General features: G+C 34.9%; 5 protein-coding genes and 1 pseudogene across 6 annotated transcripts; 4 read left to right on the top strand and 2 right to left on the bottom strand.

Annotated features, from left to right (window-relative positions):
- Window positions 1-3991: 3991 nt before the first annotated feature.
- On the bottom strand, window positions 3992-6530 carry LOC120169030 (cytochrome P450 CYP82D47-like). The gene is made up of 2 exons (XM_039177264.1): window positions 5558-6530; window positions 3992-4700 (listed from the first exon to the last, which is right to left on the bottom strand). Exons 1-2 carry the CDS (start codon window positions 6497-6499, stop codon window positions 4065-4067), a joined length of 1578 nt encoding a protein of 525 aa, XP_039033195.1. The 5' UTR covers window positions 6500-6530; the 3' UTR covers window positions 3992-4064.
- Window positions 6531-31403: 24873 nt separating this feature from the next.
- On the bottom strand, window positions 31404-33631 carry LOC120169086 (probable transcription factor KAN4). The gene is made up of 6 exons (XM_039177308.1): window positions 33155-33631; window positions 32977-33053; window positions 32697-32733; window positions 32357-32456; window positions 31714-31804; window positions 31404-31589 (listed from the first exon to the last, which is right to left on the bottom strand). Exons 1-6 carry the CDS (start codon window positions 33564-33566, stop codon window positions 31416-31418), a joined length of 891 nt encoding a protein of 296 aa, XP_039033239.1. The 5' UTR covers window positions 33567-33631; the 3' UTR covers window positions 31404-31415.
- A 7941-nt stretch (window positions 33632-41572) lies between these two features.
- Window positions 41573-44115, top strand: LOC120169120 (probable thylakoidal processing peptidase 2, chloroplastic). Of its 2 annotated transcripts, XM_039177342.1 has the most exons (6): window positions 41573-42593; window positions 42666-42734; window positions 42814-42882; window positions 43034-43120; window positions 43280-43347; window positions 43506-44115. In XM_039177342.1, the coding sequence occupies exons 1-6, from the start codon at window positions 41910-41912 to the stop codon at window positions 43624-43626; spliced, it is 1098 nt and encodes a 365-aa protein (XP_039033273.1). In that variant the 5' UTR covers window positions 41573-41909; the 3' UTR covers window positions 43627-44115. The 2 variants fall into 2 exon arrangements, with proteins under 2 accessions (XP_039033273.1, XP_039033274.1); XM_039177343.1 differs by lacking the exon at window positions 43280-43347 and having other exon boundaries at window positions 41574-42593.
- A 4882-nt stretch (window positions 44116-48997) lies between these two features.
- LOC120169083 lies at window positions 48998-53071 on the top strand (annotated as a pseudogene).
- Window positions 53072-53933: 862 nt separating this feature from the next.
- On the top strand, window positions 53934-54293 carry LOC120169050. The gene has a single exon (XM_039177272.1). The coding sequence runs from the start codon at window positions 53934-53936 to the stop codon at window positions 54291-54293; it is 360 nt and encodes a 119-aa protein (XP_039033203.1).
- An 808-nt stretch (window positions 54294-55101) lies between these two features.
- LOC120169094 lies at window positions 55102-55886 on the top strand. Its single transcript, XM_039177316.1, has 2 exons — window positions 55102-55426; window positions 55525-55886. Exons 1-2 carry the CDS (start codon window positions 55246-55248, stop codon window positions 55758-55760), a joined length of 417 nt encoding a protein of 138 aa, XP_039033247.1. The 5' UTR covers window positions 55102-55245; the 3' UTR covers window positions 55761-55886.
- The last annotated feature ends 16203 nt before the right edge of the window (window positions 55887-72089 follow it).

Here is a 72089-nt window from a genome sequence, read left to right as displayed (position 1 = left end):
GACCTCAGATATGCGATCATATAAATTTTTTTGTTCAAAGCATCGTATGAATCAAGTTAACTGCTATCCAAGGATTCATAACCTAATTTTTTAAATATATGCATTAGACTCTTTACTTATTTTGAAGCATAAGGAACATTTTTGCATTTCCTTGGTTTCAAAATCATCTTTAGGTCACTTATCAAGACTAAATTTGTTTCCTTTAGTAACAAACGATATTATTTGGTTTACTCTCACTCAACTTATGCATATACAATTTTCAACCAAATTCATCGAAAAAATAATCGAGATAATCACTTGTTGAAATTTGTTATACATCTAATGGGAGTCATACTTAAACTTATAAATGGGTTTTCTTATTTTGTATATCCTTATTTTGTATCATTAGACATAATTTATTTACACCGTATAAAACATCTTATCAATGTTATCATTGAGAAACAAAATTTTGAAATCCAACTTTTGTAATTCAAGATCAAATATGAGCGATAAGTATCATGATTATCATAAAAGAATATATCCTTTAGATACAAAATTAATGCATTCTTTTTGGGTATATCCTTTAGATACAATACATGTCTTATACTAGTCAGTATCACCCTTTGCATCCATCTTGGTTTTAAATATTCATTTGCAACCAATCATTTTTACACCTTCAAGTAATGAGACAAGTTCACAAAATTTGTTATCTTGTATAGAACTTATACTATTTTTTATGACATTAATACAATTTTGAGGTCTTAACTTTTATAATATGGCGAAAGTTTATTAGATAATCTTTCATCATTCCACTATCATTCTTATTTCTTGTAGAAATATAATATAATAATCTAAATAGCATTTCTTTATCTTGTGGATCTTCTTAATGACACTTGTTCTTTGAGATTGTTGAGTTTGTTCTTTCAAAATAATTTCTCATCTTAAACGGTGAGTTGTTCAAAATAACCTTGTTGAAATTCTAGATTCACTTCTTGATTAACATGTATAAACAAACTAAGAGGGTTTATTACTAAACTATTGCTTTTAATCAAAGCATATCACTAGAAAGAATATGTCAAAACAGAACTATAATTGGCTTTATTACCCCCAACCACAAGTCATTATTATCAGTAATTTCTAGAGTTAAGAAATCCACTAATTAAAAGTAAACAAAAAAATAATACTAATAAGGCTAAACTTTTATAGAATCCTAATTTTTGAACTTCATCAAAACGAGCATAATAAGAATCAATAATGTTTCCCTTGTGAGAAATATCAAGAAACTAAAAGAAAACATTTTAATCAAATAATTCTTAATGATTCTACACGATTTGATAATGACGTCATATGTTAGAACCAAGTCATTATAAACATGGAAAATTTAACCATGATTTAATCATGTCGGATCATCAAAAAATAAATACTAAATGCAAAAGCATACTATATCTAATTGGTAGATTGAAATCTTTGAATATTTCTTTGGTTGTGATCTTCAAAGAAGATAGAATTCTCGAGTATAAACTCTCTCATGAGATAAAAAAAATATGAGATCATCTATTTCTTGAGGATTTAAGAAACAATTATTGTCTGAACTTATAACTTTAATCCCTTATTAAATTATAAATACAACTTTAATATTATCTACACTTTTATTTTCATGATACTTCTAATACCTTATAACTTTATAATATAATTAGTCACCTAATCTATATCATATTTTATGATAATAATATAACTTAAAAATATGTGCTCATAGTCATGAATTTTAATACACGCACTACTCGATAGTCGTCGTAACTCATATTTTCTCAAACAGAGATTTTAATCCATATGCTCACATGCGAGAGCCTTGTCGCTCCACATTCAACAAGAAATGAAATGGTGAGCTCTTTATAGTTCATCCAAATATATTTTTCTTTTCAACATACTTATTCATTCCAAGCATTAACGTTACATTTTCTTGCGGTGTCACATGACACATTCTAATAGGCGTCATTTGTCCATCCTTTTTAATGGCATTGGAAAAAAATAAGGACTAATATGAGAAAAAATATTTTCATTAAATCTTACTTTGGACAAAAAATAAGTTAAAGGACTGAAGTGAAAAAACGGTATACTTTAAGGTGGCGTTTGGTTGGCATGAATCCCTTAGAATTGGTGGAAATTAGAATCCAATTCTACCACTTTTCCATGTTTGGTTCAAGTTTTCCAAGGAAATTGGAATCCATCATGGCTTCAACTTTCTATCAAATGAGGGAAAGTGAATTTCATCCAAGAATGGATGGAATTCAATTCCCTTGTTGGAGGGAATTGAAATTTGACCATACTACCATCATCAATCTTTTGGTAACTTATTCATATATTGAATAAAAATATTTTTTTATTAATCTGGGTCGAGTTTCTAATTCATATATTTGGGTCGGGTCAGGTGAAACTTTATTTTGGTCGGGTCGGGTCGGTTTTTTTAAGTGTGATATCCAGGTCGGGTCGAGTTAGGGTTTAGGGTGAAAAATAACCGACCCGAAAATATATATAATTTTACCTTATATATTTAAGAATAATTACAATAATATCCCTCTCTATATAATTTGTTTCAATTAAGTCACTATTTTTATTTAATAAAAATAAATTTTTTTTTATTTCGGGTCGGATTTCTAATTCATATATTCGGGTCGGGTCGGGTCGGGTGAAACTTTATTTTGTTCGAGTCGGGTTTTTTAAGTGTGATATTCGGGTCGAGTCGGGTCGGGTTTTTTTAAGTGTGATATTTGGGTCGGGTCAGGTTCGGGTTTAGGGTGAAAAAACCGGACCCGACCCGAAAAAATATATAATTTTATCTTATATATTTAGTAATAATTATAATAATACCCCTCTATATATAATTTTTTTCAATTAAGTCAATGTTTTCATTGAATAAAAATATTTTTTATTATTTCTTGTCGTGTTGGGTCGGGTTTCTAATTCATATATTGAATAAAAATAGTTTTTGATATATTTTTTTGTAACTAATTAACATACACCGATTAGAATGTATCGAAATATTGCTCTATCTTTTGGTAACTTATTAACATATTTTGATTGCGATGATTTTAACTTATGATGTTTATTAGCATGATTTTTATAATTTATTGAAATGAATAATCAATCAATAAAATGAAAATTTAATATTTTTAATTTTTTATAATATATTACTACATGTAAGTTGTAAAATAAACTAAAATAAAGCAAAAAAACAAGAAGGGCAATTATGTCATTTTACATTATTAAAATCAAATTTATCTGACATGTCTGCGAACCAAACAGAATATGGAATTGGATTCCAATTCCTGATAGATTCCAATTCATTCACATATTACAATTCCCTCATAAACATTTCAGCGAACCAAACGCTACCTAAGAATTAATCCACCCATTGAACCTGTGAATAAAGTGGTAAAATTTAGAGTCTAATTTTTTTTTATATAAGCTTATTATTATTTTGGGTAAATTATGTATTTAATATCTAAACCATTAGTTTTGATATGTTTTAGTACTTAAAATTTTAATTTTTTTCAAAATCATACCTAACGTTTAGTTTTTTATTTCATTTTAGTACCCCGCCGTTAAAAATTTAACGCGTATAGTACCTAAACTAGTCCGTTTTAGTACCTAAACTTTCAATCTTTTCAAAACTTAAACGTTAAAGTTTGAAAGGGTACTAAAATAAAGTAAAAAATAAAGTTTTTAACGACGTGATATTAAAAAAATAAACTTTATGTATGATTTGAAAAAAATTAAAACTTTAGGTACTATAAAACGGATTAAAACCAACAGTTTAAGTACTAAACACATGATTTACCCTATTCTTTCCACTACAGACGCGCATATAATGACTGCATATGAAGACTGCTCAATTATGTATTTATTTATTTATACATGCATTGTATTCTATCTTTGTTTTTAATTTTCTGACTGTCAGAGGTCTTTCAGGAAAACTACTCTCAACCTGGCGTTGAGGGCAGCCTACTACCGTACCTCCCCTTACCCCATTACATATGGGAATAAGGTTTTGTTGTTGTTGTATAGGTCAAACTTAAGAATACCAATTACACAGTGGTGTGGTAAACAAAAGCAGGAAGGCGAGGAGTTATAAGAACATCCAGTGGAGTTGCTTTAGGACTGGTCAATCCCGGCCCTTCACGCATGTCAACGGCATCACCTGCTGGCGTTTCAAAGTCGAACCAATGCAACAGATTGGCCAGTGCAAGGTGCAATATCTGAAGCGCAAACGAAACCCCAGGGCACATTCTTCTACCACTGCCGAAAGGAATCAGTTCAAAATTTTGTCCCCTCACATCAATATCTCTGTGGGTGGTCATAAACCTCCCAGGTCGGAATTCCAAAGGGTTTTCCCAGATGAGTGGATCGCATTGAATCTTTTGGAGGTTGAGAATAAGCCAAGTGCCGGCCGGAACATGGTATCCATCGACCGTGCAATCTTCAATTGCTTCATGGATCACAGAGAGAGGAACGGCAGGGTACAAACGCAGCGTTTCCTTGATCACGGATTGAAGGTAAACTAAGTTGTTGGTGTCTGATTCTGTAACCAACAGCCTGTTCTTACCGACATGGATGTCGAGTTCTTCTTGGACCTTGTTCAACGCATCACGGTTATTGAGTAATAAAGACAAAGCCCAAGTCATTGTTATCGACGTCGTATCTTCCGCCGCTAAGATTAGAGCCTGTCATATCATGTACCGTAACGAATATGTAAAAAATATATATATGAATATTTTTTAAAGGGTTATCTTTTTTATATTTGTACATTTTTGCAAATTTAAAAATTATTAAGATTTGATCACTTTGTTGTCGATTTATTAAGATTTTGTCACTTATATTATCAATTGTTACATTTTGCTCATTGTGTCATTAACTCATGTTAGTTTGATGACGTTGCATGCTAGTCAAAAGGGGATTAATTTTTAATTTAACCCCTGAACTTTAAATAGAATACTAATTTGATCATAAACTTCTGAAATAATATTAGTTTAAACTCTAAACTTTAGATAAAATATCAATTTGACTCATGAATTCGACCAAAGTCTTCTATCATCGACAGTCACGCAACACCACCGTCGTCATTGCCACCAACGGTTGGATCTAAAATCTTATAATTCACCTAGGTATGGAGGGATAGACAACAATAGTCGGTGACAATGATGGTCGATGTTGATAAACGGCGATGGTGGTGAGTGATAATGACGATGAGATATTTTTGTCAAATTTAGGGATCAAATTAATATTTTATCTGAACTTTGGGCGTCAAAATGATACTTTTTTTCTAAATTTTAAGGTCAAATTAGTAGTTTAAGGGTCAAATTAAAAATCAAATTCTTTTAACTAACATACCATGACATCGAACTAACTAAAACTAACAGCTCTGATCAAGATGTAACAATTAATAATGTAAGTGAATGAAATTAATGTAAATTATCGAAACTTAATATTTTTAAACTTAATACGTAAAATTATATAAATATGAAAGAAAAGTTCAATTTCAAAGGGGGAAAAATAAAAATTGTTTAAGAAATGAACGTACAAGACTAGTGGCTTTGTTGATGGTATCAGCAGCGTGCTGGTCTGCATCACGGAGAATAGACAGCATGACTCCCATGAAATCTTGCTCACTATTCGCCTCATCTGCAGCTCTCTTCTCCTTGTGCTCTTGTAGCCATTCCTCCACAACTTGGTCTAATTCTCTGGCTGTCTTCTTCATAAGCTTCTCGTCTCCACCTATGTCCAACCATCTCAGATACGGCAGCGCATCAGATACCACGAACCTCCCACTCAGTTCAAACAAGTCGTCCAACGACTTCTTCCATTTCACGGTTTCAACTCCTTCATAAGAATTCGATATTCGCTTCCCCACGATGATTTTCAGTATCACATTAAGAGTGACATCTTTGAACCATCTCTTCATCTCCACAAACACTTTATTAGTGTTGGGATCTCTCTTGTTGTTCCACAACTGGTACAGTTGTTGCAGGGATGTCTTTATCTCGGATTCACGAACGTGTTTGAGTGAGTCGAGCCTGTGATTCGAGAGGAGTTCGACCGTAGCGAACTTACGCACTTGACGCCAGTAAGGTCCATAAGGTGCGAAGCCGATCATGGCGTTGTTGTAACCCAAAAGTTCGGTGCTTGCGAGCTTAGGACGTGTGGCGAAAGCTTTGTCATTAATGGTGAGACATTCTCTAGCAATCTCCCAGCTGCTCACCACCAGAGCTCTATGGACTCCCAATTTGATGGTGAAGATCCTTCCACTTTTTTCGGCGATGTTAGCCAAGCTTATATGAGGAGGTTGCGGCCCTCCTAAGATGCGTAGGTGGCCAATAATTGGCCATGCTCCACCGGCTTCCTGTGCCGTTTTCTTCTGGCCTGTGTTCGATTTCCATATCCATAGAAAAGAGACTAGAAATAGAAGTGGGAAACCAATAATTGCAACAGTTGAAGTTGCAGTGAGTGAATGGAAATCATCCATGCCGGATGGCTACTTGATAATTTAAAAATGTAGGATTTATATGCGGTGGGTGGAAGATGAGGGACTTGGAATTTATAGGGCTACGATTTACGTGTCATGCCCCACTCCGGCTAGTTGCCTCCAAAACCAAATTTAAAAAATATAAAAAAAAAATTAAGGTGATTATAAAGTAGTATATGTTCTGAATACTCTAAATTATTTTACAATGAATGTTCAATCACTCTACTATAACCGCAAGTACTCGAACTCATAACTTTTAGAAACAACAATAATTTTTTTTAATTATTTATACAAGTTGATTCGTGAAAAAAAAATCTATTTTACCTAACCCTATGTCTAATTTATTGGCAAATGTAGTAAAAGCCGGCTGGAAAATGAATGTATAACATTTATAATATATTTTAATAATCTAGCGAATGATATTTCTAGAGTTTTCAAATGATATAATCCTAATGGTTTCGTAATCACTTACGTCTTTCAAATGACTAATTTGATATTTTTTTCTTACTAAAAACAGTGGCCCCTACCAATTAACAAATATCAGGCATCTTAAGTAAAGTAAAGGGTTTAAATTTTAATATTTATAAATAAAATAAATTGAATATGGGAGATCGTTATATTCTCTGTAATATTCATTCTAAATTAATAATTTAATAGATTAAATATCAATAATTAATTAAAAATACAGTATCCTTTAAGAAAATAGAAAAGGAGAGATGACGCATTATGTGTTTTCCGCTTGGATTTGTGACATATTCACTAAAATTACGTATTATGCACTTCGGGTATAATTACTAATTTCATCTATTTACTCTCTAAAAAAACTAAGTGTAAAGTATATAAGTGATTCTTATATTTTCGATTTATTTGATTTTGATCATTAGTTGAAAATAAAGAATTTTAATTTCTTTAAATTTTTGTCCGAAAAAAATTATTTACTTTTGTTTTTTGTCCGTCTTATTTTGATCAATGTGTCATTAACTCACGTTGCTTTGTTGATATGCCACATTAATAAAAATGACTAAATTTTAATTAATTCTTAAATTTTAAATAGAATACTAATCTAACCTTAAACTTTACATAAAATACTATTTAACTCCTAATATTTTTTTATAAAATATAAATTTTGAATCCATGTAAAGTTTTGGCCATCACTCATTATTGTTGCCAATATCTGCTAGTTGTTGTTTGACAAAATGTTAATCCGAGAAATAAAATAAGTAAATATTATTATGCCAATCAAACGAATCAAAATAAATAAAGAATTAAAGTAGAGAAATGAAATTTGTAACATCCCAAACTACGAGTTAGTGACTAAATTATAAGGAATTTGGAATTTGTTGATTAAAGTGGAAAAGTTGAATAGTTTAATGATTTAATTGAAAATATTTCCTAAAAGTTTATAGTAATTATCCAAAGAATTAAAGGGCAAAATAGTCGTTTAGCATGAAATATATTTTTCCCCAATTATATGAATGATTATCGTGGGGTGGGGAAGAGTTATCTACAAACTCTTCTTCCTTCTTCATCTTCTTTCTCCCGTGGAAGCTAGGCAAAGGTAAGGGTTTTCTATTTTGTTGATTATTTGTTGAATTAAAGGTTGAGTTTTGATTATTAGATGATAACTAAGCTTAAGGAAAGCTTAAGTTGTCTTATAATCAAAGGATGAAGAAGTTGTAAGAGATTAAAGAAAATGAGTTTTTATAAGAAATTATGGAAAAGAGTTGATAAGTTGAATTTGAAGTTAAATTTGACTTGTCATCATGCTAATTAAGGAATATGAAGTGATAGAATTGAAATTAGAACATGATGAAAATTTGGTATGATTATTGAAATTCATATGAGGGATAGGATTTTGAGATTAAAGATGGTTTTTATGGATATAAGTTGGTTTAAGTGATGGTAGTTGAGTTTAATGGCATGATAGGGATTTAAAATAGAAGAATTGATTGAAGAATTGATGATTTTCGGGCTTAAAATACAATTTCTGGGCAGAGGGAACCGATACCCTATAAAGGGGCATCGATTCCCCCTTGAACGAAAAAATCCAGTATGTTCAGGGGGTACTGATTCCCCCTGGGGGGGAATCGATTCCCCCCTAAATGGAAAATGAAATTATGGTTCGTAAAACTAGCTTAAGTTATTAACATCAAGTTTAAGGTTTAGGCTTCTGATGGTTGTTTTGAAATGTTATATTATGTAGATATTGAGCCTAAACAAGTTTTCGGAATAATCAAAGGACTGGGATTGAATCAAAGCAAGGCTAAGGTGAGTGCAATTTTAATTGTACTTATATTATTGAACGAACATTGGCTTGCAATGAGCCAATAATGGAGTTACTATGGTAAGAAGTGAGTCCTAAAATGTTATTTGAATTGTGATTCTTATGTTTGCATGAGTACACGAAAATGGGTACATGTGTTATACTTATTGTATATGTTACCTGAATTGAGTGAACACATATTAGTGTGACGAGCTATGTGAACTGGTTTAAGTAGTGGATGTGATTATATAAGTTGTATAATATAAATATGTGATATAAGGCAAAAGTTAAAGAATTATATGATATGAGATAAGATAAGATAGACACATGCTATTATAAGTGACTATAGAATCACGAACTATGTAAAATAGCAAGGATTTATGTGATAACAAGAGAAATGATATAAATTATATGAGTAAGATATATATATATATATATATATATATATATATCAGAATTGGTCTAACCAACTTATACGATTAGATGAAAAGTGGGATAAGTTAAATAACATTGATCTATAGTACAATATGAGAATAATATATAAACTAGGAGACATTGACAGAAGTGACTATACGAACATGTAAGATAAGTTATATGGGGAAAAGTTATGAGATTGAAAGAACATATAATATATGAGTCATATGGTAAAGACTTATGAAGCTATAGGAAAATGCTATGGAAACTATGTGATGATAAGTTATGAGAATATATATATAGGTAATAAGATATGTGAAATTGAATTAAGTAAATATATGAAATTAGAATATATATATTTAATGTGAAATAAGTGATTATGTAAAACTATGAGAAGTTATAGGACATTGATAATCGAATTATATGAAAGTATGTATATGGATACATGTATAAGTTATATGTTATCCTAAGTGCTATGTGATATATATATATGAACATATGTGAACAAAATATGATATACGTGTTTATATGAATGCATGAAAAAATGATACGATCTATGTGATTACAGGTATATTTGGTATATGCTACATAATATGAACTTATGTGTGATATGAGTTATATAACAAGAATCATATACAAACCATATGAGAATGAGTTATGATATTACATGGTTATATGATACAAGTGATGTGAACATATGAATATATGTCTATGAGAAGACATAAGAATAAGATGTAAACTATGTGACATGTGACATGTGAATGTGAATCATATGAAAATGTTTTACGTGTAAGTGAACTACGTGCCTATATGAATATGTGAAATGAGAGATGATATAAGCCATATGAAACGATCTACGTGAATACATGTACTGATGACACATGTGATATGATATGAGATATATGGTTACACATACATGTGGTATGTGACAGAAGAGAAAGAACAAGTGATATGAAATGTTATAAATGATAATGCCCATGTTATATGATATGAGAGCTATAGGTGTAGTTGGCATGCCAAAAGTCGAGGGTATTGTAGTCTTTCGGGACGTAGTGGTCCTACGGGACATATATAGCAGTTCTTCGGGACTAATATTGAACAAATGTTCGGTGCCCCATGAGGGAATTTATACGAGCTGTGGTGACAGCATTAGTGCACAACCTCAATGTACTCACATACCTCTGTTCTCAATAGTGTACATGGGCGAAATAAAGAAATAACAATGAATGTTATGTATATACTTTTAATGATATGAAATGTGATATGATTTATATGATGAAGTGTGTATTGATTGGTAAAATGTATGGTATTGTAGGATGATATATGTGCATGAGTGTATTTATTACATGCAAAGGTATATGATTCTGTTTGATATGATGATGTTAAATGATTATGCACTGTTAGAAGATAAGTTTCCATTATATGTTTATATGCCTCACTAAGTCATCGACTTAGCGTGTGATTGTTTCACACGTAGGTATGAAAAGCGAAAGGAGAAACAAAGAGTAACAAGACAGGTCAGTTCTCCTTACCAAAGATCAGATCAGAAATGTAGATCGAATTATATGTATTTTATTAGAAAGAATTCAGTTGGCTTGTAATAAATAAAGGATTTGTATTGGATACGCTCTGATCGAATTATATATATATATATATATATATATATATATATATATATATATATATATATATATATATATATGTAAATGGTATTTGTTCCCTATTTGTAATATGGAAATTTTAACATTTTGGATACTGTTCATACCGTATTTTACTGTTCATAAATACGCTTTTGTTTTCAAAATTTTATACCAAACACAATTGAACAATATATGATCTTATTTTCTTAAAATAAGTTCAAATGTCTTTGCTATTTTGTGCAAGTAAAGGTTTTGAAAAGTCAATGTGACACCTCGGACTCGTATCCGGGTCGGGTACGGGTTAGGGTGTTACAAAATTGGTTACTCGTTTGTAGATATAGAATTGAATGAGTAGACTCAGACAAACAAAAGAAGCATTTTTAAGGCCTCTATGAACAGTCTCCTTAAGATAGATTCGCTTTCTCCTCGGTGCTTTGAGTAACGTTGGACATCGATCTCCTAGGATACAACAACAAACGATCACAATAGTAAGAACAACCGTAGTGATCAGTCGAACATAATCTTGACTTTCTCTATCACCGGACAGAACAGGTCTAGAAGGAATTTCTAAGATTTGTGCCTTAACTAGCCTATATATAGAGGAGAGGAAATTAATCAAAAGGTTGTGACCTTTTGATGAAGAGTTAAGACCATTTGATGAAGAGATTTGTTGAAAAGTTAATAGATATAATTGAATCGATGCAACTTTAAATCAAAAAATAAGTCTATTCACCAAGTGACACCACTTATTATAAAGAGCATCAATTTTATTCAATTAATTTATTATTTTTTCTAACAATCTCCCACATGAATTAAATTGATGATTTCAAACATTGGTTCGATGTGGTGATAGATACTACGTTCCATATTTGCGTAGGATAGATAGGTGTCCCCCTTTGAACCTTCCCTTGTGAAAATATGTTTACCTTACTAGTTGTCCAGTAGATGTGATGTCTTTGAAATTTCTTGCCATTTGTGTAAGCGATGACATACTTAACACAAATATCTCCCTGACAAGAATTTGGTTCTCATGGTTATGTTCATATAGTCGTAGACATCTCCTGATTCTGCAAGAGCTTAGAGAACTATGCCCAAATAGTCTTCTTAACACGGCTCCACTTCTCTCTCACATAAGTGACTTATGTTGTTTGACTTATCGAAACACATAGTGGTCATTAAAAGCATGGCTTAACCTTTTCCACAATTTAGCCATTGTTTTCATCATAAGAATGGATTTGGGATAAAAACCCCCCACAATGACCTCGTAAGGTCTATGCAAGTAGGTTGTTCGATTGAACCTAGATTTTGGAATCTCGTGTCAACTAGGTTGATTTTCATTCACATAACGCTTTAAATATTCATGGGCTTTAGTCACATTCCTTTCGATGTTTTATCAACTTGATCTCAATTCAACCATTTAGTTAGAGGATCATAATGTTATGTTTTGATCTTACAAATCAATAGAGGTGACTTTAATTGAGATTAGTTGTCTAATGATATTATGTCGACGATGTATATGTCGACTTACCTAATACAATATATTATGTGATCTACCAAATGTTGCTTGGTTATCGCAATATATGCATAATTTGGGCACATATTTTAACCATTCAAGAATATACTTCAAAATTATTTGTAGCCATACTTTTTAAAGACTATACCATTCAAGAATATACTTCAAAATTATTTGTAACCATTCAACTACTTAAAAGTGTAGGGGTGTCTTTAAAAGATATGACTACAAATAATTTTGAAGTAGTTGTAGGAAGGTATTTTGCTTTTCCATAATCTATATGGAGTCTTGTTCGTTTTCTTGTGGGGTACCTTATTTAAAAGGTAATTAACTTATAAAACAACTCCCCCCACATGTCATGTGACAACCCAGAACTTTCTAGTAGAATTTCTTAGTGCCATCATCTTTCTTTTCGTATTCATAACCAAATGTAATTCATAATTCTTTAGCACTCTTATGGATATTATACATTTCATATAGTGTATTTGACAATCCATTCAGGATGTAGTTCTGACATCGAAAGTCAAAATACTCTAAAATTAGACAATAGTAAATGTGGTAACAATATTTACCTCATTCTCTCTAATAATAGAAGGATCATTTTATATTTGATCATATTCAACATGAATAGGATTTCATAAGTTTTTCGTTGTGGCTCACGACTGCCGACACAATTGAACTTTATTCAAAGCTTAAGTAGAAATCAACATTTTTCTTGAATTCTTGATATTAATTTCATCGCTGCCAACCAGACTTTGACCTTTGATCTTTGGGTCAACGCAACCACAAAAGATAAGGCACAACTTGAATTTTAAGAGATTAAATCCAACAAGTAGCCTATATATATATATAATCTCATCACCGATAGCAAACAACTAACATGTTAGTTTTGCAAAGAGAAATAATGCAGTGGTCTATCGATTCAACATTAAAATTTTAATTGATTTTTTGATTCATCGAATAACCATTGGTTACAAGAAAACCTTTTCTTTTTCTTGCGGACGTACCTTATCACGGTACAACGTAATCTCTTTGTCAAGGATTGCATGTAAATACAGACAAATTTGCATAGAATGCATATTACTTTGAACCTGCAAATTACTTTTGGAATTTTCTTTGACATGCAACCTGCAAACTCAAACCAATGTGTCTCTTCACTTCACAAAGGTTAGTGGGCATGACCACATATGTCGTAATCCTACAAATTATAGATTTGTAAATAGGCTTTTACGTTGAACATGTCTTGAACTTGCAAAGATAAAATCTTGTGTCCAACACACATTGAATTTCTTGTCTTTCCCTTATCACGGTAGAACCAAATTGTGTCCAACATGCCTTAACTTTGCTAGAAACAGGTTTTGAATTCAACATACCTTGAATTCTTGACCAGAGGTTGCACTTGCACCGAGAATCTATAAAAAAACAACATTAATAAAAGTTGGTGGACCTCAAACCCGCAAATTGGTTTTGAAACTTTTAATCTGAAAATAGATTTTAAAATTTATGGGGAACTTCCTTGTCATTGGAATACGTGGATCCCTTATTATCATCGTTACCAATCAAACTTGAACCAACAATCTGTGGGTTAAGGTGTAGTGTGCGCATGCCTAACATTGAAGGTTGGCACTTACACTAAACATTAGAAATGTTTCATAATTATCATCATGCTTGTAAAAGATTTTGAATCGACAGGACCATTTCCTTGGATTAGAATCTTTTCATGTAAATATGCTTTGAACCGAACCGCTTCACATCAATACCCACTTGGTAATTTCCAAGGGCATGTGATAATCAAATTGCCACAGCCAAACTACGTTTGTGAAGGTCCAAGCTAGAAACAAGTTATGGTCCTGCAAATTATCAAACCACGCAAACTAAATATTTCCAAAGAAAATATAATATTCTAGGTACCTTAATGCTTGCTCCAAGTGCATCCTTTTATGGCAAACATTACGTGAATGTTTGTAAGTAGGACTAAATCACCGTACAATATCCTCTACTGAAATTGTGTTTCCAAACTATTTCAGATGAATCGTAAATTCTACCGTCCATAGTGATTGCGAACTTGATTCCACTTCGTTCATCTTAATAATTCGCTTATCCCAAATTAAAAAGAACAATTTATTCTCCCATCTCAAATTAGAGTAAAATGAATGTCTTAATATTGTTAGACAAAACGTTAATCCGAGAAATAAAATAAGTAAATATTATTACGTGAATCGAACAAATCAAAATAAACAAAGAATTAAAGTGGAGAAATGAAATTGATTACTCGTTTGTAGATATAGAATTGAATGAGTAGACTCAGACAAACAAAAGAAGAATTTTTGTTGAAGCCTATATGAACAGTATACTTAAGACATATTTGTCTTCTTCTCGGTGCTTTTAGTACCATTGGACGTCGGTCTCTCATGATACAACAACAAACGATCATAACAGTAAGCGCAACCACAGTGATCATTCGAACAAAATCTTGTCTTTCTCTATCACCGGACAAAATGGATCTATAAGGAATTTTTAAGTGATTTCCTATTCAAAGTTGTGAAAATTGTCACTAAGATTTGTGCCTTAACTAGCCTATGAATAGAGGAGAGGAAATTAATCAAAAGGTTATGACCTTTTGATGAAGATTTAAGACCTTTTGATGAAGAGTTAAGATCATTTGATGAAGAGTTAAGACCATTTGATGAAGAGATTTGTTGAAAAACATATAATTGAATGGATACAATTTTAAATCAAAAAATAAGTTTATTCACTAAGTGACAAGACTAATTATAAAGAGCATCAAATTTATTCAATTAATTTATTATTTTTTCAACAATTGTCACTACCGACCATCATTGTCGACGACTACTGGACCTTAAAATTTTCAATTCACTTATCTTTTACCTTTCGAACAATGTCCATTTAAACGAAAAGTAAAAGATTGAAAATAATTTTTAAAAAAAATAATATTTTATGTAAATTTGAAAGTCAAATTAGTATTATATCTAAAATTCAAGGGTCAAATTAAAATTTAACCATTTTCATTAACATATCGCACTATTAAAGTAATGGAAGTTAACAATTTAATGACCAAAATTTGACGGATCAAAAACAAACCAAAATCAATTTTTTGATCCGTTGACTAAAATGGAACAGACTAAAAATATAAAAGACCACTGTATTGTTTACCCAAAAGCTTATCATCTACTTTAATTTGTAGTAATTTAGTCCTTAAAACTTGAAATTTCAATTCAATTATTTATGTTTTGTTATTTGATTTATGAATTTTAATTCATTATATACATATTAGACTTAATGGTATGTGGGATCCTAAAAAAATCAAAAATATAATGTAGTCATTAAATTATTTTGTATTCAATGTGACCCTTTGATCGACGACTTTAGTTGTTAACTGTTACGATGCTGACATAAATGTTCACAATGCTAATGGACTAAATTTATTGTTTGATTGAGTTTGAGGGCTAAATATAAAAAATACACAAAAATACCCTATAATTGCTTCTGTTCTCCTGCAACTATTCAAGAGTCCACAACCAAGTAATGATACAATATGATTTGGACATGAAAATTGATATATATATATATATATATATATATATATCAATATGATTTGGACATGAAAATTGATATATATATATATAAATATGATTTGGACAACCAAGTAATGATACAATATGATTTGGATATGAAAATTGATATATATATATATATATATTATTTGAACATTGTTAAATTATGTGGGAAACAAAAGGAAGGGAAAGTGGTGTTTAACAAATAAAAACTACAACACAAATCAACCAGTAAACACAATAAATGTATAAACCCTGATTCACACTTCATTCTACGGATCTTCACCTGGATTCATGGCTCATACATAAAGCTGGGGAGCAAGTCGTGGAGAGACTACTGTCTCGAGCAGAGTAGATTTCATGTCGGTCTATCCAACTGTGCCGGTCAAGTCGATCATCATTGCCCGGTCTCGAGAACTCGAACGCATGTAGGAAATTCGATAGCGTCAAGTGCAGCATTTGGAGCGCAAAAGATGTACCGGGACAGCTTCTCCTTCCACTACCAAAGGGCATCAGCTCGAAATGCTGACCCCTTACATCAACATCTTTATGTGTCGTAAGAAACCTCTCCGGCAAGAATTCGAACGGTTCCGGCTGTTGCGGAAGACAGCTATCGGATAGAGCAAAATCGCAACTGATAATTTGAGAAAATAAAAATGAAGATAAAAGAGACACAAAATTTACGTGGAAAACCCCTAAAAATTTAGGGTAAAAACCATGAGCAACGGTAGATGAATTTCACTATGAGAAAATAGGAATTACAACCTCTCTCGATCTACCAAGGAGAAAACAATGATAATTCTCTCTAGATAAAAAGGAGAAAACAACTCTCAAGAAACTCTCTAAATTCTCTCTAGTATTGGAAGAAAGCTAGAATGCTTTGGGATGATTTTGAAGCTAAATGAGCTAGGGTATTTATAGTTGAAACTTAAGGACTAATCTTATAAATACCCTAAATTACAATGACTAAAATTAATTATCCCATTACCCAATTTCAATAAAAATTAGGTGCCTAATTTTTGACTTTGACAAAGCACCATTTGGTGCCTAAATTATTTGACTTTTAACAATCTCCCACTTGAAGATTTGATTGGAATAATCATATCTTCACACCATTCTTTCTACCTTGTACCTTCATGTTTCTTACGTTTCTGATAGGCCACAGGAGGATCGACACCAGGTAAATTTATCAACATTGATTGCCTTCGTCATGAAATCTGCTATGTTGTCTTTGGTATGGATCTTCTGCATATCTACCGTTCCTTCTTCCACCTTTTCACGAATGAAATGGTACTGAACTCGTATGTGCTTTGTCCTTGAATGAAATGTTGGATTCCTTGCTAGATGCAAGGTGCTTTTGACTGTCACAAAACAGAGAGACATACTCTTGATTGTGCCCAAGCTCCTCCAATAGCATCTTCAACCAAATTGCTTCTTTACTGGCTTGTGTAGCTGCTACATATTCTGCCTCTGTTGTGGACGTAGCCACAACTGATTGCAATTTTGAAACCCAGCTTACAGCTCCACCAGCAATTTTGAACACATATCCTGTAGTAGATTTGCTTTTATCCAAATCCTCTGCATAGTCAGAATCTACATAACCATTGATTAGTAAGTTTGATCCTCCGTAACATAATGCAATATTTGAGGTCCCTTTGATATATCTGAGGATCCTCTTTACAATATTCCAATGCTCTTTTGCCTGGATTCGTCATGTACCGACTAACCACTCCCACTACTTGTGCAATGTCTGGTCTTGTGCATATCATAGCGAACATTAAACTTCCCACTACTGATGCATACGGTACTCGAGACATCTCCATCCTCTCTTCTTCACTGCTAGGCCTCATACTGGAGGATAATTTGAAGTTAATATGAAGAGGGGTAGAAATTGGCTTACAATCTTGCATGTTGAATCGTGACAAGATCTTCTTCAATTAATTCTTTTGTGAAAGCCAAATCTTCCTATTACTTCTGTCTCGGTGAATTTACATCCCTAGAATCTTGTTTGCTGATCCCAAGTCCTTCATTTCAAATTCCCTAGCCAGTTGTGCCTTCAATTCTTCAATATAATCTTTGTTTTGGTCCTGCAACCAACATGTCATCCACATACAACAACAATATAACAAAATTGTTATCACCAGACCTCTTAAAATAAGCACAAGGGTCTGCATTAAGTCTATTGTATCCAAGGCACATAATGAAGGAATCAAATCTCTTATACCAACACCTTGGCGCCTGCTTTAGACCGTACAGAGATTTGTTCAACCTGCAAACCAAGTTCTTCTTTTCTTTTTCTTCAAAACCTTCAGGCTGGAGCATGTAAATCTCTTCTTCAAGATTTTCATGAAGAAAAGCTGTTTTAACATCTAGCTGCTCTAGATGTAAGTTCAATGTAGCACACATTGCCAAAACTACTCGAACTGTTGTTAGTCGAACCACAGGAGAAAATATTTCATTGAAATCAATACCTTCTTTTTGAGCATATCCTTTGACCACCAGTCTTGCACGATACCTCTCAACTTGATCGTCACCATTTCGCTTGATTTTGAAGACCCATTTATTACCAATTGGCTTCCTTCCTTGTGGTAGTGGCACAAGGTCCCATGTATTATTTTTATGAAGGGCTTCGATTTCTTCTTGCATCACCATCATCCACAGTGAAGCATCTGAGCTGTTTATTGCCTCCTGGTATGTTGATGGCTCACCGTCCTCTGTTAAAAGGCAGTATGCAATATTACCTTCTATAACATAATCTGAGTGCCAATTGGGACGTCTTCTCACATGATCTGATTGACGAGTTGTTGGAGCTTCAGAACTCTCTGGTTCTTGTTCATCATGTGCTGGTTCTGCTTCAGAAGAATCTCCTTCTTCAAACTCTTTTTCCACATGTATCTGAGTAGTCTCTGACTTTTCAGCGCTATCATCATCTTCTTTTCTTTGTAGTTTATCTTCTACAAAGATAACATCTCTACTAATGATCACTTTGCGGGCAGTGGGATCCCACAAGCGATACCCCTTTACTCCATCAGCATACCCCAAGAATTTGCATTTCCTGGATTTTGGATCCAACTTTGAAATTTCTTGGGAGTTGTACATCACGTACACTATACTTCCAAATATATGGAGGTTTGAATAATCAGCTGGTTTTCCAGTCCACATCTCCATTGGTGTCTTCAGCTCTATTGCAGTTGATGGAGCTCGATTCACCAAATAACAGGCGGTATTGACTGCTTCTGCCCAGAATGATTTTTCTAGGCCTGCATCCCTCAACATTGCTCTTGTTCTTTCTAACAATGTTATGTTCATCCGCTCTGCCACTCCATTTTGTTGAGGAGTGTTCGCCACTGTGAACTGTCTTTTGATGCATTCTTTCCTGCAAAAGTCATCAAATTCTTCGCTTGTGTATTCTCCTCCATTATCTGTTCTGAAACACTTGATCTTATTTCCAGAATCAAGTTCCACCCACGCTTTGAAGTTTTTGAAAGTTGAAAACACGTCTGACTTCTTCTTAATAGGGTGCACCCAACATCTCCTGGAGTAATCATCAATAAATGAGACAAAGTATTTTGCTCCACCTAGGGACGTTACTGGTGCTTGCCATACGTTAGAGTGAACCAATTCTAGAACACTTTTACCTCTAGAATTTGATGTGTTAAATTTCAACCGGTGCTGCTTACTTGTTATGCAATGCTCACACAAAGGAAGTGATACCTTTGTTAAGCTTGTAAGTAGCTTTTTCTCCACAAGGACTTTCATTCCTTGTTCTGACATGTTTCCAAGTTTCTGATGCCATAGCATTGTCGAATCTGAACTACATGAGGAAACAGAGGCTTCTGCTTCTACCAAAGTCTCTCCCTTCAGCACGTACAAGTTTGCAGCTATTTTTTCGCCTTTCAGCACCACAAGCGCTCCACGGAACACCTTCATGATTCTTTTCCGTGTTTCAATCTTGCTTGCATTATTATCCAACAATCCGTAGGATAATAAATTTTTCTTCAGGCCTTTCACGTGCCGCACATCTCGAACAACTTTAATTGTTCCGTCATACATCTTCAATTTGATGGTTCCCACGCCAACGATCTCTAAGGCATGATCATTGCAACTATAAACAGATCCTCCTGAGACAGGTTCATAATGATGGAACCATTCTCTTCTTGAGGTCATGTGATATGTTGCTGCCGAATCAATGAGCCATATATCTGCAAATTGTTTTCTTCCTTCCACGGTGGTTGACGCTTCACAGCATAGAGCATCTCCATCATCTGAAGTGTTTGCGGTATTGCCTTGTGGATTGGAGTTTTTATTTAGACTCCAACAATCCTTCTTCAAATGACCATTCTTTCCACAGTTGTAACACTTTAAATTCTTCTTGCTCCTCGACTTCGATCTACCATGTTTGTGACTGCTGCTTTGGCCACGTTCTGTTGATCTCCCTCTCATCGTTGTCATCGTTGTCAACGCTTCTGCTTGTTGCAGATTTACTTATCTGTCTTCCTTGTTCTTGCACCGATTTTCTTCTTGTAGAACAGCAGCTGCAACATCATCAAAGACTAGACTAGTGACATTACTGTTTATCAAGTTGATGATTAGTTGATCATACGAATCCGATAGACTTTGAAGTAGAAGTTCAGCACGTTCTTGTTCTCCTATTTTACAGCTTAAGGATGTAAGCTGAGAAAATAAAGTATTCAGTGTATTTAAGTGCTCCATCACTGAAGTAGATTCTGGCATACGGAGAGTGTACAATTTTCTCTTAAGGAAAATTTTATTGTGTAGCGATGTGGCCTCGTACAATTTGGTGAGATGGTCTCATATCTCCTTAGATGTCTTCTCCTCCTCGATGCTTGACAATACTTCATCTGCTAATGCTAGATGAAAGTTTGCCATAGCATTCTCGTCCATTTCGATCCATTTGTTGTCATCTGTGAAATTCACTGGCCTTTCACTGATAGTTGTTAGACAACCGTCTTTCCTCAGGATGGCCTTCATCTTCAATTTCCACAATGAGAAATTTCTCCAATTGAATTTTTCAATATCAAATTTTGTTGCCAAAGCTTCTATTATTGATAGCTCCCACTATTTCACTATCGTGAATAGTTCTCTAGAACCTCAAAGAATAGGTAATACCTTCTTATTTTCTTATGTTAGAGGATCCACCTTTTGGTGGCAACCACAAAGACAATAAGCATATATTACACACTCAAATCTGACTCGGATACCAATTGTTGCGGAAGACGGCTATCGGATAGAGCAAAATCGCAACTGATAATTTGAGAAAATAAAAATGAAGATAAAAGAGACACAAAATTTACGTGGAAAACCTCTAAAAATTTAGGGTAAAAACCACGAGCAACGGTAGAAGAATTTTACTATGAGAAAATAGGAATTACAACCTCTCTCGATCTACCAAGGAGAAAACAATGATAATTCTCTCTAGATAAAAAGGAGAAAACAACTCTCAAGAAACTCTCTAAAATCTCTCTAGTATTGGAAGAAAGCTAGAATGCTTTGGGATGATTTTGAAGCTAAATGAGCTAGGGTATTTATAGTTGAAACTTAAGAACTAATCTTATAAATACCCTAAATTACAATGACTAAAATTAATTATCCCATTACCCAATTTCAATAAAAATTAGGTGCCTAATTTTTTACTTTGACAAAGCACCATTTGGTGCCTAATTTGGTGCCTAAATTATTTGACTTTGACAACACAAATCAACCAGTAAACACAATAAAGGTATAAACCCTGATTCACACTTCATTCTACGGATCTTCACCTGGATTCATGGCTCATACATAAAGCTGGGGAGCAAGTAGTGGAGAGACTACTGTCTCGAGCAGAGTAGATTTCATGTCGGTCTATCCAACTGTGCCGGTCAAGTCGATCATCATTGCCCGGTCTCGAGAACTCGAACGCATGTAGGAAATTCGATAGCGTCAAGTGCAGCATTTGGAGCGCAAAAGATGTATCGGGAAAGCTTCTCCTTCCACTACCAAAGGGCATCAGCTCGAAATGTTGACCCCTTACATCAACATCTTTATGTGTCGTAAGAAACCTCTCCGGAAAGAATTCGAACGGTTCCGGCCATAATTCGAGGTCTCTTTGGATCTTATGAAGGTTGATGATCAACCGAGTGCCTTTAGGGATTTCATAACCACCCAACGATTTAAATAGTGTTTTCGGTCGCGTCGCGTTTATCGTTGTTGTAGACATAACGGATGCTATTGTGGTCATTGCGGGTGTCGCGGTCGTGAATTTTTTTAAAATTTTCACACAACTTATCTTAAAACAAAATAATTTCACACAACTTTTTTAAGCCACAATTAAATATAATTAAAATAAAAGAGTAAAATTTAAATAAATTTAAAGAACACAAAATGACTAAATTAAATATAATTAAAATATAAGTGTAAAATTTAAATTTAAGAAATTTTGATTACCGAAATTAGGACTAAATAAAAAAATAAAATTTACATTTTAAATTAAATATTAAATTAGAAATTCTAAAAGGTGTGAGGGTTGTCAAATTAATATCCCTTTAACATTATATTTTAAAAATTATATAAAGAAATAAAAAATTAGAGTGGGACACGACCACCTACAAAACTCTTTAAACTTTTAAGAGATAAGATAACTCTTTGAAAATTATATTTTAAAAATTATATAAAGAAATAAAAAATTATAGTAGGACACGACCCACCACAAAACTCTTTAAATTTTTAAGAGATAAGAAGGCTCCAGTAACTTTCATTTTCTCCTCACTCAGCTCCCGACCTTTCTTTTTAAGAGTGGCGTGCGACAGTCTTAATATACGGTTAAGGAAAGATTTTTACTAGTTTTGTTATTATTTTTTTATCATTTTCGTAAAAAAATTACCTAAAACATTATTATTTTTATCAGTTTTGTTATTATTAGGCGCTTTGCTAGTTTTGTTAACATATCTAGTAAAGAGCTACCTAAAACATTATTTTTTCTATCGATTTTGTTATTATTTGGCACTTTACCGGAAATATTAAAAAACATTAATGTTTTAGGTAGAAAATAATAATGTTTTAGGTAATTTTTTACTAAAAATGTTAAAAATAATAACAAAACCGGTAGCGCTTTTCCTTAGCTGTATATTAAGGTTGTTGCCCGGTAGAACTTCCCTAAGAAGAAGAGAAAAACTGGGAGTGATTTTCTCATGATACATGGGGAACGCCCACCGTTCCATGCTATAGTTAACAAGGAGGATTTTTTTTAATAGCAACTGGATTTCATTAATAAAAATAATATAAAAAATCAAAATTACAACACATCCAAAAATATAAAGGATCATCAATATTGTTTGCCTTATTTAATTTAGAGTTAGTTGCATCACATATTCTCAAATTATAATCATCATTTTAAATTGATCTTTAAACTTTTAAATGTTTTAATTTTATCCCTAAATTATAATTATCATTCTAAATCAATCCTCAAACTTTTGAAGATTTCAACTTCATTCTCAAACTATGACCTTCATTTCAATTAGTCCCTATACTTTTTGAAAATTCTAATTTCAGCCCAAACTATACGTATATACTAATCACATCCATTGTTAATAAAATTATTAGGCCAAGTTATATTATTACATGTTTGAGGAAAAAAAACAAAAATCAGGTTAAACTATGGTTGAAACTAATTACATACTTGGATAAATTTGAGGATGAGATTGGAATATTCAAAAAGTTTATGGACCAACTTAGAAAGAGGTTCAAAGTTTCACGATAAAATTAGAATATTCAAAAATATAAGAACTAATTTAGAATGAGAGTCGTAGTTTGAAATGAAATTAAAATATTCAAAAATTGAATGATCAATTTAAAATAAGAGTTAAGCGTGAAGACATACGATGCAATTAATTATTTAATTTATATATATATATATATATATATGTGTGTGTGTGTAATCCAATGCACCGCGTTTCTAACTCAAGAGACACAGTTTCCAGGCAACAGACGACCGTGCAATCATTATGGAACAAATAAGGACCAGTACCCAATTTCCAACACCAATTGATTTTCTTTTACTTTTTGGACCCATTTTTCTGAAAGGCCTAAAGGGAGAGAGCAGAAAAGGCCCATAATAATGTTGATTTGCAGCACTGCAACCCCACTTGAATCAGAATTGGATCCCGCAAATGTACAGCCAGTCATGGGTTGTAATAAAAAAGATTGAAAGCCACCCATCACCTTACATCCATATGAAGAAAAAAAAGGTACCAAGTTTTCATATTTTCTGGTTTTGTCGTTGCAGTGATGATGAACAAAAGGGCGTGGGCAATGAGCCAAGTACACAACAACCAACAATGGGAAAAACTTGCACTTTTTCTTCTTTTTTCTGAGCGTGTTTCATCCATTTTCCACTCTTCTCATATATATATATATATCCCTTTGATTTTAAGAGACCATTGTATCTGAACTTATTAACATAAGTAATAAAAAGGAGCGTTATTTTCTTTTGAAGTTAGTATTTGATGCCTTCCAGGAGGGTCCCTCAACCAAATCACCCTTATTTCACCTAGCTATATCAAGTTACTCGGCGGTGGTGGTCCCTTAAGTTTCTTCCCTGCATGTATCGGCCAGGGTAAGAGGAACCAATAATCATGATTCATGACTATTCTGCAAAGATGGGTCCATGGAGAATGATCACGCTTTCTACATAGGATAGGGACAGAGTCATTATTATTATTATTATTATTATTATTTCAGTGTCCCTCTTGTGTGCATGTGGGTGGTTCTGCGGTGCGGCGCCTAAAAAACGGTTAATATACGGCGTGACCGGTTAAACAAGTGACCGGTTAAAATTTAGACCGGTTATGTTATATTATTTAACCGGAAATATTATAAAGTACAATAACATACTAGGTAGCGCTTATATAATGTAATAGGTAGCGCTTATATTTACCTATTTTATAAGTAAACCGGTATATTTATACCGATAGCATTGCAAATTTACCTATTACATTATATTATATTGAAAGTGTCCATACTTTTTATAAAAAGGATCGATACTTTAACAGTGTTTCATGTTTTCTACCTATAATATTAATTTAATAATTTCATTTGCACAAAAAATTATTTGATTGTTTTGATATTTTATAAAATAATATTTAGAATTTTTAATTTAATAATAATATATATCGTAACGTAAAAAATAAATCATTAGACGCCTATAATTACTAAATTAATATCTTAAAACTCACTCAAAAGATAACCTTAAATTAATGTTTTCCACAGTGAAAAAAGTATGGACACTTTTATAAAAAGGATAGACACTTTACAATATAACCACTACCTATTACATTATATAAACGATACCTATTACATTATATAAGGGCTACATATTACATCATATGTTTACCTATTATATTGAAAGTGTCCATACTTTTTATAAAAAGGATCGATACTTTTTTTAAAACTTATGTAATTTATGTTTCAATTTTTTTAACAGTGTTTCATGTTTTCCACCTACAATATTAATTTAATAATTTCATTTGCACAAAAAATTATTTGATTGTTTTTATATTTTATAAAATAATATTTAGAATTTTAATTTAATAATAATATATATCGTAACGTAAGAAATAAATCATTAGACGCCTATAATTACTAAATTAATATCTTAAAACTCACTCAAAGGATAACCTTAAGAACACTTGAAGAAACAAGAGAACAACTATCCAAGCAATCAAAACGAGAAAATCCCAACATGATAACAACTGAACATATCATATCAATGTTCAAACTCAAGTTGTAGATTTTGATTTCCTTTTGCTTGGCATCATATGAGATTTGGATTTTGATTTCCTTTGCTTGGCACCATATGAGCTTTGGATTTTGATGAGCATCGGAAGTATTTCAGACTTATGATTTGGGTGGTACTCAACTTATGATTTTAGTTGCTATTTGTTACATTTCTTGTATACCACCCAGATCATACGCCCGAAACGTTTCTGACGCTTTAAAGTTGACCAAAAAATAAAATGGTCGGGATTTCCCTCGCGTTTATACGTTGAAAAAAAAACAATGGAAATTAGGAATAATCAATGATAACATGCATATTGGCTTGGGCTAATATTTATAGTGGAGCCGAAATATATATTGAAATTCAAACTCAAATTGAAATTTAAATTCAAACTCCAATTACATATGAAATGAATTTGAAATGCAGTGTTAAATTGAACATGAAAATTGCATAATTGATTCATACTGTTCAAGTAATATGCTTTATGAACCATCAAGCTAAAAGACAATATTGATTGAGTTCAAAGCTGAGTTGTGAGTTGATGGAGTTGTCACACTTGTCACATGGTTGGAATAAAGTACTCACATGCGAGATAGATTGTTTTGTTATACATAATCCATCTCAACGAAATTAATCCAAATAATGTACTCATAACAATGTTCAATTAATGTACCCACAACAATGTTTAATTGATTTGTTGTTTAATTTTCAATTTGAATTATTTGATTTAATAATTTCATTTGCACAAAAAATTATTTGATTGTTTTGATATTTTATAAAATAATATTTAGAATTTTTAATTTAATAATAATATATATCGTAACGTAAAAAAAGTATGGACACTTTTATTAAAAGGATAGACACTTTTATAAAAAGGATAGACACTTTACAATATAACCACTACCTATTACATTATATAAACGATACCTATTACATTATATAAGGGCTACCTATTACATCATATGTCTACCTATTATATTGAAAGTGTCCATACTTTTTACAAAAAGGATCGATACTTTTTTTAAAACTTATGTAATTTATGTTTCAATTTTTTTAACAGTGTTTCATGTTTTCCACCTACAATATTTATTTAATAATTTCATTTGCACAAAAAATTATTTGATTGTTTTTATATTTTATAAAATATTATTTAGAATTTTTAATTTAATAATAATATATACCGTAACGTAAAAAATAAATCATTAGACGCCTATAATTACTAAATTAATATCTTAAAACTCACTCAAAAGATGTATATACCTAAATATGTAGTTAACAAACATACCTAAATATGTAGTTATTGTACATACCTAAATTTAATGATAATATACTTGTAGTTATTGTACATACCTAAATATGTACTGCGAATTTAATGTTGTACCCACCCTTTAACTACCACTACCAATGCCACATCCTATTGAAAGTAGCACGACAGAAACATGTTCAAAATGAACCTTCGTTTACATATCCATCAACTCCTGGAGCACTGAACTTGCACAACAAAATTTTTGCCATGGATAATACTGATGTAGACAATGTTAAGCCAACCGAGGAATGCCATGAAGTACATAATGTTGATGAATCTGACAGATTGGTTGGTCAGCTCTTCTGTTCACGTGATCAAGCTTGGCACTTTTACAAGGGATTCGCACGGGAACATGGGTTTAGTGCACGTAAGGGAACAACACGGCTTGACGTGGAAGGGAATGTGAAGACACAAGAATTTTGTCCTTCCTCCTCATTTCTTCCATCTCTTCTTCTTCCTCCTCCCTCTTTTCTTCTTCATATTTTTTCAGTTCATCGTACTTTTTTTCTACATAGCTCTTCATATCTTTTATTTCACCCTTCAATTGAGCTCCTTCATCCGAGTATTTATCAACCACTCCCTTCACCCCCGTAAGTTCACTCCTCAAATCAACAACCTCCTTCACCACTCCCTCAAATTTTTCTCCCGTCACCATCTTAATATCACCCCTTAACACCGAAACTTCTTTCACCACTTCACCCCTCAACACCTCTACTTCTTTCACCACTCCATCTATTTTTCCTTCCACTACCCCCTTATGCCTCTCGAGTTTCTCTACGACTTGATCAAGTTTCTCTTCGACTCTTGATTGTCTTTGCATGATTTCAAATTGGATTTTTTTGATATCAGCCAATTCAGACATCAAAATGTCGAAGTTACTCTGTTTTGCTTCACCGTCGTCCCACTCACCTTCATCCCCCAATACAACCATCCCTCATTTCTTCTCCTCTGCCTCCACTGCCTCCTCTACATCCTTGCCAATAACCTTCAAAAAATTAAATTACAATATTAAGACATTGATTATATTCTTAATATTATTTAATTACATTTATTACCATTTCTTGCTTCTTCCCTCTATCCAACTTCAACTTCACCATCACTCTAACCACCTCTTCCTTCCCCATGCACGGATGCGTGCCACTCCGGTTCTTTCATAAGCCGGCACTGCCTCACAGCCCGACCAAAAATCGAACAGTGCAACCTGCATTTATAATAAAATTTATATTTTTATATAAAAACACAAAAAAGTGATTCAACTCATTTACCTCTAAGATTGCTATGCACCCTTTGAGGTATCTCTGGCTGCCCTTTTTAAAGGTGATAATTGATTCAATCAATCTCGAATGGATATATTCAGCCCAATTGAATTCACCCTTCAAGCCTTCATCGCAAATGAGCTTCATATATTCCTTGTTCGTTGACGTATCACCCGTTGGACAAAGAAATATACCGACAAGGTACAATAGAACTCGGGCCTTCAGCTCATCCCCCAAGTAAGATCCACTTTTGATATCCTCTTCAACTTCAGTATATGTCACCTTATGATTCAAACCATATTTGGAGGCAAGTGCTTTCCAGTTCTTACTCCTACAGACTTCTATAACACTTTTGCCTTTGTTTTGTACCCCCAATACGGCTGCAGCAGTCGATACCCCCAGAGGGAATGAATAATCACCATACTTAGCCATACATTGACTGACGTCAAATTGTGCCATCAAGGATCGACACAATTCCCTCCGAATAGGTCGATCCCTTACTCCGATCAACGATCCAAAACCTATTTCTCCCAGCACATTCAACTGACCCTTCTCCTTAAGGTGTTTAATTAATAAATTCACCCTTTTAATGCTGCATCTTGTCGACACTTCCTACATTTTTTAACAATATATAATGTTATAGTTCTTATATATTTTGTATCAACGTATTTACAAGTTTAATGAATACCTTATTTTCATGTGCTTTCCTCCGTTCTTTGTATTCTTTACTATCATTCCTTGACTGTGTGATGTAAGGTTCCTTTTCAGCATCACTCATTGAATTCCATTTGGACCTCACATCTTTTTTCACCTAATATTAAACATAAACGTTTCTTAATCAATACATTAACACTAAATACTAATACTACTCAATGTCAATTTCATTTTACATACCGAACCGCTCTGTGTGCCATCTCCCTTCATCCTTTTGCATTCGGCCATACTGTTAACATTTAAAATTTGTAATCAATTTAAAGTTTATCGATACTTTAATCCAATTACCATTTCAACAATAATAACAAAAAGACATTGATACTTACTAGAAGTACATATATCCACCCTTTGGTTGCTTTCGAGTCTCGGCCTCAATTTCAAAGTCATCTGCTCCACCAACAATTTTCCAACCCATTGACTCCATTTTTCCTTCATATATCAGTTTACGCAAATCAAATTATTTTGTTACATACACTTTTCAATATACAAATATAGATAACTACTCTTGTGGTAAAACGGTTTTCTTCAAAAGAATTTGAATGGCCACACCAAAATGTGTCGGCACATTTATACAACCTATAATATCATTTTCTACCTATAATATTTAATAAAAGTATCGACATTTATATTTTTCCTTGAATATCTATTTCTACCTGCAATCGGTCCCAAATGCTTCCTTACTCCAAAACCCCAAACAACACATAAAAAACCCTATCGCGATTACTGTAATAATAAAAAATTAGGGTTTCGACAACATACTTTTCGATTCGACTGTAGCAACAAACAAACAAACTTCGCTTTAGAAACGCCTTCTGAAATGCAGCAACAATTACTCTTCGATTTCAAAAACTCTTCCGTTCTATCTTTTTTCAGAGGATATTTAGCTATGGCCTTTATATTTTCATCGGATATGTTATTTATATTTAATCGATACAAATACAAAAGTGTCGATACTTTTATGTCAGGTGTCGATACTTTCGAAAGGATAATTACCTATTTCTTTGAAAGTGTCGATAATTTATTACACGTACTTACGAAAGTATCGACACTTTCAATATATCCGGTATCATTTTACCGGTTTTATCATTTTGATACCGGTTTTATCATATTTTTACCTGTTATATCGTTGTGGATCGATATATTTTTTTAAAGTATCGACACATTATAGGCGCTATAACTGCTTCTCTTTTAAATTCACAAAGTGTCGATCCTTATATAACGTATCGACACTTTTAAATTTACCGGTTTTATCATTTTGTTACCGGTTTTATCATATTTTTACCTGGTATATCGTTTTGGATCGATATATTTTTTAAAAGTATCGACACTTTTTAGGATTTAAAACTGCTTTTAAAGTTATGTAATTTATGTTTCAATTTATTTAATAGTGTTTCATGTTTTCCACCTACAATATTAATTTAATAATTTAATTTACACAAAAAATTATTTGATTGTTTTGATATTTTATAAAATATTATTTAGATTTTAAATTTAACAATATTAACTAAAGATAATAATAAATATATTTTCACAGTGAAATAAGTATGGACACTTTTATAAAAAGGATAGATAATTTACAATATAACAGGTAAAAATATGACAAAACCAGATTCATTATGACAAAACCGGTAAAATTTACTTGATATGTTAAACGTATGGACACTTTTATAAAAAGGATAGATACTTACCGATAACCAAAGTTTACCGGTTACCAAATTTTTTAATAGTTTTTCATATTTTCTACCTAAAACATTATTAGTTGTCAACATAATAAGTACCGCTAAACCGAATTTATTAAATACATTTTAATGTATCCGGTAATGCTGTATATTAGCCGTATATTAACCCGCCTTTCCTAGACAATCCCCTTTTTCAGGTTTTGTACGTCGACCAAACCGTTTGCTCATCTTATATGGGCCAAAATCACATTATTATTAACGCTTAAAAATCATTATGATGCATTTGTTGCGTTATGATCATAATTTAATTAGAGTAACGATTAATAGTATCAGATTTCCTAAGGTCTAATATAATATATAACACATGAAGGGTTTATGACATAGATATTTTCCCACTAGGGCTTGACCCACTGGTTCATCGTTGGGGACCCTCCTGGAAGGTATCAAATAGCAAGGACCACAGCCATGGCCCAGAAACATCAGGATGATTGCTGGGGGTTCATTTTATTTTTCAAAATTACATGGAACCAGAGGCCTTGGACGACACTCACAAGGCTACAGCAAAACGTTTTCATAATTCGCTATTAGAATCTGCCCGTCGACACTTAGATTCGCCTTTTTTTGTTTTCTTTTTTTTCATTCGAAGACAATTTAAAACAAGCTAGTTCAGACAAGTTAGATATTTTCAACCCCCAAATGACAAGAAAAGCAAATAAATTAGCTGGTTTATTATTATTATTATTATTATTATTATTATTATTATTATTATTATTATTATTATGTTTTAACACTTGAGAAGGGTTAACTCATTTGAAGACTCATGAGCATAGTCCATTTGCCAGCTCGGCCTTCCGAGGGTGAATTCTAGGTTAAGCAACATCTCTGAAGTTGACAAAGAGCTGGAATCTGATCTCTCCCTTCTATCCGACACATGAAGCACTTTATTTTTTCCATCCGCCTACAGGGAAAAGAAAACCAAACCCCCAAAATTTCAATATTGATACGATTGGCTATCAGCACAATGATAGCTTAATCCAACTTTCAACGTGATTCGGTTTTTGTTTTCAGTTCTGCAATCATACCTTAGCATCATCATTTGGCTGTAAAGTCAAACCATTTCCATGGCTTGATATGCTCAAATTATTCGCCTCCATTGATGATAACCACGAACCGCTGCAAACAAGGAAATACTAGTAATAATTAGTGCTACGAAATATTGCGTGCGTCGTCCACTAGGAAGATGAAAACGCATGCAAGGAAAGCTTGAAAAGTTTCTTATAATTACAATGCTCTCTCTACGTAGAATTTCTTCATTAGTTTTCACACACACACACACATATATATAATGCAACTCCAAAAGCTTGCTTTTACATGATTATATATAGTATAGTAAGCCATCGTATAGGGTGCTTCTTGTAAATTGTAGCTGAGCAATGCCCGTCAGATTCTAGCAGCATTGAGATTTGAGCAAAAAAGCCTTGACTTCGATTATAACATATGAGGATTAATACATATATGGAACACGAGAAAAGGCTTTGCAATTACCTAAAAACCCTAAGGCCGTCTTCATCGAAACTATGTACATGGGACTCTAGTAAACTGTATATGCGTATGCATATGATCGCATTGAATTAACGGTCCATTTAAATGAGTCTGTTCTTTTTTAATCTTTAACTTTGGGCGACAGAAATGAAGAAGGGAATCAGATGGAGGAAATGGTTTCACCTTTGGGTCCTTTGTGGTGTCTGCTGTGGTGGTGATGTTTTACCATCCAAATCAACAATCCCTGACCCTTGGATCAAACTCATATCTGTCTGCACTTGTCCTGAAATGCCCAAAAAAGGTTGAGGCACTGTTCTTTCTTTTCCAGAAAACAAAACAAATAATTCATATTTAGATTTGAGATCAGTTGAGACTCAAATAAGTCTAATAGTTTCCAATGAAATGGTTCTGTTTTAGTAGGGGAAACAGTGGATCAAATGATAGAGCTTGCGTCATTGTTTGTAACCGAACAAAATAGAGAAAACAATTGAAGAGAAATGAAAAATGGTGGAAATCCGATTACCTGATCCTTTGTCAGTGCTCTTCACTGTTCTATACATCTGCATGAACATAGGGGGGGGGGGGAAATCCAAAGAGAGGAATGAGAAAAAAAAAGTCCACATTGTTGAGATTACCATTTAGATTCCGTTTTGTCCTTTCCCCTTGTTTCGCCCATACCCACTACCATTGAATCATATGGAAATACAAAAATATAACACGATAAAGGTGCCAAAAAAACTTTGACAGAAATCATAAAATAATAACAATTCTCATACACATTTTGTTCAAGGAGGAAACCCCACCTGCAAGTGACTCTTCACGTGAGCTAGGGTTAGATCCTTGACATTCATCAACTCTAAGACAGATTTCGGTGTTGCTCCTGTGATGGTTGCCGATACAAATATATATGTTAACTTGTTATGCTTTTCTTCAACACAGAAAAAAAAGAGTTGATGTATTGTAGAGGTGAAGTATTATTACTTTCATGGCCTCCAAGAAGCTGGACTGCATGAACAAAATGAGCATGGAGGGTTGTAGTCCATCGCATCCTGGGAGCTCTGATGCTTCTTCTCGCTCCATTGATATTTCTTGAACTTCTCTTGAAATCACGACTGTAGATTTGAGGTTGATATTGATAGTGATGATGATGGTGAAGGTTGCCGGGTTGCTTGGAAGGACCGAGATGATCAGCCAGCTCAAACCCTAAGCTCAACGTGAGCTCTCCGGGATTACAATATCCATTTTTGCGGCTGAAATCGCTTCCACTGCTGCCGGAATAAGTGGTCGAACTCCTTGATAACCCATCGTAGGCCATTTCCTTGGCCTTGCAATCTGAAAGTGATGGTGGGCTGATCTGCAAGGATAGATCAGGCAAAGCCGTGGTTCTCAACATAGTGTACTGTAAACGAGCTTAGGCCTTCGGGTGAAGATCTTAGCCGAGAAAACAAAAGACCAGAAGGAAAAAAGTGGAGTGAGTGATTAGATCATGAGTGGGTTACGATGTGCATGGATAGTGTTGGAAACAATAGAAGATAGGCTTTTTAGTAGGATCCCTCTAGATCAGAGAACGAAAAAAATTGCAGGAAAAGAGGAAGAAAGTAGCAGAGAGTTTTATTTATTTATCATGGGGATGATGGGAAAAGTTAGTAAAAAGAGAAAGTCGAGTGTTTAAGGATGAAGAGAGCCCTTTGCTTCCCCTTGAGAGAGAAAGAGAGAAACTCAGTGGGAAAACATCGAAGAATAGTGTAGACACCCGTTTAGTCCCTGTTTTATTTATTTTTTTATTACTATTTATTTTATTTTATTTTTATTTTTATTTTTATTTATTTATTTTACTGGTTATAACAAAACTCAAATGGAGCCCAAATTACATCACCAAATCAGCAGGTCCAATGACTCGAATCCCAACAACAAGTTTAAGTGTCCAAAAATTTGGGTTGGAAACCCTAGCCACCCTTAGCCAGCCACCGTCGCTGCCAATGCTTCCCCCCACTGCCAGAGCTTTCACCGGAGCCACGTCGATGCCTCCTCAGTCGATCCCTGTTCCACCAAACCAGATCAAATCAAAGTAAAAAATAAAATAAAATACCATAACATCAACTAATCCCGAAAAATTAGGGATCCCACTCGTTCCCCTGCCGACCAGCCCTACCCATAGGCACTCATGCCCAGGGTTTCAAATAGCGGTATCGCGACCGTTATATCGCGGTCGCGGTGGTGTCCGAAATCGCTATCGCGGAAAATAACGGTGTGCAGTGGGATCACACCAATAGCTGCGGATCGCGGTCGTAATTTAACGGATCGCGGCCAATCACGGCAATAGCGGACCTCTATTCTGTTATTATTTCGTTATTTTAATTAAAAAACATGTTTTTATTTAAAAAAATCAGTTTCTTCGAAAAAATTCACGATCGTGATATCCGTAATGACTGCAATAGTATCCGTTATATACGCAAACCGTGATAAACGCGAGACGACCGAAAACATGACTACAAACGCTATTTAAAACTCTGCTCATGCCACCAACAAGCTCCATTTAATAAATGCAAGCAACCATAAAAAAGGGAGAGAAGGGCAGATAAAAAATCATTGGGAAAAAATAGAGGAGGCAGGATGAAGAAAAAACATAAATGGGGAAAAAGAAAAAAATTAGGAGAACTCACCTTCATGGGTCGTTGGAAAACTCGAGCATCGTTGGAATCCAAGTTATCTCCGAAGATAAACTCCTAGATCTAGGTTTGGTTGTTGGTTTCTAGAGAAAGGGTTTTAGATTTGAATTAGGGGGAGAAAAGGGTTCGTTTGGAACCGATTTGCCCTTGGTTGGTATGGATTCCCGATCATCGGATCGAGCTTTCACAGTGGACGGTCGAAATTTTGTATCTCCCTATCTCTCGGTTGAGAAAAATGAAAGGGGAGAGAGTTTGAGAAGAAAGAGATGTGGTTGAAGGAGAAAAGAATAGGGGTGTTAGGGTTTTACAAAATTAATGGGGTTTTATGTAGGCGATAGAACGATGTCGTTTTGGTGTTCTAGGGCAACTCGTGGGTTCTGCAAGGGGATATTCTCACAGGGAGTGTTCCAGGGTTTGTAATGGTTACATTTTAGTCACTGGAAAAGTCATATTTGTAATGCTTCTAAGTTTTATTGGAATGTGACTTGGTCCCTTGTTTTCGTTTCTTCCATTTTGATCACTAATTCTATTTTTTTTATTCTTCGTGAAGTCTAGGTCATAATCTTGCTTTTCCCAACTTTTGATTTCATCAGTGGTTTAGGATGATTAGTAGGAAAAATCACGCCTAAGTCCTCAGACTTTAGGCATCTTTTTAAAAAAATAGTCATTGTTTTTAATATATATTCGGATTTTTGTGCCCTGATTTCTCTGGTTTCCATTTTAGTCACTTATCATCTATTTAATTTATCATCATTTATATTCGATTACGATGCCCACTATTATATATTTATGTTCGATTTTACGCATTTTTGTTTTTTTTATGTTTATTTGGTTCTTTTTTTATTTTATTTATTAACTTATAACGTTTATTTATTTATGCATTTTAATTTTATTTGGTTTTGCACTTTAGTTTTATGTACTAACGTTCGATTTACTTTCGTGTATTTAAATTTCTGATTGATTGATTATTGCTATCTATAAATACTTGTTTTCTTATTTAATTTTTGGTACTTTTTTTTATTTCTTTAGCTTATTATATTTATAGTATGTTATTTACTTTGATTTTGGGGGGTTTACTTGGTTATATTTCACTAAGGTAAAGTATGAATTAATATTTATTACATATTTTTTATATATGTATATGTTTACTATTAATTATTATATATATTATTATATTCATGTATATACGTTTGTGCATATAGGGTTTAGTTTGAATTAATTTGTATGTTACCTTCATAAACATTTTTTGACTCAATCGAAATAATTGGATTAAGGGTAATGCCTTTTCATTTTAGGATCATTGTGAAGTGATTATCTTAATGTATAAGAATGTCATTTCCGATATTTTAAAATAAAACAGTATCCTATCAATCGAAACCATAAAAATTGTTTTCACTTAAAATTTGAGAACTAGAGAAAAAGATCATGATCATTTAATTAAATTCATCGAGAAGAGATTGTTAGATTGGATCTAAGGTCTGATCTCGATGTCTTTAAATAATTGAACATCCTTATTTATATTAAAGGTTGGTAAAATAATTAATTAATTGTATTTATTTCATTGTATACCTTAGAAATAGATGTTGACTTTATGTGTTAAAAGGGTCTTAAAATAAATTACTTTTAAAATTATTAGTTTTATTTATAGGACAATTAATTAATTAGGTATCAATTTAGGGCGTTGTGGCATTCTCCACTGTAACAGGCTCTCGAACTTAAATTTTTTGTAATGCAGACCGTAAAATTGTTGTTTTAATTAAAATTAATATTTTATTAAGATGACAAATATGTTTTGGGTGCCTAATCACACACTAAACAAAGATTGGTGGCAACTACATGAACTGATTTTATTATTTTTAAATTCGGGTTCCAAATTATTCGAGATGAACGTTTTTACAAAAATGTCGATTTTTAATCGACACGAGGCTTTAAAAGGAAATCTCGACAAATAGAAGGCAGAGAGGTTTGTGGATGAGAAATAGGACCCTTTGGATTTGCAGAAGACAATGTCATTATGGGAGGAGGAAAGCGAGCATGTACAGGTTCTCTTCTAACAATGTTGTTTGCTTACGCTGCAATAGGCAGATTGGTTCAGGAATTGGAGTGTAATATAACATGTTTCGTGGCTGACATTGCAATAACGAAAAGCCTCTTCTAGCGGTTCCGTATCTGCTTTTTTGGGTTTGAAGAATTTCAAGTTAGAATAGGGAGGGGTATAGGACCCGAATATGACCCGATCGGTCAGGTTTTTTTTAAAAGAAAAAAAATTGGGTTCGGGTTTTTTAATGTGATGTTTGGGTCGGTTTCGGGTTTAGGGTGAAAAATACCCAACTCGACCCGAAAAAAATATAATTTTACCTTATATATTTAGAAATAATTACAATAATATCCTTCTATATATTATTTTTTTAATTAAATTACTGTTTTTATTAAATAAAAATAATATTTTTATTATTATTTTGGGTCAGGTCAGATCTCGGGTAGAGGGATCATTGTTCTCGGGGCAGATCGGGTGGACCAAAAATCTGACCCAACCCGACCCATACACATCCCAAAGTTTGACCATTGTTCACTATACTCCAAACGCACCAATGGAGAAGGCCAAGCCAACCAAGGATCCAATTGAAGCCTTTTTATTAGAACTCACATGAATCATGGACAAGTAAGTGTAATTGTTCGAAATCGATATTCATGAAAATCACGGTGGGTAGCAGAATCATGATAATAGCGGTCTGTCACAGTCGCTATTTAGCATTTAACGATAAATAGCATCGATAACTGAACGTTATCCCCGTTATGAAACAGTCTTTAAAAAAAGAAAAAAAAACAAGCAGAAACAATGGGAGGCCAAAGAGAAAGAGATGTATTCAATCGACCAAACTTCAATAGTGGAAAAATAAATGATTAAAGAGTGGAGGCCAAAGAGGAAATAAGGGAGGAGACGAGGAGTCAAAAATCGGAGAAAAATGAAACCCCTGCTGAGAAGAGTAAGAAACCTGAGAAGTGAGAAGAGGAAAAAAGCCGTTCAACTCTTACTCTGTTACTCCCATTTTCTATTCTTTTTAATTATTGTAAACTACATAAATCATCACTTAACTTTCTTATCTCTCTTATTTTACTCACTGAACTTTAAAATTTTTCAATTTACTCATTAAACTTTCAGATTGCTACTATTTTGGTCACTCCTTAACATTATAATTATAATTATTATGTTTTAGGATAAATTGTGTTAAATTTAAAAAAAATCACGACATCGACACCTGTAGTGACCACGATAACATCCGTTATGTCCGCAACCGTAATAAATCTGATGCGACCGAAAATACGATCGCGAACGCTATTTAAATCCTAGTGTGGAATATCTATCGGTAACTCTGGGTCAATTGACTAATTTTTTTTGGTGGATCCTTATCAGTTCTTTTATCTTGTATCGACAGAGGTAATGGACAACGATCGGACCCTTAAGGGGGTGTTTGGATGGGGGAATGTGGGATTCCCATGGGAATGGAATCCACATTCCCCCGTTTGGCTAGCCCGGGAATCTCATTGCCGGTAATGTAAGATTACCAATAGTGGATTTTTTGGGGTATATTACCGGGAATGTCATTACCTCCATTTCCTTAGGTATTGTTGGATTCCCAGCGTTTTGGACTAAAATGCCCTTAATTTTTTTTGAATATCATTTTTCTATCATTTAATAATAAAAATTCTACGAATGTTAAATTACAAATTTATCCTTAAACTATTTTAGATTTACAAAAAAAAATCTATAATTAAAATTTTATATGAAGTTAAGGGGTTAAAATAAAATTTTACCCTTTCATTAAACCTTTTTATATTTTCAATTTTGTAAAAAAATTATATAAATTTTATGAATTTAAATTTTTTAAAGAAAATATATAAATATTTTCCAACTTGTTAAAAAAATGAATATATAATAAGGACAATTTGGTCAAATATATATTCCAATAATTTTTTATTCCTTTAACCAAACACGATAATCTTACATTCCTACTAAGCCAACCAAACACAAAATACAACATTCCCAGTAATCATATTCCCTGGTAATCTTACATTTTCACTGGTAATCTTTCATTCCGTGAACCAAACGCACCCTAAGGGACTAGTGGGGGCCATACCACTAAAAATATTAAAAAATAAAAAATAAATTTAATATATATATATATATATAATTAATCAAATATATATACTTTTTTAGGAAATAAATATTAAACTATGTAATTTGACCCTAATAAGTTATGAAAATTGATTTTTTTTTTAAAAAAAGTGTATATTACTATTGAATATAAAAATTACTTAAACATCATTTACTGGAAGAAAATGTTATCATCTATTTTTTTATTGTTTTATTTTTAAATGAATGAAAGTTTATTTTTTTTATTTTTAATTTCAAGATATAAAAAATATTTTTTTCTGTTCATCTTCTTTGAATTGAAAACTTCAATTTAGTTTTCAAGTATTCAATTTTTAATTTAACTTCAGTTAAAGATAATTTTTTTAAATATTTTTTAATTTAATTTATAATTTTATTTTAAATGTCTATGTTTATTATGTGAGTCCATGGATTTTAATCTCCAAAAATAAAAATTTAGACATAATTATAGTATTTTACTTCTTTAAATTTTTATGTGAACATATACATTTTAGATATTTATATATTTTTATTAACGATATATAATTTATATTCATGAAAAAAAAATTAATTAATATATAAATTTTTCTAAAATGACAGAAAATGAATGCCTTCGTTGTCGTAGTACAAAATCTTCTTACCGTAAGCGGCGTGGCGAGAAATAGTTAACGACCAAAATAAAATTATAAGAACAGATGGATGACTAAATAGATAATTTATCTTAATAATTATCGTTGGTTAGAGATTTAGACTAAGACGTGATCAAACGATTTATATACATTTGGTTGACATTTGTTGATGATGTATGCGCTTACGTCACCTCAAACCGGAGTCCCTTTCTTTTTGTTAAAACAATTATTTTTGGATAATATATCTAAACAGTCCCTTACTTTTCTTGCTTTGCAATTTCAGTCGTTATTTAAATATGAATAAAATGATTTTAATAATTAAAAAATAATAATAATTTTTTATTCTAAATTTAAGGATGATATTTATAAAATATTTAGATGATTAATATCAAATAATTGATAATTTTTTAATAGATATTACGTTAATATCATGTTTGCACAGATCTGCTATATTTTCTGGATCAAGATGGGAGATCTGTTTCGAGGAAGGAAAGTAGCAAGAAGCAGCGCCTTTCTCATTGGTATAAAGAGAGAGAAAATGTTGTAGTCAAAGTCAACAAAGTGTGATTGGAATAACTAAAATACCCTCCATCTAACAGCAAATTACACAATCAACCTCGAAGTGCCTCAGCCAAATAATTCCCTATTTTTAATTTTTATTCTTTCATCTGGATTTGTATTCTTTTTTGCACATAAAAAAAAAACTATTTTTGCAATGTTTTTTTTAATCGTTAGTGAATTTATATATCATAATTTATTGAATATTTATTATAAATGATTTTTTTATAAAATATTTACTTTGAGGAAATATAATATTATATTAACGAAGAATGATATTATTTTTTGTTATTGAGAATTGTTTTCATGTCTCGTCAAAAGAGATAACTTATTTAGTGTTTGAATTGATAATTTTTCTAAAATTAATATTTCAATAATTTTTTCATCTTAAATTAATATAATAATTTTATAAAAATCCATAGATGTCTGAATAAATGAATTGTTGTTATTCTTTGAGGATTTGGGTTCCAGCACCATAGATATTAGGGGTGTGAGCGCTCAATGTCGAAAGATTGAGAATTATATTTGAACATATATTATCTTGTACTTACCCTATATTATTTTTTTTATAGAAGAAACTAATTTTATTCAAAATATGAAATATCTCAAATTACAATAGAGATTTACAATTACAATCGTAAATTAAACACATAATTAAGAAAATTTCCTATAATCATTGAAACAAAACTAGTAACTTAAGATCACATAAGGACCATACAAGAAAAGATTAAATCTAACAAAAAAACTCGAATAAATATAGATACAAACAGATCTGATTGCATCGGCAAACGAACCACAAAAGAAAATCAAGCTGTTGAAAGACCACCAACAAACCGCAAACCAAAATCGAGCGACGTAAAAAGCTATCTACGAACGTAAATCATATATCCAAATCTAATTCGATAGTTCAAAGCAGTGAATATTTCATCTTGATCAGTCGTACTGATATCAAATCAACCTTTAGAAATATACTTACCTCATATTAATAAAAAAAACTTATAAAAATCCTCTAAATAATAATATATGTATCAATGTGATATCTTAACAATTAATCAAATCATTAATATAATAATAATTATTCAAATAATTATATCATCAACCATCATATATTACAACGTGATTAATTTATGATATACGATATCAATATCATCAATTTAAAAATACTTCGTATATATATAATTTAAAATAATAAGAAATTTATGGAATTCAGACATGGAGTTATGTAACAAGCCAAACCTAAAATTGAGTTTCAACTTTCAAAATTGTTAACGAAAAAAAATTAAAGAAATTGGAGAGAAGGTGATCAATCGGGCAATTGCGTAAATATGGGGGAAAACTAAGTCCACTATTGGAGTGTAAAACATAGCCGCCGTCTGTTATAAACCCCTAACGTCTCCAATTTAAGACGTTCTTGAATTTTCTTCCTCTCCCAGACATTCTAAATCTTGCAGCCCCGCCGTCGCCGTCGAACCTGAGCAGACAGAGCTCAGGACTCTCGACCAGCTCGCCCGATAACACGTCCAGCTTCGCTAGGCAATTTCAGGAGCGCCTCCTTTTTTCTCCGCTTGGCCTAGCGCAAATCTTCAATTCCTCGTTCTCGGCCCTGCTTCACTGATCTCATCCTCGAAAATGGCTTTCATTTTCTTTTAGGGTTTCTAAGATCAACCCCCTTAGTTTCCGAACCCAATCTGTACCACTTCTTTTTCTACCTAATACAATTCATCAACATGGCGATACGCGTCACCGTCAGTTTCTCCGGCTACGTCGCCCAGAACCTGGCCTCCACCGCTGGCTCTCGTCTCGGGTCTTGCTCCTCCCGATCAGTCCATGAGTGCTGGCTCCGCTCCCGCTTTCTTTCCCCCAAACAGAAGTCCGACGTTGAACCTTCCCCTCCCCGTGCCTACCACGCCTCCGCCGCAGCCGATCTCCGCCGCCCGAGGCCGAGCTTATGCTCGACCCTCGCTGCTGAGATCCTCAACGACGGTTGCAACAACCCCGTTATTGCTGGTTTGATCTCTCTGATGAAGTCAACGGGTTACGGTTCTTGTTCCACGACTACCCCTATGGGAATTTTGCCTTTTAAAACCGCCTCGATTCTCCCTTTCTGGCAGGGTTCGAAGTGGCTGCCGCGTAATGAACCTGCTCCTCCCGTCGAATCGGAGAGTACCGAGGTGGATACAGGAGGAACAAGCGAAGATCGAAATTTGAGGTTGGAGTTGGATACCAAAACTTTTGTTAGAAGCTGCTGGATTTCAAGGATTTTAAATAATTGCTCTGAAGATGCCAAGGCCGCGTTTACTGCAGTAACTGTTAGTATACTTTTCCGGTCGTTCTTAGCTGAGCCAAGGTCAATTCCGTCATCTTCTATGTTCCCTACCCTGGATATTGGCGACCGTATTTTGGCCGAGAAGGTAAATTCACCTTCTTAGACTTTGAAATCAAGATTGTATGATTAATTTGCTTCTCTTTTTTACTACGAACAGGTTTCATATTTCTTTAGAGAACCCGAAGTTTCAGATATTGTAATATTCAGGGCGCCTCCTATCTTGCAGGTAGGTCTTAAAATCTGCTCTTTTAAGCTCAAATTCCGTCGTAATTTGTATGCGCTGATTGTTTTATTTCAATACGTAGGAAATTGGGTATAGTTCAGGTGATGTGTTTATAAAGAGGATAGTTGCAAAGGCTGGAGACTCTGTTGAAGTAAGCCCTTAAAATTTTGAAATTCATTATCGATATACATATAAGGTCTTTGTTCATGTCCGTCTTCATTGTTTATTTCACTTTTCCCATTTATGATTTTTCCCTTGGGGCCTCGTCTTTAAAATTTGTAATCGTTCATAATTTCTGGCAGGTACGTGCTGGGAAACTGTTGATAAATGGGGTTGCACAAGATGAAGATTTTGTTCTAGAACCATTGGCTTATGAAATGGAGCCATTGGTTAGTTTCCCACTTTCGACTATCGATTTTTTGTTTGTATGTTGAACATTATTCGTATCTGTGTGTTGCTCTGGTTCTTCATCATGCTTGTTACATGTTCTTTGAGTTGATGGCTTTGGTAAAACAGTGGTTGTAATTTCTTTTGAGTGGCTTCTGCAGGTTGTGCCCGAAGGTTATGTTTTCGTGTTGGGGGATAATCGTAATAACAGTTTTGATTCCCATAACTGGTAATTCCTAAATTCCATTACCACTAATAACCATTTAGTTTGGGAATGGATTTGATGAGTTGAGGAACAAGATATGCTTCATGTTTTTGTAGCTCATGAAAGAATCTATGATTGGTTTAGGATTATAATTTCTTGTTTTCAAATATCATCTTCCACAGGGGTCCACTTCCCATCGATAACATTATTGGGAGGTCCGTATTTCGCTATTGGCCTCCGTCCAAAGTTTCAGATATCATACATGATGCACATGAGGGGAAGGACGCTGTAACAGTTTCTTGAGATATACAATAGCTTTAAGGCTCACATTTATTTAGTTGGCTCATATTGAGCGTCTTCGACCACCCATTTATCTGGATGTGGTTTAGAATGGATAGATTTGGCAGAATCAAGAAAAGACAATTTGATCAATCTCTGTTACCCGAAGCTTTGTTATCCCCATTCCGTTGCTTACATCATTGTTCTTATTTCATGCTTGAAAGTGGGCTGCCCTTACCAAAAAAATTTAAAGCGAAGAACCGGAGGTCTTAAGGTTGATAGAAAAAACGTAGAAGATTGTTTAACATGAAGAAGGTGGATTGTGCTGTCAAATTTGATGGCTGGAGGTAGGGAAGTTGGAGGGCCACATTGACTAGATTATCAACTCTTCTTATCAGCAAATGTAGTGTTCAAAGTTAAAAGGGAAAGTTGGTATTCGTCAACCATGCTTAAGATCTCTGAATCTGAACTTGTATTAAAATGAAACTTGCTTTTGGTTGTTCTTGCTCTGCATTTTCATTGTTTGAACTTCATTTTCCTATGAAACTCGCAGGTAATTGTGGAAAATCACGTTATTGTTCTGATTTCTAGTGCTTGCAACATAATAATAATACAAAATTGAGTGATTGTTAGCTTTGCTAATCATCACAGCTTTTAATGATAGCAGACAAATTTCGTCAGATTGCGTTTATATTTACACTGCAATTCTTAGTTAGAGGGAAGGAAATACAGAATGATTCAAAATCACAGGTATGATTGAATAAAAACCATTCTTATAATTCAAAAGCTTGACTGAACTAGCTTTTAAGTCTGTTGTAGCATCACCTGAATTCTTTATGTTCATCATTTGGGTTGAACAACTCTTCAATTGCTACAGGTTAAGAATAGCTTCATTTGAGTTCACAACCATTTTTTTCTCTGCTCTAAGATATAAAATGCCCATTATGTTATAGGTTAGCCGAATTAGTTATCTCCGATATTCATTTTCACATCAGCTTGCTTAAAGCGTAAAGTTTTATTATTATTTTGGGTAATCTACATGGATTGTCATTTTCATTTTTGGTCTGTTTTATTTTAGTCATCGATTTTGAATAAGTTATATTGTGATCACTTTTGTTTTCAATCTGTCTTATATCGGTCACGAAGTCATTAATGGCTAATGTTAGCTTGATGATGGATATATCAGTAAAAAAAGGTTAATTTTGATTTGATTTATGAACTTTAGATAAAATATTAATTTGACACTAAATGTTTGACGTGATGAAAATAGCATTTGTAGACGAGTGTAAAATGTTCACCACCTTCATTCTCGAGACTAACTCTAGTGGTCCACTTAGGGAGGAAAATAAGGTTTTATGTTAGATGGGATGAACTTGAAGTTTTAAAATTCTATGAGACAAACTTGAACTTATAAAATAAGAGCGATTGCCCCAGTCGCACCCTAGTTCCATCCCTGGTTGCACTGTCAAACTCGGCTTAATTGCAAGCACCTTTTCGATCTCCTCCTGATACTTTTACTCTTGCAAATTATGTTGTGAACCTCATTCCTCTTTCTGCACAACAAGTTTACATCAACAATCTTTATCAGCGGCTATGTAAACTGCATATATACAGAATGAGCTCCTCATGGTTTTGAACAATATAGGAATTTCGGTTTCAGTTTCTTATGTTTATTTTAAGTAGCTCGATGGCTGAAAGAGAAGGTTACCCCAGACTTGATTGTCAAAAACAAGGCAATTGTCCTTTGCTCGCTGAAATCCCAAATCTGACTTGCTCTAAAACTGCAAATCAACCCTATCCCAAATGTGAGAAAATAAAAGAAATTCAAAGTTTTGGAATTTGATCTCTTAGGATCCATATGGGATTTCCAGAAGTAGACTAATTAAAATCCAATCGGGTGTTAAGCATATGTACGGTAACAAATTAATTAAACTATGTTTTGTTGAAATAGGACAGCAAATCATGAATGAATGGGTTGAAAATAAGAATGTTGATGAGACCCCATAAGTTGGTGTTGGAGCTACAAGGTTTTGTGTTCATATTGGAAAGGCTTTTGCCTATAAAGGAGAACGGGGTGCAATTATTGAGAAAGTTAAAAGGGTGGCATCAGTGGGGGTTTGATTCGATATGTTAGTCGGTGCTTTGTCTCTTAATACTGTTTTGGCTAAAAAGAAAACTTTTGATTTGACAACATAAGTTTACACCATGGGACTAGATTGCACGGCAGAAACTCCTTATGGAGTTTTTATTATTAAATAGGAAAGTATTATATTTTTAAGCTAAATGTGCGAATTTAAATTTCTATAAATTAATACGAGCTGTTGAGAGAGGTGGCTATAGTGATCCAACATCAACTTGAAAAGATTCTATTTCTCTTTTCATTGTCATCTTCATATTCATAAATTCATGCACGTTCGTATCTTAGTATGCTTTATGTTTATGTTTTTAAGACATGTTTATGCTACATTTTAATACTTTTGCTATTTCGATTTTTGTTGTTGTTATTTCATATAGGTTCTTTGAATATTTCATAACTATTATTTAATCACCTTATGAACCTATGATTTAAGTGAGTTTCTTTATTACTATTTTTTTAACTTTAGAAATCGTCGAAAAAAATTAGACCCTAAAAACCAGATAACTTTTTTCATATTTGGTTGATAGTTTACGACATCAATCTTGGTGTTTGTAATTGTTGATATTTTTTTTATTTTCTTATATAGCATCTTTATTTTTATTTTTTTAATAACTCGACATGTTTTTCTTTATCTTTATAGTACAATTTTCTTTGTCTTTTAGCATATTTTTAGTCATTTGAACGTCATTTTTCGTTTATCCTTTTTTTTTTCAGGGTTGAATTGACATTGCAATGACTAATTAAGGTATCACTTATTTGTTACTATGTTGATATTCCCTACTTTGGACCATCGAGTTGGATTTGGATACCCGACGTGCGTTCACGGATAATTTTCTCACGTCACTTGACTTTGATTTGCAGTTTATTAATATTCTTTCAATAGTTTGATCTCTTTTTGTGGTTCGTTTGTCAATGCAATCAGACATGTTCATATCTACCTTTTGTTCGAGTTTATTTGATAAAGTTTTAAATATTTTCCTTTTATGATCATTGTGTGATCTTAAGTGATTAATTTTTTGTATTAATGATTATTGTAATGCCCTGAATACTATGCTAGTAGTTTAGTGATGATCCAATACTTTATGTAATAAGTTTATTATAGCATGAAGATTCATAGGTTCAAGTTTGTGTTTAATCGGACGAGAAATTAGCTGATGAGTGTGACCTTTTTAGATAAGGGAAAATAATAGCTAATTTTAGAGGATTTTTAACTGATGAGTCTGACCTTTTTAGACAAGGGGAAGACCATATTTTCTTCTCTCCTCTTCCCAAAACTTTCTTTTCTTATCTTTTTTCTTTCTTCTCCTAATTAGAGAACATGGATGAAAGGCTTCATCTTTTTTCTTCTTCTAAATCCATCCAAAAATCTAAGGTAAGATTCACGATCCTTGGATCATAACCTCTAAGATGAGCTCACCATCTTCTTCAATGGTGGCTATGAGCTCATTTAGGGGTTTGGGAGTGTTTAAAAAATCCAAGGGCTCCTCCCATGGTTTCTATTCGATTTTCATGTGTTATAATCGTTGTTTAGGAAGGGATTGAAAGTGTGGTTCTTAGAGGAACAAGAGATTTTTTAGGTAACTAGGAGCTAAGGTAACACACTATAACTCTTCCTTACTACTTGTAATGCGTATAATCTAGCATGACTTACTTGTATGCGTAGAAAAACATACGGGGCTTAGGTATTTGATTTGTTGTTATAGACATTTTGGATGTTAGTTTAGTGTAAAAATGATGTATGATGACCCCTAATGACTTTCATAAGATTTAATAATTAAACTAGACCTTAAAACAAATGTTTAGAGTGAGATTGGGGTGTTTTCTAAGCAAAACAGTGTATTTCTGGGCCACAATATCAATATTAATGAACTGGTATCGACATTGGTTCCTTTATATCGATATCGATGATTGTTGTATCATTATTAGAGGCTTGGTATCAATATCAGATGGTTGGTATCGATATCAGATGAACTAATAGTCATACAGAATTAACTAATATCCATATCAAATAAGTTGGTATCTATACCAGATGAATCAATATTCATATAGAAGATTGGGTATCCATATCTAAGGCCTGGTATCACTACCCAAAGTAGTTGAGTGAACTTCAAAATATGAAATAGACTCGAAAGTGAGGAGTTCAATATCGATTGAGATCAAACATTTAGCTTGAGTGAAGAATTTTATATTACTCATTATGCCTCACTAAGTAAAAAACTTAACGCGTGAGTGTTTTCACACGTAGATTCAGAGGAGTAAACAGAGTAAGCAAGGGCAGGACAACATATCTTTGAAGAGTATCAGATTAGAGAAATTTGAATCGTATGTGATTTTGTTATTGGAATTTTTGTTGGCATGTATCATAAATGTTTAAAGTATAGATGCTTTGATATGTATTTTAACTATAGTTTTGTTTTCTTTGTCAAGTTTTAGTCACATTTTAAAAGAGTTAAAGCGTTTGAAAATCAATGTGACATCTTATATTCGTATCCAGGTCGGATACGGGTCGGGAGTGTTACAAAGATGATTTGATGGACGTCATTTAAATAATAAGATAATTTGATTGATAAAATTTTAAAATCGATGGTCAAAATGAAAGGGACAATAGTTCAGTGGTCATACATATTGTTTATCCTAATATTTTTTAACGTTTTCAATCTCCAAAAAGAATTCATATTCAAAGGTTTGACTGTAATCCAAATAAATCCATGGTCCCTTTTTCTACTTTCTCAACTTTTCTTTAAAGATACCTTAAAGATTTAATCTTTATCTTCTATGCTCATTGAATTATTTTATTGACTAATCAATTTTATATATTTATAAAAAAAACATTTCTCCAGCAAAAAAAAAATGAAATTTGCTGACGCCAAAATTCAACAGCATCGCATGGCACAAACGTTATTTTCAGCGAAAAAGAAAGCTATATTCCACAAAACAGCATTCCCGAACATCGAGAATGTAAGAAAAGTGAAGGTAAATCCCACGCGCTTCCCTCGTTCCCAGTTTCCACGTCCCTTGTTTAATCAAAAAAAATTATTTAACAATTTGATTCAAATGATAAATAATTTAATATTATTTAATTAAAATTTTATATTAAAATATTTATATATTTAAAAAAAATTATTAAAAGATTCATTCGTTAAAATTAAATATACAAATCAATTTAAATTATAAAAAAATGATTACTTAATTTGTTCATAAAGCCTGTGTATTATATTCTCTACGAAATACGACAAATCATTAGCATAGCGTAATCCAAACTCGCTTTTAGCTTCTCCTTCGTCCTCCAACCATGCTCTCCTATCTCTATATTTCAAATTAAAAGATAAGCGAGCTGACTGAACTTTGTGCTGTTTAATTGTTTTTCATCACCAAAAGGTATTTCCTTTATTAATTTCTGTCTCTTATTCGTTTATTTCTTTTCTTTCTTTTGGTGTCGGTGATTTATTCTGTCCTGGGAAAACTTCGAAACCGTTTATTACCTTTTTCTTTTTGGTTAGGAATCCGGAAAGTCTATTAGCTTTCTGTTTCGAGTGAAGACGAACAAAAAGAAGATTACAGTAAGCATCGCTGAAAAGGGTATTTACTAGAAGCCGAGAAAAGGATGGGTGAAACAGAGAATCACCAACACCACCACCCGCCGCCACCGCAAGTGGTTGCACCACCGGCTGCACCTCCGAACTTTGCTCTTTCCAGGGGGCCTACCTGGACCAGCTGAGCAACTCAATCAGCTTCAATACTGCATCCACTCCAATCCTTCATGGCGTCAGTATTCCCCCCCCCCCTTTTTAATTTTATATGAAACTGACCAAAGTTGAAGATTTTATGTTGAAGTTGCTTGCTTTTTTAGTTGGTATATCCAGTGTTTTTCTTTTCTTTTTCATGTTTGTTCTTCGATGGTGAAGTTAGACAATCAATGAGATCTCTTTTAAGATTTTTCATTTTTTAAAAGTTTTAAGTCACTTTTGAATTTTTTATTTATTTTCTTTAGAAAACATTTCACTTCCTTTTTCTTTTTCTTTTTTGGCACATTTCAATTCTCCTTTTCAACTAAGCTAGGGTGAAATCTGTTGTTTGTTTTTAGTAGCTGAATATTGGCTTAAATTCAACCATTCTGAGGATTGTTATCTTTTGCAATAAATCTCACAAAATATCAACTTGTTGAACAGCTCAAGCGCTTTTACTGGCTTTCCAACACTTCATTGTGAATCTTGGTACTACAATCTTAATTGCAAGTACTATGGTACCTCGGATGGGTGGGAATCATGTATGTTTATATGACTTTATAAATAATTTCAATACGATTTTTTATGGGATTGATGAATTTTAGCATCTCAAGTCTCAACCCTTTCTTTGCCATGAACAGGGTGATAAAGCCCGGGTTATTCAAGTGTTACTGTTTATGTCAGGCATTAATACGCTCCTTCAAACGCTTATTGGCTCGAGGCTTCCAACGGTGATGGGTGTATCGTTTGCATATGTGTTGCCATTGTTGTCGATCATTAATGATTACACCGATGAGGCCTTCACAACTGAGCATGATGTGTGTAAACTTTAGTATGATATAAGCGATACGAATAGGAAGTTAATGAATCATAAAGTTCTTTGCATTGTATTTAAGTTTTGGGAATATTCATCTCTCAGTTGGTAGATGTGATATAAATGTTGCTGTTATGTTTTATTGGTTATGATGTAATTGATGATTCGGGTGCTTGCTTGCAGCGGTTTATTCGTGGTATAAGAACTGTTCAAGGCTCGTTAATTGTTTCTTCCTTTGTTAACATCATCCTTGGGTATGGCAGGGCATGGGGGGAGCTGACAAGGTATTTCTAGTATCAATTTGTGCATCTGTCTTATTTATTGCATGCAGCTCATTGCCTGCTTGCCATTTATGGTTTGAGATGTTTGATCAGTGAACTTTCAAGTTCTCACAGCTAACTTTTCTTAGAGTTTTCGTGTTATCCTCTTCCTCTCTAGATTCTTAACTCCCATAGTCATGGTACCAGTGGTTTGTCTCGTTGGCCTTGGTCTGTTTGCAAGAGGCTTCCCATTGGTAATTCTCTTTGAATACTTCAATGTTTGATTAGGACCGGTAATATGCTGATGTAAGCCACTCTTTTAATGCAAATAACTTAATGATACAGCTCGGCAATTGTGTGGAAATTGGCCTACCTATGCTCATTTTACTGGTTATTTCTCAACAGGTATATAAGCCACTATGATAAGAACCTCATTTTGTTCTAACATTTTTCTTCGTTAATTTGACGAAAGAACTTGTTTGCTGCAGTACCTGAAGCGGGTCCATTCGAGGGCCCATCTGATACTTGAGCGATTTGCATTGCTTTTGTGCATTGGAATTATTTGGGCTTTTGCTGCCATCCTCACCGTCTCTGGCGCTTACAACAATGTTAAGACTGCCACTAAACTGAGTTGCCGTACGGATCGATCTTACCTAATGTCTTCTGCTCCATGGTATGGTTATAATGTGCTGCGCTGCTTGTTCAATTTAGTTCTAACTGATCTTCCAAAAGTGCTCTTTATGATTCCTTATTCCATGTCATTGTTTCTAGGATCAAAATTCCTTACCCGTTTCAGTGGGGTACCCCTATATTCAGAGCTAGCCATGTCTTTGGAATGATAGGTGCTGCACTTGTTTCGTCTGCAGAGGTCGAGTTGCTATCTTGGACAATGTCAATTCTATTTAGTTAATTTACTTTCCAAGTTTAATTCTTTGGTTCACTTGATCTAATTTCAAGCATTAGTCTGCTCTTCTATGCATTTTCTTGGTGAATTACAGAAATAAGTTGGAAACTGAACTTTCCTCTATTTTATATGCAGTCAACTGCAACCTTTTTTGCTGCAGCACGGCTTTCTGGTGCAACACCCCCTCCTGCACATGTACTAAGCAGAAGTATTGGCTTACAGGTCCTTTCCTAAGCTACCGTGGATCTTTTTTTTTTGTGTAACTTTTTTGTCATTACTTTTACTAAATCGATAGACATTATCCCGAATCCCGTGATATTATTTTGTCATTAAGATTACTTGCTCATCTTGCTTGTAAATGCAGGGCATTGGTATGTTGCTCGAAGGGCTTTTTGGTTCTCTCGTTGGTACTACTGCATCTGTGTAAGGCAGAACGGCTTTTTGAAGAAGTCCCCTTCTTTTTTGAGTAGTTATTAACCATAAAATGCCGTAACTGAGAGACAGCTGTATACTTGAGAAATTTATTTCAACTTTTCATCTGAATGATAATGCAGTGAAAATGTTGGCCTTCTCGGACTTACACATATAGGAAGCAGAAGGGTGGTGCAGATTTCTACCGGTTTCATGATATTTTTCTCCATATTTGGTTTGTTTTTATACTTTCTCATAGTTGTATTGATTTTTTTTTCTATATTTTTTATGTTCGGACTTGATTGGGTCGCCTTACATTTTTTCAGGGAAATTTGGTGCATTTTTTGCCTCTATTCCATTGCCAATATTTGCTGCCATATACTGTATTTTATTGGGCATTGTTGGTGAGTGACTCAGTTGTCGTGATAGTGTTTGCATATCACATTCTATTGCTTCTTTAATCGGGAATTTCGCTCTCCTTTCTTTCCTCTCGATGCAGCCTCTTCTGGGATCACATTCATACAGTTTGCAAATAATAATTCCATGAGAAACATCTATGTTTTGGGCGTCTCCCTATTCCTTGGGCTATCAATTCCTCAATATTTTGTAATGAACACAACCGGCGACGGTCACGGACCAGTTAGAACAAATGCTGGATGGGTAAGTTCATAATGTGATTGCTTGTTAAGATATACAATACTGCCTGCATAATATTTACTGGCTTAGTTAAAATGCCATAGATTCCTAGTTGAAGGGTCTTTTACTGTAATTCGTTACGGTAAATGTTAAAAAATGCTGGTCCATTTCCTTTAGTTTACCTGATTTTGATCTTTGCTTCATCGGTCTGACACATTCGAATGCATGTAGTTTAACGATATATTGAACACGATCTTCTCATCACCTGCAACTATGGCCATCATCGTTGGGACCGTGCTCGATAACACATTAGAAGCAAAGCATGTGAACGATAGAGGAATTCCATGGTGGAAACCGTTCCAGCACAGAAAAGGAGATTCTCGAACCGAGGAGTTCTATAGCTATCCGCTGAGAATAAACGAATATATCCCCTCCAGGTTTCTCTAACAGTGTTTGTATATTAGGTACAATTCGGACATATTTCATGTTTATATGCATGCGGCATGTGTTGATCAGACAGAAACATCTTAAAGTTAATTTGGTATTGGAAAAAGAAAACACTATTGTCTTCCAACTTACAAATCAACTCCTGGGATTAGAGGTTCACATTGATCATTTCTGCTTTGTCTGGGGGTTAACTCAAAACATTAACCATAGTTTGGGGACGTGTACATGAACTATCCCACATGATTCAGTGGGTAATGTGCATGTGGTTCTTACCGTATCAGTGATGATATGTGCATGTGGTTCTTACCGTATCAGTGATGATTTGAACATGCAGAAGGCAGTTGTCGTTTATTTGGAAAATGTTTGTGCAGTTTTAAGCAACTTAATTGACAACCAATGACCAGACCCATTTAATGTTCATTTCATGTTTAACTCAAAACGAAAAATGGGTAAGAAATTCTGCAAATAGCCGTGAAGTTTGATTTGAGCTTGGCATTACTATGAACAAGGGTTGGTGAAATGTATATGGAAGAGGTAAAGGTTATAAATATGAGTAGTTGTCATTATAAGATCTTTGACTCCATTGTCACTGGTTTTCCAACAGAGCTCAGCTACCATGATACCTGTGAGATTGAGGTCCCCACTTGAGTCTGCAAAATCTTTCAAAATTTTAAAAATTAAAACTGAACTTGAGAAAAATAAACATTGAGAAAGTCATGATATTTAAGTTTTCTAAGTGACCGGTTACAACTGTTTCTGTATGTTCTCACAATTACAAAGAGAATCTCTATTTTTTTAAGTCTCTTCTATCTTTTTCTCAGATGAAGATGAGGTTCCACACATTGTTCCATTGCCCAATTTCTTATCCCTTGTGCATTGCAACACACGTTACATATGTGTAACCTCTTGTTTTTCTTTACTACCTCAAACCATTTTCAAGACTTGAGTTGAAAACCGAGTCCTTAGTCCTTTTTTCTGGTTCTGGGTCAGTGCTGAAATGTCGATAGTCCAGCAGCCACCACCAGTGGTGGCTGTAACGGAGGAGCCATATTATAACTCTCACGCTGCTCATCATGCTTCTATTGCTCCTCTTATAGCTGTACTTTTGGTGATCGTAATCTTAGCCATTGTGGCTGGCATTATCAGAAGACTGTGCACCTGTCGAAAAGTCATAGGCATTGGCCAGTTCGACTTGGAAAACTGGATCGAAACAAAGTGTTCTTCTTGCATTGATGACAGGGTATATCCTCCCCAGCCACCACCAAGGTCTAGTTCTTCTTCAGCTACTTCTATTTTAACACCAATTGAACGCCAACCACAGCAAGAAGATCATTCCTCTCAAAGCTCCACCACCTGATGTTGATTATTGAACTTGGGTTCTTTGCATATAACAACATTATCTGGCTGTCGAGTGATTTTACATGTGTAACTTGTGTTTTTTGCCAGACTTTTGTCGACTTTTTTGTTGGCATTGCTAGTTTAGTAATTAGTATGAGGTGCAAAATCAATTGGAGATGGTTCTGGTGTGGGTTTTCTAGTCCATAAGCTGTCATTGCTATGGCAAGAAACCCTTAAATTGTTGGAATGTCAGACACACTAGTTCTTACATCCATCATCCTCCATTGAACTGTTTGTTTTTTCCTTTGTCCTGTCGGTCAAAAAGTATATAAAGATTGATTGGTGTTGCCTTTTGGGAGGAGAAAAGGCGAACTAAGATATCATTAGAAAGGTTTTGCATCATTTACATTTTCTAAGGATAAATGCTAGCATCTTTATTCATTGCTCCACAATAAAATATCATGGATCAACCCTCATACACAAGGTAAAAGTTCAATACCAGAAAGAGGAAAATCCCCCCATTTGCCGGACGTCAAACATGGTCAGCGAGTGGCAGTTGAAGGGGGGACCTTGATCAACAAAACATTCATTTGCATTTCGATTAAGCAAGTAATCGTACAACACAATCAACGTCATGTGCTCATTTAACTAACGCACAAGTTGTATTTGGATGACCTTAATAACCATTACCTAATCATATCCAAACCCTTTTCTTCTACCCATTGGGTTTCCACCCAACTTTTGATGACCAAATGTCGTTCTTCAACCCTATTAAATGACAATTCACACCCTTCTCTCCGATGACCAATATGTTGCTGTGATATTAAGGTAATTTAGCTAATGGGAAAAGAATATGTGATTCTAGAGAACAATACCAATGAAGAAAATGCCATGTCTTTCCTATTTAAGCTATTAACTCCTCCTCCCATTGCCATCACTTCAATTACCAAGCAACTAAAGAAACTTGAGAGATGGCTTCTTCCGGTTTCAATGCTGAACAAATCATCCTCTTGGTCGCGGTAGTCACCTCTCTTTCGACATTCACTCAAGCCACAACGGTCGTCGTCGGAGGCTCCGAGAACTGGCGCTACGGCTACAACTACACCGAATGGGCGGCCAACACCGCACCCTTCTACTTCCATGACACCTTAGGTACTTCATTTCAACCCTAACCATATACATTGAGTTCCTTTTGGTTCTTTTTTCAATGATGCTGATGTTTAGTATACCAATTTGTTTGAGCTTTGCAGTGTTCAAATATGATAACACAACAACTCACAGCGTTTACATGATGCCAAACTTGTGGAGTTACTTGCAATGCGATTTCGGTAAAGCAAAGCTTTTGGCCAATACGACACAAGGGGAAGGTGATGGCTTCCGATTTGTGTTGAACCAGTGGAGGGTTTTCTACTTTGCTTCTGGTGAAGCCAATGACTGCAAAGATGGGCAGATGAAGATGGTTGTTGTTCCTTGGCCACGCTTTTAAAATCATAATATAACAAACGGAAGATACACAGTGCTATGATCTGCAGTAATAAAATTGGCAAATCATTTGGGAGAGGCCAACTACATTTAGTATAATAAACAAAGGGTTTGAACATTAGGAATAAAATTGTTGATTGTTTGTATACATTTTGATTGTCTTAATTTTCCTTTATTATTAGGTATAAGTGGTGAATTTCGTTTCATGTTAAACAAAGGAATTGACTTTCTTGTGTCCTTGTTGAATGCAACGTATAGAATTTAAATATAATTAAAAATTAAGATAAAATTAAAAAAAGTCACTAAATTATCTCAAAAAGCTTTGTTTTGATGTCCAGTTTGGACAGGATACAAGGAAGTTGGATTTTGTACTTTGAGCAAACACACCAGTAATTCAGTGCAAACAATTTCTTTTAATAAGAAAAGATAAAAGACAAGAGCTAGATAGCAGTGTTGTAATTCACTTCACAGCAAGCGTCTTTCAAGAAGATTGTCTCCTTCGGAATTGTTTGAAAGAAATGTGTCACAAATAGTCGTGTCCAAGCCATCCGAACTAAAGCATCTGAACTCTATTGTTCTTCCGTGGTGCAAAGACAATTTCCAAATTCCAGTTCCTAACAAGAAGCTGTTGAATGTATGGAAACATCGAGGAGCTTGAACTTACTCTCCTATCAGAGCCAAAACCAATAGCTGATAAAGCTTCCCTACTATCCGTTTCGACCACGATCGAGCGGAACCCAAACTCCAAGCCAATGATAAACCTTCGAATATGCCCCAAAGCTCTGCATCAAGCACTGAACAAACACCAATGGCTTTGGCAAAACCCATGATCCAACCATTCATATGGTCCCTTAGAATACCTCTGCAAGCCGCTAAGCTCGTGTCAGATCTATGCCCTCCATCAGTATTAAGTTTAACCCAATTTATGGGCGGCAAAGACCGAGGTAATCCCCGCTGAACAGTAGCAATGTAACCCGCTTGAATATAAGAGCGAGTTCGAACATCTTGCATCGCTTCATTTTGTAGTCGTTTACTCTGGTGTAAGACAGTATCATCAGCAAAGAAACTCTCATCAATTAAAAGACGATTACGACAACTCCAAAGACACCAGATCACCGATCCAAACAGTAGATCTTAATCTGTCGAGTCAGTAACAAAATAATTTTGCCTCCATCCGGGAAGGATGAACCAACTGCTGCCAAGTTGCTCGGGCCAGAGTACACTCTCAGAGCACATGTGAAGTAGATTCAATCGCCGCACCACAAAGCTCGAGTTCCGTTCACAGCCTTGCACGTTCCTTGGCTATAGCCCTCAACACAAAGGCTATATGTGTCTAGCAACTAGTGGACGCATATATATTTCCAGACATGTTGTCTTTGATGAGTTTACTTTTCCATTTGCAGGCATTGGAGAGTCGAGTAACATGAGTCAAGTCAACAAATGAAAATCTACTGAACTTGAAATTGTTGCTGACATGAAACAATTGAGTGGTAACACAGTTGGGTCGAGTCTAGGAACAGATTCTGCTGATAAGGATATGGCTGGATTGTCTGAAATAGTTCCACAAGAAATGATTGGTGCAAATGAAGATGTTATGCATGGAAATTCTGGTCATGTGGATCAGGATTTATCTGATCATGGTGAGTCTTCACTCGAAACTGCTGCTCGTGAAGATGTGCATATAGGAGGTGCCACAGCTGAAGTTGTTGAGTCAGCAGATCTGAGGCATCTTGTGGCAGTAGCTGATCTTGTTGACAATGCTACCTCCTCGAGTGATGGCAATGGTGTTAGTGTGGTTAACCGCCATTCAATGATGACGAGGAGTAAGTGTGGTGTATTTAAGCCTAAATTGTATGTGGCTAGTTATGCTGACATGGAACCCCTTAATGTTCATGAATGTTGACGAAAACGGGTAAAGAAAACAAAAGAACACGAGAATTTTACGAGGTTCGGCAATGTGCTTACGTCCTCGGTGCCTAGGCGGCGCTAGAATTTTATTCAATGATATTTTAGGTCTAGGTTACATCTCTATTTATAATAGAAAACCCTGGTACATAATTACAAAATCAACCCTGTACCGTACCGCAGGGGCTTCGCCCCCGCACACCCAACCCACATAATTTGTAACCCCACAACAAGACTTTCTAATCCAGGGATAAGAAGACGATTCACTGTTACAAGTGCAAGGAGACGGGACATATGAAGCGAGACTGTCCGAAGTTGAAAAAGCAGACTGATGAGAAGCGTGATGGCTCATCCAAGTCTGTGAACGTGGTCGAGGATGATAATTCTGATTGCAGTGAGGGTGATATGCTTTCTATTTCAACGACACAATTGACGGATGCTTGAATTCTTGATTCTGGATGTTCTTATCACATCACGCCAAATAGGGAATGGTTTTCGACATACAGGCCGGTTAATTCTGGTTCGGTTTATTTGGGTGATGATCGATGTTGCAATATTGTTGGTATTGGTGATGCCAGAATTAAGATGCACGATGGCTCCGTTCGGACGTTGAGTGGTGTTCGACATATCCCAGACTTGAAGAAGAATTTGATTTCCTTGGGCACTTTGCACAAGAATGGTTTTATCCCTAAGGCTGACGAGGATAGGGAAACCATTCGGATTGTTAAAGGAGCATTGACTGTGATGAAAGGCAAGATGACTGCAGGGAATATCTACAGATTGTTAGGGAGTACCGTTGCAGGTGGAGTTCACTCTGTTGAGTCCTGTGATGATACGACAAAATTGTGGCATATGCGCCTTGCTCATCTTAGTGAACGTGGTATGGCAGAATTACACAAGAGAAACTTGTTGCATGGTGTCAAAAGCTGTAAGCTCGACTTTTGCAAGTATTGTGTTCTTGGTAAACAGACTAAAGTCCGTTTCAAGACTGCGAAGCACACAACTCAAGGGATTCTTGATTATGTGCATTCTGATGTATGGGGGCCTTCCACGACATCGTCTTTGGGTGGATCTAGGTACTATGTTACTTTTATTGATGATTTTTCACGGAAAGTTTGGGTGTATTTTTTGAAACAGAAATCTGAAGTTTTTGAGAAGTTCAAGCTGTGGAAAGCTGAGGTAGAAAACCAAACAGGACGAAAAATCAAGTGTTTGCGGTCTGACAATGGTACGGAGTACACAGATTCACAGTTCCTACAATTCTGTAAGGAGCATGGGATTCAAAGGCATTTTACAGTGCGCAAGACACCACAACAGAATGGTGTTGCGGAACGAATGAACAGGTCGTTGAATGAAAGAGCCAGATGTTTGCGGTTGAATGCGGGGCTTCCCAAACACTTCTGGGCTGAGGCTGTTAACATGGCGTGTTACCTTATCAACAGATCGCCAAGGGCATCGTTGACTGGGAAAGTTGCAGAAGAGGTATGGACTGGTCATGATGTTAGTTTTGATAACTTACGGATTTTTGGTTGTCCTGCTTATGTGCATGTACCTGCTGATGAGAGATCCAAACTTGATGCAAAATCGAAGGAGTGCATTTTTCTGGGTTACAAGAAAGGTGTCAAAGGATTCAAGTTCTGGGATCCAGTTGCGAAGAAAGTTGTGATTAGTAGAGATGTCGTTTTTGATGAACAATCCATGTTGCAGTAGAAGCAAGACACGACAGTGGTGGATTTCGAGCAGTTTCCAGTTGAGTAACCAGAAACTTCTCAACCGACTTCTGGTGGTTCCACTACGGATGATTTGCAGGATTATAGTCTCGCCAGAGACAGGGTGAGACGGACGAATATAAAGCCTCCAAACAGATTGGGTTTTGAAGACTTGGTATCTTTTGCACTTATTGTTAGCAGTGATGATCCGGTTACTTTTCATGATGCCGTTACTAGTCAGGAAAACGACAAGTGGATGGCAGCCATGGTTGAGGAGATGGAGTCTTTGAATCACAATCGCACATGGGAGTTAGTTCCCCTTCCTGAGGGTAAGAAGCCGATTGGTTGCAAATGGGTGTATAAGAAGAAACCAGTAGTAACAGAAAAAGAGGGGGAGAAGTTCAAGGCTCGTTTGGTAGCGAAGGGTTTTTCACAGCAGAAAGGAGTTGATTATGATGAAATCTTTTCTCCTGTGGTCAGGCACACTTCAATCCGAGCAGTACTTGCATTGGTGGCTAGTTGGGATTTGTATTTAGAGCATATGGATGTTAAAACTGCTTTTTTGCATGGTGATTTAGAGGAGCAGATCTACATGCGGAAACCTGAAGGTTTCACTCAACCTGGAAATGAGCATTTAGTTTGCAGATTGAAGAAATCTTTGTACGGGTTGAAACAGTCTCCGAGACAGTGGTATAAACGGTTTGACTCCTATATGATCAAGATTGGCTACAACCGATGTGAGTATGATTGTTGTGTCTATGTTAAGAGCCTTGATGATGGTTCTTTTATTTTTCTATTACTGTATGTTGATGATATGTTGATTGCTGCGAAGAACATGGATGATGTTATCGGTTTGAAAACTTTATTGAGTCAGGAATTTGATATGAAAGATTTAGGTGCTGCAAAGAAAATTCTTGGAATGGAAATTTGCAGGGACAGAGACTCAAGGAAACTGCGGCTATCTCAACGGGGTTATGTTGAGAAAATGCTAGAAAGGTTTGCGATGAGCAGCGCAAAACCAGTTAGCACTCCATTGGCGAATCACTTTAAGCTCTCATCAGAACAGTGCCCCAAGACAGATAAGGAAGCTGAAGATATGGCAAAGGTTCCGTATTCTAATGCTGTTGGCTGCTTGATGTATGCGATGGTATGTACTCGTCCTGATTTAGCTCATGCTGTTAGTCAAGTTTGTAAGTACATGTCTAAACCTGGTAAGCAACATTGGGAAGCAGTCAAGTGGATCTTTCGGTACTTAAAGGGTACTGTGGGACATGGAATTATTTTTGGGAGTCAGCGGGATAATCATTTGGTTGTAGGATATGTGGATTCAGACTATGCAGGTGACTTGGATAATAGAAGATCTACGACAGGGTATGTCTTTACTCTTGGTGGAGGGCCTATTTGTTGGAAGTCTATTGTTCAATCTATTGTGGCTCTATCTACAACTGAAGCTGAGTACATGGCAGCGGCTGAAGCTGCAAAAGAAGCTTTATGGCTTACTGGTTTAGTGAAGGAGTTGGGTGTTCAACAAGGTGGAGTTCAGTTGCTTTGTGATAATCAAAGTGCTATTCACTTGGCTAAGAATCAAGTGTATCGTGCTAGAACTAAACATATTGATGTAAGGTTCCACAAGATCAGAGAGTTGGTTGCATCTGGAGAGGTTTTGTTTCAGAAGGTACATACTGATGAGAATGCCGTTGATATGTTCACCAAGCCAGTTACGACAGACAAGTTCAAGCATTGCTTGGACTTGTTGAATGTTTCGAGTTGTTAAAGAAGCAAGGTAACCCAACCCACATTGAAGTTTCCAAGGGGCAGGATATTCACCAAGGTGGAGATTTGTTAGGTATGGCTCATAAATATACCAGTAAAGAGGACAGGAGATGGAGTGAGCGAACATCAACTGTCCTTACAAAGAAAGTCTTGTTGTGGGGTTACAAATTATGTGGGTTGGGGGTGCGGGGGCGTAGCCCCTGCGGTACGGTACAAGGTTGATTTTGTAATTATGTACCAGGGTTTTCTATTATAAATAGAGATGTAACCTAGACCTAAAATATCATTGAATAAAATTCTAGCGCCGCCTAGGCACCGAGGACGTAAGCACATTGCCGAACCTCGTAAAATTCTCGTGTTCTTTCGTTTTCTTTACCCGTTTTCGTCAACAATGAAGAAATTCAATCACCTCACTGGAGAACAGCAGTGCTTGCTGAGCTAGAGGCGTTAAGGAAAAATGGTACGTGGACATTAGTTAAGTTGCCTGAAGGACGCTCGGTCGTGGGGTGCAAGTGGCTCTTCAAGTTGAAGAAGAATCCCGATGGCTCTATTAGCAGGTATAAAGCGCGATTAGTAGCCAAAGGATTTTCTTAAATGCCAGGGCACGATTTTGGAGAGACGTTCAGTCCAGTCGTTAGATTTACGACGTTGAATGTGGTCCTTTCTCTGGCTGTTACTAATGGCTGGCAATTACGTCAGGTGGACGTGAACAATGCTTTCCTGCATGGTGACTTGCATGAAGAAGTGTACATGCAGCAGCCACCAGGTTTCGAGCGAGTGGCTGCAGATGGTAGTCCCTTGGTGTGCAGGTTAGAAAAGGCTCTGTATGGTTTACGCCAAGCCCCTCGAAATTGGCATGACAAATTGAAGAATTGTCTTCTCAAAATTGGTTTTAAAGAGTCTTCAGCTGACACCTCGCTGTTTTTCTGCTGGAAAGAGGGTAACTGTGTTTACATACTTGTGTATGTAGATGATATTGTGTTGACTAGGAATTCAAATGAACAGATTGATGAAGTGGTGAAAATTCTTGGGAAAGAATTTGCCTTGAAAGATCTTGGTGACTTGCATTATTTTTTGGGCATAGAAGTTAAACGTTCTGGCAGTTCGTTGATTCTCAGCCAAAGGAAGTTCATTCTAGAGTTGCTAATGAAGACAAAGATGAGCACTGCTAATCCTGCTTCTACACCAATGCTCGCATATGCCAAGTTGAGTCATGGTGCAGGGACATTGCTACCAGATGCATATGAATATCGAAGCATTGTAGGTGCGTTGTTGTATGCGTGTCACACTCGTCCGGACATAACCTTTAGTGTTAACAAAGCAGCACAGTACATGCATGCTCCGAGACAAGAGCATCTTGCTGCTGTTAAAAGGATCTTAAGGTATTTGGTGGGAACAATTAACCATGGCTTGGTCATTGCACCAGCTGTAGCAGGTTTTAATATAGTAGCCTTTGCTGATGCTGACTGGGCTGCAAGTGCTAATGATCGCAAGTCGATCTCAGGTTACTGCGTGTATGTTGGTGACAATCTCGTGATGTGGAACTCCAAGAAACAAAAATCAGTGTCCAGATCAACTATGGAAGCTGAGTATAGAAGTGTAGCAGACGTTACTGCTGAGACAACATGGGTGGATTCTCTTCTAAATGACTTAGGCATTGCAAGGCAGAAAACTCCAATAGTTTGGTGTGATAACAGCAGTGCTGTAGCTATGACAGCAAATCCAGTTTACCATGCCAAGAGTAAGCATGTTGAACTCGATGTTCACTTTGTTCGAGAGAAAGTAGCATTGAAGCAAGTGTTGATTAACTATGTGCCTGGAAGTCATCAGGTTGCTGATGGATTTACTAAGCCACTAGCTGCTGCTCGGTTTGAGGTGTTTAAAGCCAAGGTGAATGTGCAGTCTTTTCTTTGGAGGGAAGAAGAAGAAGCTGGGAGAATGTTAAATGATGAAGTTACTTAGCTGATGGGCGTTATAATTAGTTGTGTAGTTAGCAAGTTGTTAGAATGGTGGTTAGTTGTTATGTTAGTTACCAAGCAGTTACTTGGTTTTAAGCTGGCTGTAAACACTTGTATAAATAGCAGTATGCTTTTAGCTCAATAATAAGATAGAGTATTCATTGTATTGACCTCTTTTGTTAACATTCTCATATGGTATCAATCGCCATAAGATCCTGGAGCCATGTATTTCTTGCTGCGAGACTTGTAGTGTGCATATTAAGCTTGAAAGGTAGCTGCTCAATTATTTGGTATGAGGTTCTTGATTGATTAACAGATTCTTTACGTGATTCTTGTTATTTTCTCTTCTGGATGTTATGATACAATGTTCACTAACAAGAAAATCAATGTGGTACTTGATGAAACAAATTTCTTGTTGTGGAAACAACAAGTTTTGCTCACGGTGCATAGTCATAGGCTTGAACGCCTTCTCACCGGTGCAATGCAGTCTCCTCCAGAAATGACAGTTGATGAAGATGGCAGCTTGATTCCAAATGAAGCATATGATGACTTTGTCGCCCAAGATAGTGCATTAGCGTCGTGGTTACTATCTACTATTAGTCCACACCTCTTGTCACAGTTTGTGGGAGCTGACACAGCCTCATCCATATGGGCTACGGTGTTGCAATATTTTGCAACAAGGTCTTCAACCTCGGTGATGAGTTTACACTGCAAACTTCAATCTCTCAAGAAGGGAGAAGATAGCATGCGAGTTTACATTGCTAAAGTCAAAGAGATTTGTGATGCTTTGGCCTCGTGTGAAAGCCCTATTCCACTTGTAGGACATATTGCCAGTATTTTGAAAGGTCTACCTCGGGAATATCAGCCCTTCATGGCTGTTATTACATCGAGTGGTGATATGCTGCCCTTAGATAAGGTTTGTACTATGTTGATAGATGCATAAACTCAAATTGCTGGTTTTGCAGCTCAAGAAGAAGTAGTGACGGCTGCGGCTCACGTTGCTCGTGGGGCTGGCACAGGTGATTACACCAAACGGTCTTATTCGAATTATAATAGAGATCATGGATTCACTGCTCGGACAGGTGGCAGGACAGGTGGTCGAGCAGGTCAAGGGCGAGGTAGACCACGGGTTCAATGTCAACTGTGTGGTAAAATTGGGCACTTAGTTGATAGGTGTTGGCACCGTTATGATGAGTCCTTTCAAATAGTTACTAACACTCAGTCGAGGTATGATGAGGAGTCTGCTCAAGCTCACACTGCTGCATATGACAACTGTAATTGTATGTGCGCCTCGAGAGGGTCTCGGTTACATGCTTCAACAAGTGCCAATACTTCTACAGCTGAGCAGGATCAGTGGATCATTGACTCTGGAGCCACTCACCATGTTACCCCAGATGCAGATATGGTAACTCATAAGACTGGATGCAGTGGTCCAGGTAAGTTAATTGTGGGTGATGGTGCCTCGTTATCTGTTGGTTTAGTTGGCAGTACAGTCATGAAATCTGCCTCTAGAATACTGCTTGTCAATGATTTACTTCATATGCCTGGAATAACACAAAATTTGTTTTCTGTATCCAAGTTTGCTAGGGACAACAATGTAGTGTTTGAATTCGATGCACAAGGCTGTTGTGTTCGTGATGCAACTAGTGGAGAGGTGATTCTTCAAGGAAGAATGCAAGATGGACTCTATATGTTTCATAGTAATACTGTCTCAAATGCTTATAAAAATGCGTGTGTAAATGTTGCTTCAGCTAGTAATGCTTATAACCTTTGGCATAGAAGGTTAGGATATGCAACATATGAAACAGTTGCAAGTGTATACAAAGCGTTGGATGTTCAAGTCAATAAAAATGTGAATAAAGTTTGTGAAGCATGTTGCATTGGTAAGAGCCATAAATTGCCCTTCTGTAACTCTAAAACTGTTTATTCTAAACCTTTTCAAGTAGTTTTCACAGACATTTGGGGACCAGCTCATGTAGCCTCGAATGGTTATCGCTACTACTTATCCTTTGTTGATGCCTACTCCAGGCACACTTGGGTCTACTTTCTGAAAGATAGGTCACAAGCTCTAAACACATTCAAGGTGTTTCAGCAGATGGTAGCAACTCAGTTTGGGCTGACTGTGAAGGCTGTGCAAAGCGATTGGGGTGGAGAGTATCGTAGCCTGTCAGCCATGTTGCTAAGAGAAGTGATTGAGCATCGTGTTACCTGTCCGCATACGTCTGAGCAGAACGGTGTGGTCGAGAGGAAGCATCGACATGTCATAGAACTCGCCTTGGTTCTGTTAGCTCAAGCTACTATGCCATTGCGTTATTGGTACTATGCAGCTACTACTGCGGTGTTCCTCATCAATCGACTCCCTACTAGAGTTTTAGAATGGCTGTCACCCTATGAAAAGTTGTTTGAAAAGAAACCGGATTATGATTTTATGAAAGTTTTTGGGTGCAAATGCTTTCCTCATCTACGTGTGTTTCAGCAGCACAAGCTCGAGTTCCGTTCACAGCCTTACACGTTCCTTGGCTATAGCCCTCAACACAAAGGCTATATGTGTCTAGCAACTAGTGGACGTATATATATTTCCAGACATGTTGTCTTTGATGAGTTTACTTTTCCATTTGCAGGCATTGGAGAGTCGAGTAACATGAGTCAAGTCAACAAACGAAAATCTACTGAACTTGAAATTGTTGCTGACATGAAACAATTGAGTGGTAACACAGTTGGTTCGAGTCTAGGAACAGATTCTGCTGATAAGGATATGGCTGGATTGTCTGAAACAGTTCCACAAGAAATGATTGATGCAAATGAAGATGTTATGCATGGAAATTCTGGTCATGTGGATCAGGATTTATCTGATCATGGTGAGACTTCACTCGAAACTGCTGCTCGTGAAGATGTGCATATAGGAGGTGCCACAGCTGAAGTTGTTGAGTCAACAGATCTGAGGCATCCTATGGCAGTAGCTGATCTTGTTGACAATGCTACTGCCTCGAGTGATGGCAATGGTGTTAGTGTGGTTAACCGCCATTCGATGATGACGAGGAGTAAGTGTGGTGTATTTAAGCCTAAATTGTATGTGGCTAGTTATGCTGACATGGAACCCCTTAATGTTCATGAAGTAATTCAATCACCTCACTGGAGAACAGCAGTGCTTGCTGAGCTAGAGGCGTTAAGGAAAAATGGTACGTGGACATTAGTTAAGTTGCCTGAAGGACGCTCGGTCGTGGGGTGCAAGTGGCTCTTCAAGTTGAAGAAGAATCCCGATGGCTCTATTAGCAGGTATAAAGCGCGATTAGTAGCCAAAGAATTTTCTCAAATGCCAGGGCACGATTTTGGAGAGACGTTCAGTCCAGTCGTTAGATTTACGACGTTGAATGTGGTCCTTTCTCTGTCTGTTACTAATGGCTGGCAATTACGTCAGGTGGACGTGAACAATGCTTTCCTGCATGGTGACTTGCATGAAGAAGTGTACATGCAGCAGCCACCAGGTTTCGAGCGAGTGGCTGCAGATGGTAGTCCCTTGGTGTGCAGGTTAGAAAAGGCTCTGTATGGCTTACGCCAAGCCCCTCGGAATTGGCATGACAAATTGAAGAACTGTCTTCTCAAAATTGGTTTTAAAGAGTCTTCAGCTGACACCTCGCTGTTTGTCTACTGGAAAGAGGGTAACTGTGTTTACATACTTGTGTATGTAGATGATATTGTGTTGACTGGGAATTCAAATGAACAGATTGATGAAGTGGTGAAAATTCTTGGGAAAGAATTTGCCTTAAAAGATCTTGGTGACTTGCATTATTTTTTGGGCATAGAAGTTAAACGTTCTGGCAGTTCGTTGATTCTCAGCCAAAGGAAGTTCATTCTAGAGTTGCTAATGAAGACAAAGATGAGCACTGCTAATCCTGCTTCTACACCAATGCTCGTATCTGCCAAGTTGAGTCATGATGCAGGGACATTGCTACCAGATGCATATGAATATCGAAGCATTGTAGGTGCGTTGTTGTATGCGTGTCACACTCGTCCGGACATAACCTTTAGTGTTAACAAAGCAGCACAGTACATGCATGCTCCGAGATAAGAGCATCTTGCTGCTGTTAAAAGGATCTTAAGGTATTTGGTGGGAACAATTAACCATGGCTTGGTCATTGCATCAGCTGTAGCAGGTTTTAATATAGTAGCCTTTGCTGATGCTGACTGGGCTGCAAGTGCTGATGATCGCAAGTCGATCTCAGGTTACTGCGTGTATGTTGGTGACAATCTCGTGATGTGGAACTCCAAGAAACAAAAATCAGTGTCCAGATCAACTATGGAAGCTGAGTATAGAAGTGTAGCAGACGTTACTGCTGAGACAACATGGGTGGATTCTCTTCTAAATGACTTAGGCGTTGCAAGGCAGAAAACTCCAATAGTTTGGTGTGATAACAGCAGTGCTGTAGCTATGACAGCAAATCCAGTTTACCATGCCAAGAGTAAGCATGTTGAACTCGATGTTCACTTTGTTCGAGAGAAAGTAGCATTGAAGCAAGTGTTGATTAACTATGTGCCTGGAAGTTATCAGGTTGCTGATGGATTTACTAAGCCACTAGCTGCTGCTCGGTTTGAGGTGTTTAAAGCCAAGGTGAACGTGCAGTCTTTTCTTTGGAGGGAAGAAGAAGAAGCTGGGAGAATGTTAAATGATGAAGTTGCTTAGCTGATAGGTGTTATAATTAGTTATGTAGTTAGCAAGTTGTTAGAATGGTGGTTAGTTGTTATGTTAGTTACCAAACAGTTACTTGGTTATAAGCTGGCTGTAAACACTTGTATAAATAGCAGTATGCTTTTAGCTCAATAATAAGATAGAGTATTTGGTTCATTGTATTGACCTCTTTTGTTAACATTCTCATACTCCTCATCCTGTGGAAGTTGTTGTACTCCCTCCTCTTCAACGTCGAGTTCCAATTATTCTTCACGGCATTATCGATCCTCCCCCTAGCAATGGTTGCCCACCTGTTACCGTACACACCATGAGCAACCAATATTATCTCTCCCTCGGCTTCCGAAAACGGATGGTGAACCACCACATTATGGCTGAGCTGGTTACACCATCTAAGCCTGAAAGACTTCCTTGATATAACGGCTCATCAGAGTCCAGTTCTTATCTCCGAATCTCTCGACAAAATGAATCAAAACCCTGTCCTCCTCCACACTCCAGGGATCTTTGATCCTCTCAGCTTTGTTGGAAGCCCTTGCAGAGAAAGATGATATCGACGTAGAAGATGAACACACATTCAAGGATGGACTGATGGGGTACTGGTGGTGTAGTCGCTCACCTGAGGATTTGAATTTCCCTTAAATTAAGTCCCTGCATACGTTCATTCCTTCCATCTTTGAATCGCTTGCCCAAAGATTAGTATAAGAGGAAAACGAAGTGGCGGGTTTTAGGTTTAATATAATTAATAGAGATGGAAAGGTGCATGAACATAGTAGGCGCCTGGCGGTTTGAAGGCGGAGCGGTATTTCCAGGAAATTGGCTTTAGCTTTTGTAAAGTAGGTGGGGGAGGTTCCTATGTATAGACTAGAGAGTACAAGCTTGGGGTTTAGGAGATAATCACCCATAGGTTTTATTTTAGGGTAAACTACAAGTTTCACAACTAAATGTTACTCTCTCATATTTTGTTCACTAAACTTTAAATATTTTCAAATTAATCATTAAACTTTAGAATTACTCCTATTTTAGTCATTCCGCAGTTAAATAGTTAGCAACATTATGACATGACACACGAAACCAAAACGATATAGTTTTTAATCCCATATAAAATTATATTTTATCATTTTTTCTTCATTTCCTTATTTTTATTCTCATTTTCCCTCTCATTTTCTCTCCATCTTTTCAAAATCCAACCATCTCTCATCATAATCGATTGTCACGTCAACCACCGTCGGTTGATGTTAATGATGACCGATAAGACCCATAATCTTTCAGCAAACCCATTTTACCTTTCTAAATTCGGATCTGGTGTTCGTTTAATTGGAAAACATCTTAAACTCCACAAATCTATCATTGAACACTTGAATTTTTAGTTTTTCGATATCTGTCATTCATTGTTAGATCAAGTCGATTCTAAAATATGTGCTTCTTCATGGTCTCCTCCACCCTTTCATCGTTGGAATAGTCTTACAAACTACCGGAGCTTCACAAACCTAACATGTTTTTAGATTCTACCGTATGTATTGAAATGAGTTGCAAGTTTATGTCGAAGAGAAATTTTTATTGAATTTTATGCTAAATAAAAACAATACCCTTAAAATGTTAATTAAAAAAACTCAATCTGCAATTATTTTTTCATTAATTGTACATATTGAAAAAAAATCTTTAGAACCAATGGGTTAGTTTAAGTATTAAACAGCTTGATATTGCTAAAGCAATGTTTCAGGTTCTAGTTCTCATGTATAAAGAAAATCACTCTTGGAAGACTCATCCACCAAAGCTAAGTGTATGACACGGGTTGGTCCGGATTAATTAGGACGAAGCCTTGGAACTAGAAGGACAAAAAAAAAGTCTTTAGAACACCATGTTTTAAATTTTTATCATTATAAACGTTAAATTATAGATTTGTATTTGTATTTTTGTTTCAGATGTGTGTGTGGTATGATTTATTTTAGGATTTGAGTTTCATTTATTTATGAGATGAAATGGATCGTGGAAATTAAGGTAATGGTTGAAAGGCTAATTCCACTTAAGATTTAGATTCATAGTATCGAAAAAGGTAATTTGAAGATTTTGGGTATAATGACCACCGACGGCTATGGTCGACGCGCCGTTAGTTATGAAAGATGGTGATCGAAATCTTTTGGTGCTTATACAGTTAAAAATTTAATTAAAAAAATACTAAGTCAATTAAAATAATAATAATAATAATGCCAAGTCTACACAAAGTTAAAGAAATAACGATTGAGTGACAAAAGAATTTAATGCTCAAAGTTTAATAATAAATTGATTTTTTTAAATTTAGTGAGTAAAATAGGAGAGAAATAAAGTTTAATGAGTAAATTTATAATTTACCCTCTATTTAATTAGTTTTCCTTGTCAGTGTGTTTTGTCTTCGCTTAATTGTCAATTTACCATTTTTGTTCTAATACTCCTATGCAATTTTATCATTTTTCTATCTTGAGAATTTTGACAAAAATATTTTTACCTAAATTAGAGGGGGGTTTACCCCAAATATATTAAAAATATTTTTATTAAAATAGCATTCATTTATGATTTATTTATATATGATATTCTTTTAGTTAAAGTGTTTCCAGTAAAAACTTTTTATTTTAGATGTGATAAGATTGATAAAAGTGTTGGGATAATGTTTCCCACTTTTTTAATTCTCTAAATATTGCACCCGGGAAATTATTTCTCATGATAGGTCGTTTGCTACAGTACAGTGTGAAGATGCCGAGTGATCCATGTGACCTATTGAAGATGTCAAGATTTTCATGCGTCTTCAAGTCGAATCCGCTCAGGGTGAAGACGTTGAGTGTTACGTGTGTCTTAAAGGTAAAGAGTGAAAGAGTGAAATTAAATACATAAAAACCTGCTCCCATGCCCCTATGCATGTGAAATCAAATCAGTTTCACAAAAAAAAAGGTGTATATATGGATGCGTTGGGGGTTTTAGATTGAACAAAAAATAGTGCGGAGTGAAAGAGTGAAATCTCAGCTTGAAGAAAAAATAGGAAGACTGAAAGAGGAAGCAAGCAATTGGAAGAAGGAACATTCGATGGTGCATTTGAGAATAATTTTAACGATTTTTTTTCTTAAGTATTTGAATATTTTATATAAGTATGTTATATTTTACCTCGTATCGTTCTGTTAAATGATATTGTTGAGTTTATTTACATATATTTTTTGTTAAATGATATTATTGAGTAATATTTTACCTAATATTGTTCTGTTAAACGATATTGTTGAGTTCATTTACATATAATTTTTGTTAAATGATATTGTTGAGTAATATTTTACCTCGTATTGTTCTGTTAAATGTGTATATCAGTTTGTAATGTTTTTAGTTTTTATTTAACTTGTAATAAAATAGTTAGTATTGATTTAGTATTAGGATTAAAATGATAAAATAGTCAGATCATTTTATCTTATTAACTATTAAAATACACGAGAAAAATTTAATGATTATTTAAATAATAGTAAAATATTGTTAGAATATTTTATTTTTTGGTTTTATATGTATATATATATATATATATATATATATATATATATATATATATATATATTCATATGTAGAGAAAATGAGTAACAAATTCTTTATGATTGTCCATTATAATGGACATATTATGAAAAATGAGGTCGGTGTAGTTTTTCAATCTAAAAGACCAATAAATATGATTTTTAAAAGAGCCATCACATTTATAAAAATGAAAGATATGATAAAAAGAAAAATACAAGCTACAATTGATGGAATGAGGTACATGTTTATGATATGTCCCAATTATGTCATGTATGCTGCAGTACCACTTGAAGAAGATGATGATATTAAAACTATGATTGAAGTACATGACTCAACAAATATTTCAGTTATTGAGTTATTTGTTGAGGTGCATAATATATTTGATGTTTGTGGGTCGTCAAAAAATGTGGTTGGAAATTTATCCCAAATGACTTTCGAAAGTGAGTTTGAGGACCCGACATATAGGTCGATAAACAATTTTATGGCGATGTTGGAAAATGCAAATGAAGTCGGTGGGACATCGGTAACAACAGAGTATAGGACAAGAAACATGCATCATCTGGAAACGACTATTGATGTTGACATAAAAAATTATTGAGGAGAAACACATGATGATTACAACAAAGATGAAGAAACTAAATAGACTGATTTGGTTAACGAAGACAACATTTTCGAAGGTTGTGGAACTGATTTGGCGAATGATAAATATTCGACATCGTATCAACCTACCCTTCAGACGTACGAGATATATTATGATATGATAAGGACACCTAAATTCGTAGTGA

Source organism: Hibiscus syriacus, unplaced genomic scaffold (genome assembly GCF_006381635.1).
Source record: "Hibiscus syriacus cultivar Baekdansim isolate YM2019G1 unplaced genomic scaffold, ASM638163v2 tig00111745_pilon, whole genome shotgun sequence".
Taxonomy (NCBI): Eukaryota; Viridiplantae; Streptophyta; class Magnoliopsida; order Malvales; family Malvaceae; genus Hibiscus; species Hibiscus syriacus.
This window is presented reverse-complemented; position numbering and strand designations above follow the sequence as displayed.

What these genes read in the sequence shown, in the direction of transcription:
- LOC120169086 (XM_039177308.1), bottom strand. Translation starts at nt 33,566, where the DNA reads ATGTTGAGAACCACGGCTTTGCCTGATCTATCCTTGCAGATCAGCCCA. An exon ending in GCTTCTTGGAGGCCATGAAA is followed by an intron (nt 33,054 to 33,154) that starts GTAATAATACTT and finishes CAACCATCACAG; the next exon opens with GAGCAACACCGAAATCTGTC. An exon ending in AGCCAAATGATGATGCTAAG is followed by an intron (nt 31,590 to 31,713) that starts GTATGATTGCAG and finishes TTTTCCCTGTAG; the next exon opens with GCGGATGGAAAAAATAAAGT.
- LOC120169120 (XM_039177342.1), top strand. Translation starts at nt 41,910, where the DNA reads ATGGCGATACGCGTCACCGTCAGTTTCTCCGGCTACGTCGCCCAGAAC. An exon ending in ACCGTATTTTGGCCGAGAAG is followed by an intron (nt 42,594 to 42,665) that starts GTAAATTCACCT and finishes TACTACGAACAG; the next exon opens with GTTTCATATTTCTTTAGAGA. An exon ending in GGGCGCCTCCTATCTTGCAG is followed by an intron (nt 42,735 to 42,813) that starts GTAGGTCTTAAA and finishes TTCAATACGTAG; the next exon opens with GAAATTGGGTATAGTTCAGG.
- LOC120169094 (XM_039177316.1), top strand. Translation starts at nt 55,246, where the DNA reads ATGGCTTCTTCCGGTTTCAATGCTGAACAAATCATCCTCTTGGTCGCG. An exon ending in CTACTTCCATGACACCTTAG is followed by an intron (nt 55,427 to 55,524) that starts GTACTTCATTTC and finishes TGAGCTTTGCAG; the next exon opens with TGTTCAAATATGATAACACA.
- LOC120169050 (XM_039177272.1), top strand. Translation starts at nt 53,934, where the DNA reads ATGTCGATAGTCCAGCAGCCACCACCAGTGGTGGCTGTAACGGAGGAG.
- LOC120169030 (XM_039177264.1), bottom strand. Translation starts at nt 6,499, where the DNA reads ATGGATGATTTCCATTCACTCACTGCAACTTCAACTGTTGCAATTATT. An exon ending in TCAACAAAGCCACTAGTCTT is followed by an intron (nt 4,701 to 5,557) that starts GTACGTTCATTT and finishes ATGATATGACAG; the next exon opens with GCTCTAATCTTAGCGGCGGA.